The sequence below is a fragment of the Triturus cristatus genome, chromosome 5_2 (assembly GCF_964204655.1).
Source record: "Triturus cristatus chromosome 5_2, aTriCri1.1, whole genome shotgun sequence".
Classification (NCBI taxonomy): domain Eukaryota; kingdom Metazoa; phylum Chordata; class Amphibia; order Caudata; family Salamandridae; genus Triturus; species Triturus cristatus.
In genome coordinates, this window is record NC_140588.1 from 949,027,561 (window position 1) to 949,099,649 (window position 72,089).

A 72,089-nucleotide genomic window follows, 5' to 3' on the forward strand; every position below is an offset into this window, starting at 1 on the left:
ACCCAGGAGCTGGTTCCGGCCAGCTACTTTCGGGAGGTTGAGAGTCTGCAGCGTTCGCTGCTGTGGGACGGCCGCCCGCGTATAGCGATAGCAAAATTAACTCTCCCTTGGTACGACGGGGGTATCGCGCTTCCCGACATCCGAAGATACTATTGGGCCTCCCAACTGAGCGCGATCAATCATGGAGTCTACGGTCCGGCGCTTGGCCCTGGCTTTACTATGGACCGGTGGTTGCTGCGGGGTGGTGGCTATTATAGAGCACTTTATTCAAAGCCACCGGCTGGGTCCCTCACAGGGCCGACCGGGGTGGCGGTGCACGTGTGGAAGACAGTCACGAACTCCCTGGGATGGAAGGATAGGCTCACCCTCGCCACTCCGTTGTATGACTCGGACATGTTGGGGAAACTCTGGCACTCTAAGGGATTCGACAAATGGGATCTGATTGGCATCTCCAGGGTGGGGGACATGCTGACCAAGGGGCGGATTAAGTCGTTCGATGAGCTGCGGTCGGAATATGCGCTTGAGGGCACGGAATACTTCCGGTATGCGCAGGTGCGCCATGCGCTGCAGTCGGTCCTCGTTGAGGGGAAAAAGGTGCCTGAGTCCTCTCCATTGGAGGACCGGATACTGGACGGCCATATGCCGGAGAGCACAATCTCCCTAATTTACAAAAAGCTTGTGAACGTTCGGACCGATCTCCTCCTGGGGGTGCGGGACCAGTGGACTAGAGACGGCCTTGAGCTGGACGATGAGGATTGGCAGTACGCGGTCTCCTCTCCTAAGGAGGTCGCAATCCCCGCCAGGTTGCGGCTTCTCCAGCTTAAGATACTCCACAGAGTCTATGTCACTGGGCCCCGATTGGTCCATATGGGTTTTTCCGAGGATGGGCTGTGTAAGAGGGGCTGCGGGATGGTGGGCACCTTTCTGCACATTATATGGGAGTGTGGTGTGATTGCGGAACTATGGAAGCGGATTCACGTTGTGATGCAGGAGGTCACGGGCATTGTATTGCACCCAGAGGCGCGGCGCTGTCTTTTGAATGTGTGGGGTCCTGCAGACTACGACGCGGCGCAGACTCAATGGGTGACCCTAGGTAATATGGTGGCTAAGTGAGATATTGCAAGATTGTGGGGATCCCCTAGCCCTCCCACCCTGGATGCGTGGAAGGACAACATGGACTGGTGCATGTTCCGGGAGAAAACGGTGTATAGTGCGCGGGGGAGGCCCAAGAAATGGCATAAGGTACGGGGAGGTTGGAACCAGTATAGGGGGTACATATGTTTGCCTCCTGCCACTGAACCACTAGAGGAGCAACTCTCCCCCTAGCCTCGCGTCCGACTTGGGTCTTTCTGATGCACCTCTGCTAGAATGTTAGCGTCTCTGCTTCTCCCTCCTCCTCTCAATCGGTGGCTTGATCTGATGTTGGAAATGGGGCCGCCCCCTCGCTGGGAGCTGACGCGAACTCATGATGTATATTGCCTTGCTTGTTGTGTTCATTTTTTAAAATTGGAACCTTTGTTTTTATCCTGTATGAGAGCTGTAGATGACTGCACGTGTCGAGTGAGGAGCTGCCGAACCTCCGGGTTGTCGGCTGAATAGCAGTGTATCTGAATTATACGAATAAAGGTTTTAAAAAAAAAAATAAAAAAAATAAAAGAAGATAAATAAACATCAACAGGTATCCAAAAAATGTTTTAAAGAGTTAGCGTTATGGTTAATCCCATTCAGGGACAACTGAGCTCCTCTTCTTTAAAAATGACCCATGACCACCAAGCATGAACTGATAATGACAAAATATCCTTCCAACAAAAAGTAATGGATTTTAAAGCAGCAGAAATTAGTAAATTAAAATTGTTACCTTCTATGTCAGTTAAATTTTGCGAAAGAACAACAGATTTGCATATTAACAATTTGTAAGAAGCATCTTCATGGATATTTCATATCTTTTTTTTATAATATCCCAAACATCAGACCAAAATTTAAAAACTAAAGGACAATCAAAAAGCCCATGCTGTAACGATCCAGGAAGTATTACACATAGGAGATAGAAAAATTGAATCCAAATCATTAAAAATTAGTTTAGTGGATTGAAGAATAATAGATTGGTGAAAAAACGAAGATTTATTTGACATGGTTGACAAGGTGGGTAGTGGAAATGGGTTTACTATTGATTTCTCTAAATGAAGCCAAGTAGGAGGATTATTTAAAAAGGAATGATTAAACCATATGGAGCTTTGTTTTAATATAAAGGCTTTATGATAAAGAAAAAAGTCAGGCAAACCAAACCTTGAATTGCATTTGGGCAGTTTAAATTATTTATAACCAATACGAGGCAACTTATTGTTCCAACGAAATTTGGAGAGAATTCTATCAACATCTTTATAAACTTTTAATGAAAATTGAGTAGGAATCATGGCAAGGGTGTAGAAGATTTTAGGAGCAATAGTCATTTTAATAGAATCTATTCTACCCCACCATGAGAGATAAAGTGAAGATCATTTAGGCTTTTTATCTTTAATATAATTTAAGATAAAGTTACAGTTCAATGCTAATGTTGATTTTATGGCTGAAGAGAGTAAAATACTAAGATATTTCAATTTATCTTTTTGCCAAATAATATTAGGAGTACAAAAAATGTTTAAGGGAAAAAATTTGGTTTTGTTAGTATTTAGTTTATAACCAGAAACTATGGAATACTTTGCAATAATTTCTAATAATGAAGGAAATGAGGATATAGCATCAATCAATCAATCAATCAATCAATCAATCAATCAATCAAATCATTTGTAAAGCGCACTACTTACCCGTGAGGGTCTCAAGGCGCTGGATCACTAATAAATAAAAGCACATCATCAGCATAAGCTAAGGTTTTGATAGTAACATCCTTAATAGTGATTCCTTTAATATTATCGCATTTTCTTCTAGAGGTAAGGAAAGGTTCAATACCAATAATAAACAAAAGCGGGGAAAGGGGACAACCTTGTCTTGTACTTCTAAAAAGGAAAAATTGATTTGAAACTTGGCCATTGATAAATAAACGAGAAGTAGGAGCAAAATATAGTGCAGAAATCATTCACATAAATGTGGCAACAAAATTAAATGACAATAAGGTCTGAAATAAAAATTGCCAATGAATTTTATCGAAAGCTTTCTCAGCGTCCAAGGCTAAAATTCCTGAGGGTAAAGTTAAAGTAGAACCTTGTTCAATAACATGTAGCAAGGTTCTTGTATTATTTGTAGAGTATCTATTCTTCATAAAACCAGATTGATCTGGATGTATAATAGAGTATAATACAGGGGCTAATCTAGAAGCAAGTATTTTAGCATATAATTTACAGTCTTGATTAATTAAATATATAGAGTGATAATTTGACACAAGAGTGAGATCTTTATCCGGTTTGGGGAGTACAATAATTAAAGCTCCAGTAAAAGAACTTGAGGTAGTTACTGAAGAACCAAAAAATGTAAAAAGTTGAAATAAAAAAGGCAAGAGCTGTAACTGAAATTCTTTAAAAGACTCAGCTGGAATACCATCGGCTCCAGGAGACATCTTTTTTTAAGAGATTTCATGGCAGTTAAAATTTCATCTGTAGTAATGGGTAAGTCCAGCCCAATATTATCTGATTGTGAAATCTTGGGTAAACCACATGTAGTTAAGAAAGAGTCAAGTAAAGAGGCATCATGAAAATCGGGCTTGTTATATAGATTAGAGTAAAAATCCCAAAATTCCTTAACAATATCATTGTGAAATAAAACAATTTTGCCATTAGGGCCATGAATGGAAGTTATTTGAGTTTTATCTTTTTTTATACGTAAATAATTAGCTAAAAGTTTTTCAGATCTGTTGGCATTAAAACGAAATTTAGCTTCAGAATTTGAAATATGAATGCCAGCTCTTTTACTAAGGATTGAGTTAAACTCATATCGAAGCTTTTGTAGTTTAACTCTATACTGCAGATCATTGGACATAATAAAAAGTCTCTAAAATTTTGCAATTTGTTTTTCTAAATTTTTACTATTTGCATTAAATGTTTTATTTTCATAGGCCATAATAGAAATAGTTACACCTCTAATGTAAGCTTTAAAATCATCCCATTAATTGACCATAGAAGTGGAACATTCAAGGTTGAGTAAGAAATTATATTGAATGGCAGTTAAGAGTTTTGGTTTATTATGTTCATTAAGAATGATTCCAGTATTCATTCGCCATCTAGATTGTTTTGTAAAAGTTGAATTTAAATTCAAAACAAAAGAAATCAAAGCATGATCTGAAATGTCAATGTGACCAATCTTAGGAGTAATCACGGATTGAATTAATTGTGTAGAGACTAATAAATGATCAATCCTAGAATGGGAATTATGTGGGTTGGAAAAAAATGTAAAACATTTTTCTGTAGGGGAGTGCAGTCGCCAAATATCAACTAACTTGGTGGTTTGAATAAAAGATTTAAAAGCATGAAAAACCTTAGGAGGGTGAAATTTAGAATTAGATAATCTATCTAATAATGGATCAGCAAAAACATTAAAATCACCTCCAACAATTAGGAACTTTACCCAACTTTAGAAACTCAGTAGTTATATTAGACCAAAAAATAGGATTATCGCAGCAGGGCCATAAACATTGAGTAAAATATGACTGAATCCTGAACTTTAATTTTAACTATTATATATCTCACATCAGCATCCGAAGTTTTACTCAAAACTTGGCAATGTAGTTTTTTTTGCAAAGAAAATAGCCACACCATATTTTTCCATTAGCAGGCGAAGATACAATAGTATCAACCCACTTTTTCTTCATATAATTTAAGATTTTGATGTCTATATGAGTCTCCTGAACAAAACAAATATCTGCCTTGCAACTACCTAAATAATCTAACATTTTTGGACGCTTAACTGGATGACGTAATCCTTTAACTTTTAATGAGACTATTTTAATTTTGTGAACATTAGCCATAATGAAAAAGAGAGAAGAAGAGGTCAAGAAGAGGAAAGGAAGAAATAGAGAAAGAGTATGAGAAAATAGTAGCTCCATAATAAGTAAAAGGGAGGGAAGAAAAGAAAACATGGAAAAAACGATAAACAGAATACATAAATATCAAGAATGAAACACACACACGCTCTACAAGCATGACCAGAACCGTTGAAGCCCAATGCAAGAATAAACCATCGATTTGTCAGAAAATATGTAACTAGCAATATTCAAGTATTAGAGTCATGAGTATCCATGGAGTGTTGTCATTGTTGATCCAAAAACTGTCTTCATTCTTCAGTACGATGAAAAGATTTTGAAAGATTATCTTTCCAAATACGCATTGTTGAAGGATCAAAAAGACCATATTTGAAACCAAGACTTCTTAGTTGAGTACGAAGAGCAGTGAATTCTTTGCGAATTGAACCAGTCTCCGTGGCAAAATCTTGATGAATAAATATTTTATTCCCATTGACCATCAATGAAGGGATTTCTCATGCTGCTTTCCTAATCAAGACTAGATGGTGATGCCGGAGAACTTTAAAGATCATTTGTCTAGGTTTTGTATGTTGAGGGTTGCGATTAGAAGGAATCCTGTGCGCCTTATCAATTTCAAATTTTTCTGGAAATTTGATTTGTAGGAGGCCAGGAATCAGATTTTCCAAATATAATCTGCAGTTGGTACCCTCAACATCCTCTGGCAAATTAAAAATGCGTAGGTTGTATTGTTTGTAGCGATTTTCCATATCTAAAAGTCGTGTAGACATAGGTGATATTTTCGGTACAAGTGGGGTAAAAGCTTCTAGATTGACCTTATTATCTTGTATTTTAATTGAATTATCAGAGATTTTCATTGTTTCATTTTTATTTGTAACATTGTTGAAAAACTAGTATCTAAATAGATAAAAATTACAATTCACACTGCTTCGATCGAGTTGGATATTGGTGGAGGTGGAGATGGTTAAAGAATTGGTGGGGGGGATCATAGCAGATTCTTTTAACAGTGTTGAATGTGTAAATGTGAGAAATAAGGGTGGAATAGTTTCTCATGTTTTATCCTGTATAAAGAGTGACTCCTTTGTTTTATCTACTTTAATAGATTACACTTTTTGCACAAACGATAACGTGTATCCTTTCTAAAAAGTATACATTCTGAAGGCAGCACATGATCATGTATTGGGCCGATTTTCATGGTTTGCTTTTTCTTTTGAGATCCATGATTATGTGTGTCTAACCTAAAATTGGTATTGAAGAAAATGAAATGGCTGTTGTGCTTTGGAATGAGTTCTACTTTTTCTATTAAATTCAGGTTGATGAAGTATCTACCTGTTAACCAGTGTTTTTCATAATTAAATCTGTTCAATGCAAAATAAAAACTGAAATTAAGTTTTTTGGTGCCTATATGCAAAGCCATGGAGCACACATTCTCTTCACTCTCAATTACTGGAAGTGTGTATATAACAGAACATGATGGTGAAATTCAGCTACCTTCATAATCGTGGTTGTTAGGTTATTAGAACATGTTCGTTGACCATTCTGTCTTTCAGGGTATTTGAAGTTCTTCGCACATTTCAAAATAGAAAAAACATTGTATTCAAACTCCCTGCTGCCAAGAACTACCATTTTCTTGTGCTGTGCAGCACAATATTTTAGCATTAGAAAAGATTGACTGGGCCATCTAATCTAGTGCTAGACACTATTTCATGTACTCCTAAATGTAGTATGTTTTGTTTACCAATGTAAACTGGATTTACGTTTTGTCATATATCCCTTATGTAATATTTAATATAACTAAACGTCACAAACATTCCCTGCATCTTACTGTATTGTGGCCTTTTTAACTAATTTATTAACATTTACATTTTAATTTGTTGAAATAAAACTATTCTTGCGTGAAAGTTTGTCTTTATTCCCTGTTTTAATATGCTAATGTGTAAGTTCTTTATAGCATTAAAAGTTTTTTATATTAAAGAAAAAAAAAAAAGATTTTCATTGATAAACTAGCCATTTCTTTTCGCACAATTTTAACCTCTGAGGCAATTGAATCTGTATTAGCACGAAGTGCTTGAATTTCTTCCAGGATTAAGGATAATGAAGGTTCAGATGACTCAACCACTTTTTATGTCATTGGGGGAGGTGAAATCTGCTGTCTCCTTTTATTATGAAGAGAATTGTTATTATCCATTTTCTTGTAGTAATGATTAAAGTCGTAAAAGTAGAAAAATTGGAGAAAATATAATGGTATTTGTGGAGAAATCCTTAATATGGCTGGTGCAGCAGCTATAATGGTGTGTGGAAGTGGCTAGGCCCAAACCAGGCCCTTTCCTGAATGTTCACTTTGCCCCCCTGGCACACAAGCCTGGCAGTACCTGAAAGCAGAGCTGGAGGCACCACTTTCGTCGATCAAAAACTTGAAAAACCACTCCACATCACAAGTACTGTTTTTAGCAGAGCGGCGACCTCATTGTGGCAAAAATTCTGACAAGAATTCGTCGTTTAACCCCTTGTGTGCGCACGACGTCTCCCGGCCGTCGTGCATTACGGTGGGCGTGTGCGCACGACGGCCGGGAGACGTTGTGTTCCCGAATGCCGTTTATTTCTCCCACACAGCGGGATAAATAAACCCGCACACAAGGGGTTAAAGGCAAAAACAGGCGAAAATGCGCCGGAGCTCACCAGGAGGCGGCCATTTTGTATTGTGCGCTCGCGCGTCTCAATAATTACTATTCTAACTCCAGTGAGTGCAACAGTAGGGTAAGTGTTAGATAGTGGAGGGGTAAAAATTACTTTTCTAACTCCAGTGAGTGCAACAGTAGGGTAAGTGTTGGATAGTGTAGGGGTAAAAATTAGTATTCTAACTCCAGTGAGTGCAACAGTAGGGTAAGTGTTGGATAGTTTAAGGGTACTATACGTTGTAATGGTATGCATTGTAATGACTTGCGATGTAATGCCTGCGTTGTAGTGACATGCATTGTAATGACATGCGTTGTAGTGACAGGCGATGTGATGACTGCGTTGTAATGGCATGCGATGTAAAGGATGTTGCCATGTAATGACTGCGTTGTAAAGGTTGTTTCCCCCCTGTGAGTGGACCTCTCACTTTGGTTAAAGAAGGCTGGGACCAAGCTCCCAAAAGCCACCCCAAGATGTAGTTAGCTACATGCTAGCGGTCCACAACCGGACTGCCCTCTACAGGAAACTTGCACAGGAGAACAAAGAAGCTAGCCAGGAGCATATGAAACACTGGTATGACCAGAATACTACTCTTGTTGAATTGCAGCCTGGTCAAAAAGTTATGGAGCCAGTGGAACCCTGAGCCCTGCTAGATCATTGGTCTGGGCCTTATGAGGTGAAGGAGTGCAAGAGTGATGTCACCTACTTGGTGGACCTCAAGACTCATGGGAACCTTTTGGAGGCATTGCATGTGAAGTGCCTCAAGCCCCATTTTGAGATGTCTGAGATTACCATGTTCCTGGTCACTGATGATGGGGTGTAAGAGTAGAATAAACCTCTCCATGACCTCCTATCTTCAAGGAGCAGGATGGGTCTGTGGAGGATAACAGCCTCTCTCCTATACTGACCCTAGAAATAACAGAGATTGTCTCTAAGTGGTTGAGAAAGTTTGCCTCTTTTTTCTCCCTTACCCCAGGACTCACTACATGGTGTACCCATGATAGTGATACAGGGGACGGCTTACCTGTGAAGAACACTATTTACAGGTTGTGTGATAAGGTGAGAGCCAGCAATAAGGAGGAGGTCTCCAAGATGCTGGCATAGGAGTTATTGAGCCCTCAACAGCCGTTGGCCCAGCCAAGTGATGTTGGTTCCCAAGACTTCCTCTCAAGGTGTCACACTCAAATGTAGGTTCTGTGTGGGCTACCGAGGGCTCAATGCAGTCACCAGGACTGATGCACACCCCATCCCTAGACCTGATGACCTAATTGATCGGCTGGTATCAGGGTGTACACATCCTGTCCCCAAACGACAAGAATTGGGACGAAGAAACATTTTGCCAACTTTCTGCCTGGCAATTCTATGGAGACCGGGGTTCCATCTGAAGCTGTAGCAATTGATGTTAAATCACTGGTCGGCCCCAACTTGCTGGATTGCCGCACTGAAGGCGATCTGACTTCTAGGAATATTTCTAAGTCCTAAGGTGAAAGGCTTCACCAGGACCGATGCACAACACCATTCTTTTGCCGTTGAAGCCTTCCTGGGGACCGCCTTTGGACTTTACCCGCTCCAAACATTCACCTTCATTGACAAATGCACCAGGACCCCATTCTAACATCCCGCTGTCATCGAGCACCCACTTCGGGTCCCAATTGGAGCTTGCCCCAAACAACGACTCCTCGACAACCACTTTTTCTCATTAAAAGAATCTAAGTCAGAAAGTAAACTTTCCACCTGGATGAACCTGATCCTTGTATCTGACTGGTGACCCATCATGGTTGGCCTCAACTTTTGTTTCTGACCCGGTCTATCGAGACAAGATACAAGCATTTTTTCACTTTGTGCTTTTTGGCACTATTTATAAGTCCAGCCCAAACTGCCAAGCCAGGTACTCCCCAGACCGGAAATAAGCATCCTGGGACTGGTTTCAGGGTATCACCCTTCATCAGCCAGGCTAGCTTCAATCCAGTGGTGTAGTGAGCACAAGACCCACGTCTGGACATACCCTTCCCACTTAGGGTGACATATGCAAAAGATACAATTGATGGACAGAATGCTGGACAATGCAAACAGTCAACCCCAGTCACAAGGATCTGGGTTTAATCCATCATTATTTTGCTTACCACACCAACCCAGTTTGAACCCAGCCATTTGAAAATCAGTCTTGACTCTGTTCCTTATGGGAAACGTTCAGCCCGAACTACCGAACCAGGTCCTCATGGTCTGTGAACAAGCATCCTGGGACCGGGCTGGCCTTAAAAGGAGAAATGTTGTCAATTCTCCTTGCTTTCCAACTTTGGATGCATGCTGCACTGTGCAGCACACATACAAAGTAGGAAAAGCTTTGAAGTGTGAGTCTACAAACAGTATTTTATACTGGAAGAGTACTCTTTGGAAACTATCATAAATGGAAGCTACTGCACGTTCAAGACAAAGTGATTAAGATAATTTGGATAAAGTGCTAGCTGTTGTTGATATTTGTGTTAATACATTGTCTTCTCACATTTATGACTTAAATACCATTGTGTTGTCTGTTATCAATATTATGCAAAGTCACATGTCTTCATTATATCATGGACATAGTCAGCTTAGATCTATCATGCAGTTTAGTTGGACACTTCAGGTCCTCAAAAGTGGCCGTGTGCCATGGTGTTACCGAAATTCTATGAACCTATTTTTGTCATTCAACGTGCCACGTAATCAATGACTCAAGGTCATGAAAGAAACCACTTACAAAATGTTACATCACAAGATGTTTGAACAGTTCACATTCACAATAGCAGAGAAACGCTCTGCGATGTAGTTTACACATGGTGTAATATCTTTGCCAATTTCAACGTTTCAGTTCAAAGCTTGCATGAAACATTTCCAAGGGGGTAGATATGAAGCCCTAATAGGGAGCTTTATTCATGAGTTATGGTCTTTGGCATTCTCTTACCGATATGAGCAGGCTGAGAAAGAGGTACCTCTTACTGGAAAGGAATATGACTCTTCTGTTTGGCACTCACTTGTTTGTAAACACATTACCATTCACGGCACATGCAAAACTTCAGTAGAGGATTTGGCTTGTTATCTAAAAGGAATGTCAGCCCCTTCAATTCTCCCACTCCTTACGGTCCTTTTAAATTTAAGCTATTTAATATTAGGCGACCAGGACTGTTGCGGAATGAGGGCCGGGATTCCATATATTTTAACTTCCAGATAGTGACCTGCTGCACTAATATACTTTTTCCACCTATGCATACGTTTTCCAATAATTCGATATGGCTTTCAATTCAACTTTGAAGGCAGACTTTAACAACTTAAGCTGACTCAAAGTCCTATTGTTTCAAAAAGATGTGGCATTAACATCTGCCCGAGGAACCTTTGTACTGCAGGTTGCAAGGACATCCAGTGAAATACAGTACTTGTTCAACAGAAATCTACCATTACATTTCAGCGAGCTTGTGCAGCAAATGTTAAGTACAAAAACAACAGTTGATGGGCAGAATGTAGAACAATGTCATAAATTCACCCCAGTACAGAGATCTGGGCCTAAATCCATCGTTTTTTTGCTCATTCTAGTTTGAACCCAGCCATATGCAAATCAGTCCTGACCCTGTGCCTCATGGAAACAGTCCAGCCCGAACTGCCAAGCCAGGTCCTCCGTGGACTGGAAACAAGCATACCAGGACCGGTTTCGGAGTTTCACCCCTCTTCAGCCAGGATAGCTTGATTCCAGTGGCATGGAGAGCACGGGACCCACGTCTGGGCATACCCGTCCCACTCGGGGTGACAAATACAAAAACAACAGTTGATGGACAGAATGCAGAACAATGTCATACATTCACTCCAGTACAGAGATCTGGGCCTAAATCCAGGATGCTTGTTTCCGGTCCAGGGAAGACATGGCTTGGCAGTTTGGGATGGACTGTTCCCATGAGGCACAGGTTCAGACTGATTTGCATATGGCCATGTCTGTACTGGGGTGGCAGAGTGAGCTAAAGAATGATGATGGATTAAGCCCAGATCAGTTGACTGGGGGTGAGTGCTTGCAATGTTCAACACTCAGTCCATCATCCCCTTTGGTTTTGCAAATTTTAAGTATTCAGGACTGGCTTAGTCAGTACGGTCCAGAAAATCTTTGGAATAATACTGACCTTTATCCATTCCCTGTTTTCCAGTGTTTGGGGACATACCCATGGTATTATTCCTCATTTGTGGCATTTTGGTTCTATTTTTGTGACTCCACAATGGATGTTCCATTTTGAAGGCCATTGGTAAGTGAACTACCACTGTTCCAGATGTGCCATGAAAAGATAATAAAACTCTTTGAAGTCCCTTTGCTCTAGGAACTTAACACTGACTGCTCATTGCCATTCCAACTTCCCTGGTTCACCTGCATGCAACCCGTGTTTCATTGCATATGGTGTTCCTTCAAAAGGGCACGGGGTGTCTGCTTGGCTCTGCAAATGCCTGTTCCTGTGGACATGAACCTGTTGAGTCTGATAATGACCCCTTTTCTGAGTTGTACTATGAACTCGCATCTGTTTCATCCCACATGGTATGAGCTAATCTGTCCGGGGGAATTGGGAAGCACCAGAATTACCAACCACTGGCTCCAATAACATGGATGCACGATGCCAGGCTACTTCCTCAGCATTGATGGATAACAGGCATCATGTATATGCTTTGGCACTTTTAAGTGGGGCACTCGTGAATTTATCATCTGAGGAAACAGAATCTGTTCTGGATTCACTAAACATTGATATTGTGGAAGAAATCTTGGGTGCATCCAGCTCAATCTAATTTGGCCACATTTTCAAAATTGTCATGTTACATTTTTCATTATTATTGTAAATTTCTGTATTATGCTCATTTGCAGCGCATTGAATTTGCTTTGCTTGTGAGCATGATATTGTGTTATTTTGTTTGTTGCTAAGTTACTTTCCTGACCAAGAAGGGGGTCTAGTGATTTCTCTTTTGGACCCACTGTGGTTCTTCCTTAGTTTTGCGTATTGGGTTAATTAGGCTGCCACTGCTTTACACTGACACACATGATACATTTGTTTTTGTAACATGATGCTTTTTAGAAATACACTGTACATAATATTTGGTATTTAGTGACTGTTTTTAGGATTCAGTTTGAACATTTTGTACAATGTCAAACAAAGTCGTACAAGGTCTAACAGCATGGTGTTTTCTTGTGCCCGGTCAGCAACATCTACTAACGTTTTTAGACATAACACAGTAGCACATCTGCAGAATTCCAACACAATAGTTCTTATCATATAAAATATGCCTTACCCTTTTGAGGGGCAGAGAGGAGAAATCCATGCACTCACATAGGCTGTGTGGCTCAGCTGGGAGGGAGTAGTGATGTGGGACAGAGGCAAAAACAAAAGACTTCAGCAGAAAAAAGGGGGTGCTTGTGTTCCGGTTCAGTGAGGACCTGGCTTGGCAGTTCGGGCTGGACTGTTCCAATTGAAGCCAAAACTAATTTACATATAGCTGGGTGACTGGGTCCAAACTGAGGTGGCATGGTGTGCAAAATATTGATGGATTGGGATGCGTCTCAGAGTAATTACCAGTGGCTGAGGTTAATTCAAGTATTCCATCCATCACTTTTTTGATACTTTAGTACTTATAGCAACCAATGTGGGTAGAGTCAAAGCCTTCCTGCACAAAAATAATCCCTTGATGCATTTTCCTATAAGGATATTTCTCCTCGTTAGGACTCACCTGGGAAGACGTAGGGTTTTGGCACATTTCCAGGTCTACCACTTTTCGTAAATCTGTGAATGCATCACAATCTAAGGGATTAGCGTGGAAACAACCATGCAATGTCCATGGAATGCATTAGTAGGGTAGGGTAATGCAGCAATTTATGCGGTGATATATTACTCCTGATTTATGTAGCCACTCAGGGCCACGCAAGTTGGCCCTGCATGACTTAGTAAATTACATTTTGGGATTGCGTGATGCATGCACCACATTGCGTGGTGCAAGAGTGGCCAACTCTCCTTATAAATATACTCTTAAATCTAAGAATATTTAAAAAACATTTCTTAACTAAGGTGTTTAAAAAAAGCCCATCTCAGCACTATGCAAGTAACTTAACCCTTCTGACTAAGGACCTGATTTAGATTTCAGCAGATGGATTACTCTGTCACAAAGGTGATTATGGGTTTTATATTTTGGTGGATGGGATTTCTGTCATCATTGAGACGAAGTAACCCGTCAGCCGAAATCTAAATCAGACCCTAAGACATGGGTTATGTCATGTGCTACGGTGTACTGGTGACTATGCAGAAGTGGTGCAGCATAAAACTATTAGTTTTAATAATCTTTTGTTCATTTGTGTTTTTTAACCCCTTCAATGTTGAGGACATAACAGTTATGTCCTTGACTGCGTTGCTGGTGTGCAAGGACGTACTTCCTCTGCACACCACTGCCTAATCCCTCTGCTGTAAACAGCAAAGGGATTTCCTTTTTCTTTTAGCCTCCTGAGGATTTTTTTTTTCAATGTAATGATGATCACGCGCATTGCACGCTGATGTCATTAAATTGAAATTGAAACTGAAATGAGCCGATCGGTTTATTTTTAGTTTCACTGCTTCTGTGCTCATTGGGCTAACACAGCCCCCCAAGCACCAAAACACACAAGGAGCAATCATTAGAAAGGGGAGAGTCTCTCATTTCCAATGGTACCCTTTCCTAGTGGATCCCTGCTTGGGGACTGCCGCAGGAGAGCAATCCGCAAGCAGGGGTCAGCCACTAGACACCAGGGAGGGGGGAGCGGCCCCTTGGGCAAGGGCCTTTGCTCCCCATATTAAATTGGGCATAGTCAGTCTTTTTGCTACCCGTGGGGGGCAGATGGGAGCAGTAGCCCCAATCTGCCCCCCAGGGGTCAGAAAGCACACTAGACACCAGGGATTGTTTTCTTTTAGTAGCTAGGGGTGGATGTTGCCCTAAAGGGGCACTATAATTCCCCCACTCCTCCCAAAAATTGCCACAGTCTTTCTGCCACCCCCTAGGGTGCACATGGGCTTAATAGCCCCTAATCTACCCACCCAGGGGGCAGAAAGCCCACTAGGCACCAGGGATGATCGATATTATTTTATAAAAGAGGGGTTGGGCTGCACACAATGGCCATTCCAATGCCCCCACCCCAACACATATGGGACAGCTTTCCACCCCCCGGGGAGGCAGGTGGGTGTATTACCCCCTATTTGCCGCAGGGGAGAAGAAAGCCCACTAGACACAAAGGATTTTTATCTTTGGTACTTAGAGGGGTCTCCCTAAATGGGGACTTTAATGCCCCCACCCCTCCTAAAAATTGCCACAGTCTTTCTGCCCCCCAGGGTGCAGATGGGGGCTATTGCCCCTGGTCTACCCCCTAGGGGGGCAGAAAGTCCTCCTGGCATCAGGGATTATTGTTTTTTCTTTATATAAAAGAGGGTTGGGGGCTGCCCACAATGGGCATGCCAATGCCCCAACCCCCAACACAAAAGGGACAATCTTTCTGCCCCCCTGGGAGGCAGATGGGGATTATCACCCACGAACTGCCCTCCGGGGGTGGCAGACAACCCACCAGACACGAGGCATTTCTTATTTTGAATATGTAAGGGTGGGGGCTGTCCAAAATGGACATGCCAATTCCCCATCCTCTAAACAATAAGGGACAGTCTTTCTGCCAGCTCTGGAGGGCAGATGGGGGTAAATACCCCCAATCTGCCCCCACAGGGCAGAATTCCCCCTACACACTAGTATTTTTTTTATAAATGATCGGTGGAGGGCTGCTTATAATGGGCAATGCTAATGCCCCCTCCCCAAAACAATAGCTACCCACCTGGGGCAGATGGGGCAATAGCCCCTGATCTGCCCTTGGGGGGCAGAAAGCCAACTAGACACCAGATATATGTTTATGGGCATCTCAGCTCAGGGAGCGGCCCATTAGGCAAGAGTGGATCCCTGTTTTTTGTGAGCTCATTTTGGATGCTCCTGCCTCTCTTGGGAACATATCAACAATATTTTATGGCACATCTGCTCCAAAGAAGGGCAGAAAACTTCTAGACACGAGCAAAAGTTTCTGTGTGTGCGTCAACTAGAGTTTGGCTGCTGGTCCGTGTTTACTGGAGTTTGGCTGGCTGTGTGTGAACCTGCATTGTGCTGGTGGTGCGTGGATTTGTGCTTAGCTGGCAGTGTGTATGGATTAGCACCCGGCTGGCAATGTGCATGGACTATTGCTTGGCTAGCAATCTGTGTGGATGGTACATGCCTGGCTGTGTGTGTGAACAGTTACTCGGCTAGCAATGTGCATGGGCTGTTGCTTGGCTTTCAATGTGCTTGAACGGTGCTTCCCTGGTGGTGTGCATGGATGGCACTTGGCTGGTTGTCGACGTTGATGGTGATTGGCTGGCGATATGGCTTGCATGGATCCTCCAGCATTTTTTTACCCAGAATGCCTGCAAACTTCAAATTTAGCTAACAATTCACATTCCTGTGTGGAAAATTTGTCAGATCACGGCACTGGCACAAATTTCCCACCACCCAGCATTTGTGCTGGTGCAGTGATCTCACAAACTTCCCACACAGAAATGTGAGGAAAATGACTTTGTAGGCAGATTGACTATGCAGAAGTGGTACAGCATAAAACTATTAGTTTTAATAATCTTTTGTTCATTTGTGTTTTTTAACCCCTTCAATGTTGAGGACATAACGGTTATGTCTTTGACTGCGGTGCTGGTGTGCAAGGACGTACTTCCTCAGCACACCACTGCCTAATCCCTCTGCTGTAAACAGCAAAGGGATTTCCTTTTTCTTTTAGCCTCCTGAGGATTTTTTTTTTCAATGTAATGATGATCACGCGCATTGCACGCTGATGTCATTAAATTGAAATTGAAACTGAAATGAGCCGATCGGTTTATTTTTAGTTTCACTGCTTCTGTGCTCATTGGGCTAAAACAGCCCCCCAAGCACCAAAACACACGGGGAGCTATCTTTAGAAAGGGGAGAGACTCTCATTTCCAATGGTATCCTTCCCTAGTGGATCCCTGCTTGGGGACTGCCGCAGGAGAGCAATCCGCAAGCAGGGGTCAACCACTAGACACCAGGGAGGGGGGAGCGGCCCCTTGGGCAAGGGCCTTTGCTCCCCATATTAAATTGGACATATTCAGTCTTTTTGCTACCCGTGGGGGGCAGATGAGAGCAGTAGCCCCCAATCTGCCCCCCAGGGGGGCAGAAAGCACACTAGACACCAAGGATTATTTTCTTTTAGTAGCTAGGGGTGGATGTTGCCCTAAAGGGGCACCATGATTCCCCCACTCCTCCCAAAAATTGCCACAGTCTTTCTGCCACCCCCTAGGGTGCACATGGGCTTAATAGCCCCTAATCTACCCACCCAGGGGGCAGAAAGCCCACTAGGCACCAGGGATGATCGATATTATTTTATAAAAGAGGGGTTGGGCTGCACACAATGGCCATTCTAATGCCCACACCCCAACACATAAGGGACAGCTTTCCACCCCCGGGGGAGGCAGGTAGGTGTATTACCCCCTATTTTTCACAGGGGAGAAGAAAGCCCATTAGACACAAAGGATTTTTATCTTTGGTACTTAGAGGGGTCTCCCTAAATGGGGACTTTAATGCCCCCACCCCTCCTAAAACTTGCCACAGTCTTTCTGCCCCCCAGGGTGCAGATGGGGGCTATTGCCCCTGGTCTACCCCCTAGGGGGGCAGAAAGTCCTCTTGGGATCAGGGATGATTGTTTTTTCTTTATATAAAAGAGGGTTGGGGGCTGCCCACAATGGGCATGCCAATGCCCCAACCCCCAACACAAAAGGGTCAATCTTTCTGCCCCCCTGGGAGGCAGATGGGGATTATCACCCACGAACTGCCCTCCGGGGGTGGCAGACAACCCACCAGACACGAGGCATTTTTTATTTTGAATATGTAAGGGTGGGGGCTGTCCAAAATGGACATGCCAATTCCCCATCCTCTAAACAAAAAGGGACAGTCTTTCTGCCAGCTCTGGAGGGCAGATGGGGGTAAATACCCCCAATCTGCCCCCACAGGGCAGAATTCCCCCTACACACTAGTATTTTTTTTTTTTTAAATGATCGGTGGAGGGCCGCTTATAATGGGCAATGCTAATGCCCCCTCCCCAAAACAATAGCTACCCACCTGGGGCAGATGGGGCAATAGCCCCTGATCTGCGCTTGGGGGGCAGAAAGCCAACTAGACACCAGATATATGTTTATGGGCATCTCAGCTCAGGGAGCGGCCCATTAGGCAAGAGTGGATCCCTGTTTTTTGTGAGCTCATTTTGGATGCTCCTGCCTCTCTTGGGAACATATCAACAATATTTTATGGCACATCTGCTCCAAAGAAGGGCAGAAAACTTCTAGACACTAGCAAAAGTTTCTGTGTGTGTGTCAACTAGAGTTTGGCTGCTGGTCCGTGTTTACTGGAGTTTGGCTGGCTGTGTGTGAACCTGCATTGTGCTGGTGGTGCGTGGATTTGTGCTTAGCTGGCAGTGTGTATGGATTAGCTCCCGGCTGGCAATGTGCATGGACCATTGCTTGGCTAGCAATCTGTGTGGATGGTACATGCCTGGCTGTGTGTGTGAACAGTTACTCGGCTAGCAATGTGCATGGGCTGTTGCTTGGCTTTCAATGTGCTTGAACGGTGCTTCCCTGGTGGTGTTCATGGATGGCACTTGGCTGGTTGTCGACGTTGATGGTGCTTGGCTGGCGATATGGCTTGCATGGATCCTCCAGCATTTTTTTACCCAGAATGCCTGCAAACTTCAAATTTAGCTAACAATTCATATTCCTGTGTGGAAAATTTGTCAGATCACGGCACTGGCACAAATTTCCCACCACCCAGCATTTGTGCTGGTGCAGTGATCTCACAAACTTCCCGCACAGAAATGTGAGGAAAATGACTTTGTAGGCAGATTTTAGGTTTACAGGGGATTCTGAGTAAGAAAACGTTGGGAAATCCACACAAGCCACACATTCCAGGATTTCTCTATGTGCCTGGATTTCAGAAATGTCTGGGTTTAATAGGTTTCCCTAGATTGCCGCTGATCCCTGGACCAAAAACACAGGTGCCTCCTATCTGTGACAAAAACAACCTGTTTTTGTGTTTTTGGTCTCTGGCTCAGCTCAGCAAACCCAGACATTTATGAAAAGTAGACATCCAGGGCAGTCCACGTAGGTATGTCTTGCATAGATCCCCCAAAGTTTTATTTACCCAGAATCCCCCACAAATCTCAATTTTAGTCAACAGCAATCACATTTTCCTCACAGTTCTGTGTGGGAAAGTTGTGAAATCACCAGTCCCGCACAAATATCCTACCAATCAGTATTGCCACACATGGTCTCCTAATAAAAATGCTACCTCACTTGTGTGGGTGGGCCAAGTTCCCACGACTGGGAAGGGCCAAAAATGTATTGTGGAGGCATCAAAATTATCGATCAGAAAACAACCTGGTTTTGAAAGGGGGTCATCTGTGCTTTTGGTCCTGGGTCCAGCTGCCATTTAGGGAAACCTACCAAACCCAAACATTTCTGAAAACTAGATACCTGGAGGAGTCCAGGGAGGTATGTGTTGCGTGTATTCCCCAACGTTTTCTTACCCACAATTACCTGCAAACCTCAATTTAGCTGATCAAATCACATTTGCCTTACGTTTCTGTGTGGGAAAGTTGTGGGATCAATGGGATGACACCAATTTCCTACCAACTAGCGTTTCCCCAGGTCTTCTGATACAAATGGTACCTCACTTGTGTGGGTGGGCCAAGTACCAGCAACAGGGAAGGGCCTAAAACATATTGTGGAGTTATCAGAATTATCTATCACAAAACTACCTTTTTTTGCACGGAGTGGCACCTTCGTTTTTGGTACTGGGTGAGACAGTGATCTAGGGAAACCTACCAAACCCAAACATTTCTCAAAACTAGACACCCGGCGAGTTCAGGGAGGTATGGTTTGTGTGGATCCCCCCAGTGTTTTCTTACACAGAATCTCCTGAAAAACTCAAATGTACTAAGGAAATCACCTTTTACTCATGTTTCTGTGTGGGAAAGTTGTGGGAGAAACAGGGCGACACCAATTTCGTATCACCCAGCATTTCCCCAGGTGTCCTGATAAAAATGGTACCCCACCTGTATGGGTGGGGAAAGTACCCAGGACAGGGAAGGGCCCAAAACATATTGTGGAGACACCAGAATTATCTATCACAAAACAACCTGGTTTGGCAAGGGGGGGCATCTGTGTTTTTGGTCCCGGGCTAGCCGGCTATCTAGGGAAATCTACCAAACCCAGACATTTCTGAAAACTAGACACCCGGGGGAGGTGTAGTTTGCATATAACTGTCCCGTCACAGAAGGAATGAATAAATTGGCAAAAAGCGTGTTGTCTTGACAAACTAATCTGTAGAGGTTGCTTTTAAGTTGTCAGTGCAATCAATCTCCTTGTTGAAGATTTTGTAGTGTGTCATATCCACAAAAAACGTTTTCTCTAATTGTGTCCAATATGTTTAAATTGCACAATTTGTCAATTTTTTGCTATTTGCTATGAGGATAGCTCTGACCCCTTTGCTTGAAATGCTTGCACCGTCCCATTGCTGGTGGAGTTAGGTAAGATTTAGTTGCCCACCTGTAGCACAGCATCCACTTTGTAGTGCCAGAGAGAGTTCCATGAAGAGTCCACAGTATGAATGTCATTGAGATGCGGTGCAACCAAATAAGATATCTAGAAGCGGAAGTCAGTTGCCTGTTTGTCTGCGGCTTGCTGTCACAGTGCCATGGGAGAGAGGAGGAGTGGACTGCAAAGCCCAGACTCCCCAGCTCAGCTGCCATTTTACTGATGCACCTGAAGGCGCATAAATTGCCTGTGTGGCTCCTTCAGCGCTGGACTTGTGGACAGATTGTGGTTGCGCTAGTGGGTTCAAGGTTGGACTATTGCAACGCACTATATGCAGATATTAACAAGGGTCTCATTCAACGCCTTCAGGCTGTGCAGAACGCTGCAGCAAGATTTGTTCTGGCTGTACCTAATGCTTCCTCGGCTACATTAGCCAGGAAGAGTTTGCACTGGCTTCCAATCCAGCGTAGGATCTCGTTCAAACTTCTGTGCTTGGCGTATGGAGCCCTATTTGCCGGATCCTCTGATGCCTTAGGTTCCCTTCTAACCTGCTATATCCCAAGCAGGTGCCTTCGCTCCTCTGAGATGAATCTTCTTGTAGTTCCCCGTTCCAAGAAAGTCAGATGGGGCAGCAGGGCCTTTTCCAACATGGCCCCTCGATTATGGAATGCCCTCCCCTCGGAGATTAAGGCCCAACCTTCACTAGCCCTCTTTAAAAAAGCGCTCAAAACGTGGTGTTTCATCAAGGCCTACCAGTAAGCAAGTGCATTTGATCTAACTAGCATTCTTTGGTTAGGCGCCTTGACGCCCATTGGGCTTAGTAGCGCATTATAAATTGGATTTCATTCATTCATTCATTCACTTGTGCCGGTCGTGCCCGGGCAAAGCCTGGGCCATGGGTGGGCCCGTCCTGTGCCCATCACTGACAGGAAGGAGCAGGGTCCCCTGCCTTGGCTCGATATTTAGGAACGTTGGAATCCTAATTATATTTGTTTACAATCTGCCGGCAAGGTTTGTGACACTGTTACTTCCTTTTTACATAGAACTGAGCATAGACATTGATTTTTTGGGGACTTTGCCAGCTGATAATACTGACTACTGCAACGTTCTCTGGGAGTTGGGAGATCCATAACCCACTGTTTCAAATTTCCGTGATTGTGTGCGGTTTGCGCCTATGTTTGCAGAAGAGCTAAGCATAGAAAGGTTTTAATTAATCATGGTGAAAAGGAAACATTCTGGTGGGATGGTGGGTATATCGCCCAACTTAACTCGACCTTCAGCTTCTATCCTGAATTACGTCACCGGGGCCATAGGTGTGAGCGAAAAGCAGATTATGAATTTTGAGGAGTCCATAGCCATCTGCACTATTGAGAACTCAGGGCAGAGTGTAAACAAAGCAGACACAAATCTATTGCCAAAGATGAGAGTTCATTAAGCAGAATGCAGATGGGAGGTACGGAACTAGATGAGAGTGCTGATAATTCCATCCCCTTGACATCCCGCTACTCAACCTCCAAGAAAATGCCCTGAAACACCGTCCAATGCCTTGACTCAGACCCCCCCAGCTCCTTGGGGTGGGGGGCAACAGACAAAGACAACCCAAATTTGAACTGCCACTAAGAAGTCTACCAACAAACCTGCCAACATCCTACTTAAGCACCCAGCCTTACCATTTGAGGAACATTCTTTCTTGGCAGTATCAATACAGGCTCTCTCAGACTTGGTTACGCTTTCTTTTAGTACTGGCTGATTAAAAGTGTTTGAAAGCAGTGTTACAAACTGCCTGGACTTGTTGGTGAAGTGTCATGTGCCATCTGTTTGTGCTCTTCCAGCTAGGGATAATGCAAATCCCTCTCAGCCCCTACCAGGGCCTAACACCCACTATTCAGTCCAAACTGAGTCTTCTTTACCGCCCCCAGATTTAGGAAGTACTACTACTGAACCTCCTTCCACTGCATTCCCATCTAGCATAATTCTGAATGGCCGCAGCCTCAAACCCTTTCCCTTGTCCCATCAACCTTGCACTGTTCCCAGCAACATCTTACCTATGACATGCAACACTTTTTCTAATCCACTACTAGTTAAGAATGTCACTAATATTCCCACATGTTCTTTCCCCATTTCCAAATTGGAGCGCTTGGAACTCCCGCCGGCTGCCACACCTTATGTGGTAATTTTAGCCAATGTTCCCCGTGCTTCAACTTCTGTTCATGAATCCTGGGTTCCTTTGAGGAATAAATCCTTAAGTTGGTTAAACACATGGGTGGGGTGTTAGGTGACACACTTTTTTCAGACCTTAAGATGATAAGGAGGGTCAAATGGGTTGGTGTGGGGAACACAATAATATGGGGAGACTGTGTGGTGCTTTCTTTTTCATCTCCAAAGTTAGTTGAAATTATACTAGAGAGAGTTAGCTCTTTGCCTTGCACCGCAAATCAAGTAGCAGTCCTGCCTCTTGGCTTTTTTTACCAACCCCCTGCCGTTCATACCTTCCAACAGACACCCCAGTTCAATCAGACTCAGTTTATTGCTCCTTTACCTCCCTTCGTAACCCATAGCAGGTTTGAGTGTCTGTCAACTCTTAATGGAGTGGATTGACTGAATGATCCTTAAACTCTAACCAAGGGTTTTCAGTGAGGAATTTCTATCCTACCCGAGCCGAAACCTGAGGCCTGCCCATGCATAGGGGGCGATTGTGTTTCTCCTTTCCCACAGTCTGATATTAATAAGAACCCCATAGCCACACTGTCACCACTTGTTCCGATCTAGCCATTACTGTTTTATTTTGAAATATCGCTGGGCTTTGTCATAAAAGTACTATGACTAAGAGGCTTGAGTTCGTGTTCAGGTTTCATGGGTCGTGGATCCAATACATCTCAATGGTTTTAAAACATACCATAACCCAGCAACTCCCTCGACTTGCGGGAGACCTAAAGGGGGCTTATGTATTTATGTGTCGAATAAGATAATCTCCAAGAATATTTTTGTGATCGTGACCGGAGTCCACCATCATATTATCTCATTTGAAATCAGTCAAACCTCCACCCTGGTCATAGTAACTTTCTACAACAATGCCCTCCTAAGGGGAATTCTTACCGCCCTTCATCTAGTTGACATTGACCTTTAATCAGCTTTTCCTACTGGTTGTAGGGACATTATTGTGTTATGGGGTTGAGACTTTAATTCACGTACTTGTTCCCAGTAACAAGGTTTGTGGGTTAGCTGTGATTTATAACGGTGATATTACTCACTTTTTACATACTGAATATCGGGACTTGTTATATGACTTACTTCTTAAATTCAATCTGTCATTCTGTAATGAGTTAACCAACCCCCCAGTCAAAGTCAAGAGCACTTTTAATGGCAGAGGTTTGAACAGCACTATAGATTACTTGTTGTTTCCTTCATGCTACTCTGAGTTGGTCTTAGATTTCTTGGGGCACATGCATCAAGCAAAATACCGGTCGCAAACGGGCCAAGTTGCAAAATCGGCCCCTTTGCTACTGTTATTTTGTCATTTGGGATGCAGACATTCCCAAATCCAATCGCAAAATAGGTAATTGCAAAATTTGCGATTCCCTAAATGCAATGCAGGAAGCATGGAAAAATTGTGATCCTGCTTTAAGAAATCACAAATTACTACCAACTTCAAGTTGATGGTAATTTGCAAATCCTTGGAAAAATGCACTTTTTTGCATTTTTCTAAGTGCCATGTGGTGCACATACATGCCCTTAGGGTATGTATGTGCGCCACATGTGCACACCTACCTGTTTTTGGGGGCGCATCAGGGTGGCCTTTTGGCCCCGATCACCCTTAAAATTGCATTCGCAATTTATGAGTACCTATTTGGTACTTGCAAATTGCGAATGCCTTCAAATTCATTCCTATGGCCTCTAGGCCCATAGGAATGAATGGGAGGGCATTCCTTAATAGCGAATCAAACTTTGTGAGTCGCTATTAAAGAATATGTAGGAATCACAATTTTATTTTGCAAAACCTACATGCATAGGTAATTGCAACTCCTTAATAGCGATTCCTTAATAATCAGTATCAAGGAATCTCAATTCCCACCTTTGATGCATGTGCCCCCTTGATTCATGACATCGCAATTAGCAATCACTTTCCACAGAGTGTCGCTCTGAACATTCATTTACTCTCTCAACAGGGGGATACACAACAAGTGTCAACTATGGCGAAAATTGACATCTCCTGGCGCAATGGGTATGCCTTAAGATGGTCTTTGGTTAATCCTAACACCTTCTCAGAACAGTTCATTTGTAAACAGAAGGCGGCCATTGATACCTGTCTAGATGAGTATGCAGACACGGATAATATTATCGAGGCCTTTGAGCAAATAAAAAAATGCATCAGTGAAGGGCTTACCGTTAATCAGAATACAGCCAGGCCGCTTCTTGCCTAAGGCTTGCTTTAGACAAACAACCGAGGTCTATCCAGAAAGTTCCGGAGTTTATGCATGCCTACAGGCTTGCTATCAATCAACGTAAAAAGATCTTTAAGGAGGAGACCTGTAATCAATTACTTGAGGCTTGCCTGACAAAAGATAACATTACTTTATGGTGCATTATTAACTCTCCCTTCCATACCACAGTTGAACGCCCTTGCATGGAGATAGCCATCACAGAAGCCAAATGGCTTCATCACTTTACTACACTTTACTCAACACAAGAAGCTACTATTATGGCCCTTGCAATCCCCATCCCTACGAGTATTCTCACCTCTACCGCCTCAATATCTGACCAGCTTTACCCTGACCTTTCGTTAGACAAGGTAGTCATGGATTTAAACACAATATGAACAAAAACCTCTTCTCAACCACTAGTTAAGCTATAGGGAATATCTCCACAATCAATATACAGCAGCAACCAAGTACCACAGAAATGGATTTATAATTCACAGTTTTATTAATCAAATAGTTTAAACATTATTTATATGTCATTATTTTTATATTTATATTTTTCTCTTTAGTAACATACATTTGCAAACACAAAATTGGTCATGTGTTGATTTGTTAAAAAGGGGAATCAAAATTCAAATGTGAGACACAAACCGAACATTTAAAGTGAACACAAATTGCATATTACATAACAAAAAACCACAAACAACACAAAAACATGCTATGCAACAAAGGGTCACTTATAAAAACATATAGTGATACATTCCAAATATATACACATTAAAATAGAAATGTCGCCACAAAGGATGACAAATAGAGCAGAGAGGAGCGCCGACGCGCGTTTCGGAGAAGGATCAACAGACCCACAGTTCCTTCGTCAGGGCGCAATAATCCTTTGGGAGTTCGTGTCAATATAATACCCAACTTATTCCAAAGTCTTGATCAGACGGGAAACTTATTAACCAATTTCTTAGAGGGTATGAATTAGTACTTGTTTAAACATTCTGTGGAAACAAGGAAAACATGTTGTAAAATGGCCTTATAAATACAATACACAAAGCTAAATGTAATCTGTGATCTGTGGGATATATTGGTTTCCCTTTGGTGCTGCAGGCTCCTTCACAGATTACATTTAGCTTTGTGTATTGTATTTATTAGGCCATTTTACAACATGTTTTCCTTGTTTCCACAGAATGTTTAAACAAGTACTAATTCATACCCTCTAAGAAATTGGTTAATAAGTTTCCCGTCTGATCAAGACTTTGGAATAAGTTGGGTATTATATTGACACGAACTCCCAAAGGATTATTGCGCCCTGACGAAGGAACTGTGGGTCTGTTGATCCTTCTCCGAAACGCGCGTCGGCGCTCCTCTCTGCTCTATTTGTCATCCTTTGTGGCGACATTTCTATTTTAATGTGTATATATTTGGAATGTATCACTATATGTTTTTATAAGTGACCCTTTGTTGCATAGCATGTTTTTGTATTGTTTGTGGTTTTTTGTTATGTAATATGCAATTTGTGTTCACTTTAAATGTTCGGTTTGTGTCTCACATTTGAATTTTGATTCCCCTTTTTAACAAATCAACACATGACCAATTTTGTGTTTGCAAATGTATGTTACTAAAGAGAAAAATATAAATATAAAAATAATGACATATAAATAATGTTTAAACTATTTGATTAATAAAACTGTGAATTATAAATCCATTTCTGTGGTACTTGGTTGCTGCTGTATATTGATTGTGGAGATATTCCCTATAGCTTAACTAGTGGTTGAGAAGAGGTTTTTGTTCATATTGTGTTTCCCTTCCCTGCCATCCTCTTCTCATATTCGTATATCAGGGACCCTCTTGTTGTTTACTGTAGTATCCCAGCACTTTGCTGTGAGGGTATTAGTTTAGGGCACTTTGTTCTCTGCTTTGGAGCTTACTGAGCACCTTTTTCTTAATCATTTTGCTATTTTTTGCACGCTTGCTATCCTTATTTTTGTTTTACCACCTACTATATATCTATCCCCTATATTCTATTATAGTTCCAGGTAGCCATACCTCTATCCCCGCCATACCATTGACAGTGTTCTATCTTTATTAAGATCTTTGTCCCCTTGTGTATCTTCCCCCTCCACATGGATAGCATCAAAACTTTTGGATTTAGTGATGAAGATTTCTCTAAACTACTAGGGCAAGACACCACCTCTGATCGTCCATTCACCTTTAATAAAACCAATAATGATGAATGGCTTAAATTATTGAATCTCAAAAAGAAAGCAAAAAGAACGGAATCGCATGCAGATTTCATGCTTCAATATCTCAGAGCTGGAGTGATACCGAATGGCCTAAGAATAAGAAACATTCCAGGCTTATTTGTAGAAATTAGGAAATTTCTTGAAAAATGGTCACTAATTGCTAATAGATGCTCGAGGGATCTTATGATCCTTATTATAGAAACAGCTCGAGAAGTAGTAGATTCCCTATTTAAAGAAATAGCAGAAATAGAGGAACTACTTAAGAAAAACAACCCAGTGGAAGATGCCAAGAAAAAACTAGATGAAGTTAACTTTGAACTGAACTCTTTCAGTGAATATTTGGTTAAAAAGAAAACAGAAAAACTTAAAAAGGATATACGCTACTTTTCAGAGGAAAGGGTATATCCTTATTTGGGAGCCCAATATTATAACACAGGAAGGGAACAACATCAACAAGTAGACAATCAATTTTGGTCTAATAAAAAGATACTTACGTTCTCCGATACTTCGGAATCGGATGGTGAAAGTGTCCCGGGCCCATCAGGAGAAACAGGTAACAGGAGGACACCCTTTCAAAACACCAATAGAGGTAGTCGTTTTTTGGGGAACCGCAGGGGGACCCCAAGATCCAGATACAGAGGCCAAGGAAGGGGCCAGTACCAATATCCAGAACATCACTACCAATATTCGGAGAACCAACCACAATATCTCCAAACAAGAAAGAACCAATACTGGAGACAATAACAAACTCTAGGAATATGGAAACCATACCCATTTTCAATTTATCTCAATCCAACCTTGACCATCATGCACTTAATCTGTTAACTCGAGGTCTATCCTTTGTCCCGACTGCCACATTGAATAAATTTGAACTTAATCAAGACCTACAGGCTTTTTTCAGAAAAGTTAAGCTTAAAAAGTTCTTTTCTCAAATTACCCCTGCACAGACCAACAACAGAACGGGATTACGACCGGATTCTAGTTTCACTCCATCTTTAGATCAAGTTGGCCCAGAAGTCAGTATTTTTGAAAAGAGTGTTTACACCAAAATACAAAACTCCATTAAATTTGTCCCTAAACCTATATTCAATTTGAACTATGAGGAATATAGGACCCTGAAAGATTTATCGTCAAATCAACGAATCACAATTAAACCGTGTGATAAAGGAGGCGGAATTGTTCTCTTGGATAGTACAGACTATAAAACACAAATGCTTAAAATGTTACAAGTCCCTGAACATTACCACGAAGTCAATTCATACCCAAGTAAGAGAATCCAAGAGGAAATACTGGTTATTACGCAGAGAGCTCTGGACAGAAGCTCCATCTGTCAACAAGAATTCGATTATCTTAATAAACAGTACTTTAATATTCCAGTCCTTTATGGAGTACCAAAAATGCATAAAAATGCAGTGAATCCCCCATACAGACCGATTGTATCTACTATTGGTTCCATCACAGAACCCCTATCTAAATACGTAGATAAATTTTTAAATCCTTTGGTCAGCACCCTACCAGGGTATATCAAGGACACGGGCCACCTTATTAGCAAGATTGAGGGTTTGTCGTTTAACTCCAACACAGATTTTTTGGTTTCTATGGACATAGAAGCCTTATACACAAACATTCCGCAGAAAGGAGCCCTAGAGGCAGTAAAAAGTTCATTGGAAAAGAACAGCAATACTGAAGACATACTTTTCATTCTAGAATGCCTTGCAATCGTCCTCAACGAAAACTACTTCGAATTTGACAATATCATTTATAAACAGATCCATGGTGTAAGCATGGGAGCAGCCTGTGCACCCAATGTTGCCAACACCTATATGGGGTCCTTTGAAGAGCGCTGTATCTTCAATGAAATTGCTCCCTTTTTTGAAAATATTCAACACTGGAACAGATTTATTGACGATATCTTTTTTATTTGGAGGGGCCCTGAGGAACAACTTCAAGAATTTATTCTTTGGCTCAACCTCTGTGATAGCCATCTCAAATTCTGCGCCAACATTAGTAAAAAACAGATTGAGTTTCTGGATTTATGGATCCAAAACATAGAAGGCAAAATTGAGGTGTCACTGTATACCAAACCCACGGCAAGGAACACCATCCTACAATACCAGAGCTATCACCCGCGTAATCAAAAAGACAATATACCGTTTAGTCAATTCCTAAGATTACGTAGGAATTGTACTACCATAGCCAATTTTGAAATTCATGCCAATGACCTCAGAGGTAAATTACTCAAAAGAGGATACCCACATAGAGTCATAAGAGATGCGTACAAAAGAGCCAAATATTACAACAGGGAGGCTCTTTTACTACAAAGGACTAATACTGAAGAAGAAAAACTTGTATGTGTTACTCGTCACTCCAATTTTGATAATAAATTGCGTCAAATTATAGGCTCGCAATGGCATATTCTTAACACAGGGGACCCTAATTGTAATATGCCCAAACCTATCTTTGCGTTTCGCCGGAATAAGAATTTACGCAATTCTCTAGTGAAATCCCACTTTAATAACACCAAGAAGTGGATACAAAAATCTATCACTGGTAATAATCCGGTATTAGGCAACCACAGGTGCGGCAATTGCCACGCCTGCGAGTCTGCCATTATATCCAGTGTACTTGAATGGGGTAAGTCCATATTTCATCTCACAGAAATGACCAATTGTAGATCATCTAACATTATCTACCTTATTCTCTGCCCCTGCAATAAAGGCTATGTAGGAGAAACAGGAAGGGAATTCAGAATAAGATTGAGTGAACATAAATCCTCAATCAGGAATCAACCTAGAGGGGCTCCTCTAGTTGAACATTGGCTTGATAAAAATCACAAAATTGAGGATATAAAATGGATCATTGTGGAAAAGGTACTGATTCCAAGAGATAAGAACACTGAGCCATTGAGGAAAAAAAGAGAGGTATTTTGGATTTTTACTCTCCAAACAGCTGTCTCTGGCCTTAATGAACATATCCCTTGGGAAAATGCTCCTCTGTAAACTTACTACAAAATTCATCCTGTTAGTTTTGTACTTATTGACCATTATTGTATTTGGTCACTTACTACTTCCAACCACTGTCTTCGATGTGTCCTATCTATACACCGTGTAGTTGTTTTCTTTCTATGGTGTTTAGCTTTGTTATTCATTGTTTATACATACATCGTACTTATCTTGTCTTTATCCCATTTTCCATGCTTTCTTCAACATAGCGTTTTTTACTTATATTAGGCTCTTTGTTTATTTTTACATTTCTTCAGTTATTTTCCCATTTTTTACTTTGATGTATGTTTCATTAATTCATTTCCTAGTAGCACTTCGCTACATATTCTGAGTTCTATATATATTTTCGTACCCGACCGCTAGCTCGTCAACGGTACGGGTCTATACCTCTCTTTATTTCTATTTGTCATTTTCTTGAACCTATCCAATATGGCGGCCACACTCTCACGCTGAGGACTTTATACATTGTGTAACCTCGCGTTTTTCTTTTGCTTTTCACTATATTTGCGTTTAGTCATCAGCTGCATGGTGTTTGCGTTCCTTATTTCCGGCCTATTTTTCCCGGGTGTTTTCCCGTATATATACTACTTGTGTCGTCTATCCTTGTGGGTCTGTCCGCTTATACGGACAACGCTTTCTTGGACACCGCCTTTCCAGAACCAGTTTGAAATCTTATCTGCCACCGTATAGGTAAGACCGAAATCAGCGACTCTTAAATGTTCGGCTCCTTGCATATCATATTAGTCCTGGCTTCTCTATTGCTTAGAGCTTCTTTTCTTTTTAGGGTTTATTCATACATACCGTTTCACCTACCGTCCAGCCGGGGATGTGACCGTCCTGAAATAATTGCAATTTACCTGGCATGCGTATTTATAACGCTCTTCAGTAAGTAGGGGTCCCGTAGTGGGCGTTAACTTGCTAGTTATTGTCACTCTTATCCTTATTACTCTTATTTCTTTTCAGTTTCATCTGGCGTTCGATCTAGACGTTCCGATTTGTACTGTATTCGTAGTACCACTCGTAGTTCCATCTCCCTATTCATAGGTTGGTAGTCTAACACTTTTATTGTATATCTTTCCTTCGACCCATAGCCCATTGTGCACAGTTGTGCTACCACTTTTATTCATTCTATTTCATAATTGGACTTGTTTTTGTATGAACACCCTTCCTATCAAGATTGTATAGTATATTTTGTGTTTCTCCTTATTTCAGCCCGTAGCGGTGCGGCTATACTCCATAAAGTAATTTGTTGGCCTTATTCTCTATAGGAAGCGGTGCGCCTTCCATACTTGTTACTAAGTAGGTTTCGTTTTATGACTTCTCCTTCTTTCACCAACATACTTTTCTTTTCATTCTTAAAATCTTTTTTCTTTAGGTAAATCTTTTTAAGGTTCATGCACTCGTTCTCTCCTTTCACTTGGTGGTACCTATATTATTTTATTATTTTTTTATTTCCTGTCTTTGGGATATATTGGTTTCCCTTTGGTGCTGCAGGCTCCTTCACAGATTACATTTAGCTTTGTGTATTGTATTTATTAGGCCATTTTACAACATGTTTTCCTTGTTTCCACAGAATGTTTAAACAAGTACTAATTCATACCCTCTAAGAAATTGGTTAATAAGTTTCCCGTCTGATCAAGACTTTGGAATAAGTTGGGTATTATATTGACACGAACTCCCAAAGGATTATTGCGCCCTGACGAAGGAACTGTGGGTCTGTTGATCCTTCTCCGAAACGCGCGTCGGTGCTCCTCTCTGCTCTATTTGTCATCCTTTGTGGCGACATTTCTATTTTAATGTGTATATATTTGGAATGTATCACTATATGTTTTTATAAGTGACCCTTTGTTGCATAGCATGTTTTTGTATTGTTTGTGGTTTTTTGTTATGTAATATGCAATTTGTGTTCACTTTAAATGTTCGGTTTGTGTCTCACATTTGAATTTTGATTCCCCTTTTTAACAAATCAACACATGACCAATTTTGTGTTTGCAAATGTATGTTACTAAAGAGAAAAATATAAATATAAAAATAATGACATATAAATAATGTTTAAACTATTTGATTAATAAAACTGTGAATTATAAATCCATTTCTGTGGTACTTGGTTGCTGCTGTATATTGATTGTGGAGATATTCCCTATAGCTTAACTAGTGGTTGAGAAGAGGTTTTTGTTCATATTGTGTTTCCCTTCCCTGCCATCCTCTTCTCATATTCGTATATCAGGGACCCTCTTGTTGTTTACTACAGTCATGGATTTAAAGGCATGCAAAGGCGATCAAGCACCCGGCCTGGATGGGATCCCCATCGACTTTTCAAATCCAATATTAACCTCCGGGGTCCCCTTTTAACTCTACTCTTTAAAGCCTGTTGGAGTAAAGGTTTCTTACACACATGGCCCGAGTCACTTATAGTTCCCATATTCAAGAAAGGCAATCGCAATAGCCCAGCACAATACAGACCCATTTCTCTGCTGGACTCCTTAATTAAAGTGGTGGGACGCATACTCCTAGGCAGACAGCAGGACTGGGCAGTGTCCAACGGTGTTATTTCTGCTGTATGGGTTCCGCCCAGGTGTGGGGCCACTGAACAGGCCATTAATCTGCATCTACTTATAGGGAAATATGTGTTTATAAATGGAGGCAGTTTGTTTTCAACATTTGTTGATTTAACTTCAGCATTTGATTTTGTGGTGACAACAAATTATGGTCAATCGTGGTCCGTATGGGAGTAGACTACACTAATTTAATCTTCCGTGGAGACTTGTATGCACTGGGCCGGGGCAGAGTTTGTTACGACTTAAAAGGTGAATGCACCCGGCCCTTCGCTATAGAAAGAGGAGTGATCCAAGGATGGGTACTCGCCCCATTTTAGTTTACCATTTATCTTAATAGTTTACGCAGTACCCTTGTAAATAAGTGCTCTGATTTAGCACACGTAGAAAAGTGTCCGATTCTGGCACTTTTATATGCCGGTTATGCTGTATTAATGGCTTGTACCCTATTAGGAATACAGTAAACACTTGATGAATTTGCCCAGTTCATGCAGGGTCTGGGTTTCAAAATTTACATCAGTAAAACTTTCATCTTGAAACTTGGAAAAAGGTCCACAAACTGCCAAGACATTTTCATAGAGGGCTCTAAGATTCTGTTCACACCCACATTTTCTTACTTAGGTATTTTATTTAACAAAGATTGGAGGTGGTCCACTGCAATTAAGCAAAGGATGCTCCATTTTGTCAAATATACTACAGCCTTGCTGGATTTTGCCAGAGAACTGAGCATAAAACATCCGTGGGAAATTATGTCCATTTATACGACCAAATGTAGACCGACTGCCACGTACAGGTCCGAGCTTTGGAGATATGCAAAGGTCGAATTACTACCGCTCATAGAAAATGCATTTTTAAGAAATCTCCTTGCTCTCCCAAAAAGTTGTTCCACTCATGTCTGTCACTCTGAACTGGGAGTTCCATACTTAACAGATGTGATTAAGGTTCAGCCAGTTTTGCTCTGGCACAAGATCTGGTCCTTGGAACCCAGCGCACTCAACCGCTCTATTATAGAGCATTGTCTCAGATCTACATCTACATTAAAAATCCCCTTGGTCAGATTCATGCGCGACTCACTGGTTGACATTGGCCACCCTGAGTTCTTCGACCACCCGGAGCTTTCGGCCAGCATCCAAAGTAAAGCTCTCAACTTAAAATGTCTATCCCTATTAGAGAATTCACGACTATTCACTGAGAATATGAAACCCTCGGTTCAGAAGAACCAGTTGATTCTGACCAGCCATCATATGCAACCCTACCTAGCCAATGTATATAAACACCGCTATAGATTCGTGCTGACTAGGTTTCGACCCCCCAATATCGACTTATGTCCATGTGACAATGTTTCTAAGTAAAGCACCATTCACATTCTTTCTTTCTTTTTGTTTTACTCAGAGTTGAGAAAATGCTTTATTAAGCCGTTGCTAAAACAAATTGGATTTGTGCAATGTCACCAATTTTTTATTTATTTGCAATCACTTCCGAGCCTGTATAGATGTGTTGTATTGTTACGTTACTTATTGGCTGTCATAAGACGCAGGAAGCAGTTTTCCTGCTTTTTGTTATTTATGTGTTTTACTTCTCACTTTTAGCGACTTCTTTTTTATTGATGTATTTTTAATTTAGAAACAGTTTTCTTATGTAGCTTTTAGGATACACCATGTGTTTTCGAATAAAGCTTTCTTGACTTGTCTTAACTTGACTATCTGGAAGAAGAAAGTTAATTTTATCTCCTACATTCATGGTCTCAGAAAAGATTGTAATGCACTTTATAAAGGGTTCATCCCCTCCTTATCGAGAAGTTGCCCTAGTGTTGCAAGGAAAGAAGGCGAAGGCCTACACAAATACAAAGAAAGTAACGTGTATGATACTCTTTGAAGTCCATGAGAATGGATGGCTTCTTCACGCCTTATGGTTCAGAGTTCAGGTGTAGTGTGCCATGATTCATATTCTTTTGCTTTCTTGAGTTTTTACTCCGTGCCACTGACTTCAACTTCAGTTAAGTTTATTGGAAATACCTCTTCTTGTGAAGTAGTTTAGATTACTTGGTATAAGATTTCAATGAAACTTACTTTAGTTCTTCTGAATGGCTGAAGTATAATTTGCTTAAAGAAGGAAAACGCGTTTTCTCACTAATGGATGTAGAAAACTAACTAAGCGCTACACTTTGAATTTATTTTAAACTGCACCTAGCTGCATATACTTGAAGCACCTTTTATTAAAAGAGTCACTGTTGTGTTGTATAGAACCTCAAAGCTTTTAATTAAAGGGAAGTGGGCAGAGAGAGCATTAAAATATACATGATCACTTTATCTAAAGTCAGAAGGTTAATTATCTCTGCAGCTGTGCACCCTGTGGTTAAATTAGTTAAGGCTCTCTTTATGTTTGGAGATGAATAACTCACGCCATACATAGCACTTTATCAAAGTCAGCAAATAAATGAATAGTTTTCATAGATCTTCTCAGGTGGCAGTCTTGCATAACAGCAAGCAAAAGGGAGAAAAATGATAAATGCGCTTGACTATTTTTTCCCCGACAGACGTCTGCTGTATTCAAATGAATAGACAAAAAATAAAGATTACACAATATTGCAATGGCTGTGTTATCTTGAGCTGTTTACACAAATTTATGAATGAGATGAAAGACCATGACCTTCAGAGGGAAAGGTTGGATTTAAGAAAATACATGCATGTTTCACTCACTCAGATAAAAATCATGTGCACTTGTATACCACATTTACTATTACTATACAGTGAAGATCCAATGTTGTGGGGTTTAATTTATTCTCAAGGTTATATTGAGTTATAGCCAGCCCCTGCAAAGTACCTAGGAAAAATGCATGTGGGGGAAATGGATATTGTCCAAAACCAAGTCAATAGTTCAGCATTCACGTCCATGAACTGAAGGTCAATAGTACCTTGTAAGTCCAAATGTTGGGCTTCTTCGGGCAATGAGGGCGCATAATGCTGCAGATGCAGCAGTATCACACGACTTGTGCTGACGCTGCCTTCCTGTTCCCGGGAACGTGAATGCTTAACTATTGACTTGGTTTTGGACAATATCCATTTCCCCCACACGCATTTTTCCTAGGTCCCGATGAAAGCTCCCCGGCCCTTAGGGTCACATGAAGGGGCTGAAACATGTCGACCAATCACCTGGACTAATAAGTGCAGTGGACTATATATCCAACTATGCACTAGCACTGTTTTTATTCTTTTCCCATGCCCTAAACAGAATAAAAAGAAAGTTTAGACGATATGAGGAACCTTTTTTAAAATATTTTTTCACTCTACACGAGCACCCTCACAATCTTTTGATTTCTGATCACTGCTGTACTAACCAGTGGTTCACTCCAGGCGGAGGAAGCATGAAAGAAACCCAATGATGATGTTATCACTTTTTTAAACTCAGGCGGAGAACCAAGATATACCGCCCATCGATCTGTCTACGTGAATGAGGGTTTTTTTAAAGCAATGACGGACAGAACCATATGAACCCTGGTAGCAGGTACAAGTGATCCATTCCCCTTTGATCTCAGATAACTATTAGGAAGCTGAATGGATCATCACTTCTTCTATCTCCCCCCACCATTGATTTAAACATATGAAATTCCATGACCAAGTCTGTTTAGAGTTTGAATGATTTCAACATTGCCTGTCAGCTTTTATGGCGTAGTGGGACAACACTTGCTTGGGGGGTTTCTACTGGCCAGTTGTGACTGCATATACAATGTTCTGACTGAATGATTGCATAAGTAAGGTGACCCTTTTGGACATCTTTGTATTTTCTGGATCTCCTGTCAGAAGTCCTAATAGGAACTGTTTAAGGTAATCAGGCACTGTAAATGAATCGTCATCAATGTCTGTTGGATGATATGGCCATAGTGTTGATGTCAAGTTTGTTTGAATCATTGTTCTTACGTGCAATGATATTTGATCAACGATCTTGTTTATGTCTGTTGCCTTAACCTTTCAAACTGATGATTCTCTTTTCAAACTCTGGGTTTCTCTCACAATGTCCTGTAGAATGATACTATCTAATATGCTTCTTGGTTGATTTGTCTATTCCCTGTATTCCTCTGTGTGTCATGAGGGTCTCAAGCCTTTCAGTGAGAGTCAACACATGTATTACCTCTTTGTTAGGAATAATCACAGTTCTAATGTATTGAAATAGTTCATATACTTAATCTCTTATATTTTTGCAGCAATCATCGGTTTTAATGCTAGATGCATGATCTTCCTCCTTTGCTTTAACCCTTTATAGTTTGTATAACAAGATGCATGATAATGAGCTTCTGCAGCCACCATGTCCCTACAACAAACTACTAAGAACTTTGAATCACAATTAATGGTTGCATATTCTTGAAGCCTTTTGTCAACTCTAAACTTTGTGGCCTTGATTAATTTCTCATGCATTGATGTTCCCTTGTAGCATTTTCTCTTTCCATAAAATATACATTCTTCAGCATACACGTTTGACTTAAATGATGTTCTTCTGTTTAAGTATTTACTCATGTCCTCACTCATTCCAGCATCGTCACTGACACTTGCCTCAGCTTTTCACCTAATAGCCTGTATATCTTTCTACACAATAAACAGTATCCCGCACAGTTTTTGGTAAAACACTTGGGGAACCATGTTTAACAGCGGAATGTGATTCTTTACTTGAGCTGCCTCTAACATAGTTTTCCATGATGAGTAGTCCTGCGGGCATGTCGGCGTAACTCCATGTTAGACATTTGACCAATATGAATTACAATCTGGGGATCAGAGGGACAGGATATGCTTGTTTCAATCTTTTTCATGATGCTGCATGGTCATTGACCACCAGCCCTGGATAAAGAAATTGATTAAAACATTTATAAATGTTACTTGGTGTACCTAATTAATCATTATTATTACTATTATAATTATTATCAATTTATATAATTGCATTCACTGTAATTGTAATTTTTAATAATAAAATTCACAATAATAAACATTATGAAAACATTTCCCTTTACACAAAGGTGTCTTTTGAGTGAAGTGGTAACACACAAAAGGCAAAGAGTTATGACTTGCTATCACATATTTTCCATCTCTAAATGTCCATGCCTTGCCAATAAATCCTGTTAGAGACCTTCCCCCTAAGTGTACCGATAACATGGTTGGCACAAGGCCTATAACAGTTATAAGTAGTATGTGGAAAAATCATGCATTGTTGTGCTTCAATCAATCAATCAATCAATCAATCAATCAAACAATCAAGGTTGGTAAAGCAGAAGGGCATAGTGCTCTTCCACTGGACCACCAGGAATGAGGCACATACAGGAGCCTGTGGGTGGAGGAGAGCCTCGAAAACTCTGCAACAGAGCTCCCGGGGCCCAGGGGGCAGCACTTAGTGGTGGAGCCGCACAGGGGAGAGCAGTCAAATTGACCAGGTCAGTGGTCTTGCTTTACTTGCCGCGCAGTGGCCGCCATTAAGTAAGGATCGGGGCAGGGGGAATCAGCTGGGAGGCAGGACCAGAAAGGACACACTGGATGGGGGAGGGGCCGCGGGGCAGCAGTAGAGGGGGCAAACAAAGGAAAGAGTGAGAAGTAAAAAAGTGAAAATGAAGGAACACGAAGGAAAGAGTGAGAAGTGAAAAGTGAAAACAAAGGAAAATGAAGGAAAGAGTGAGAAGTGAAAAGGAGAAAAGTGACAGAAGGGCAAAATGAAGGAAAGAGGAAAAGGTGCACAAAAGGGAAGAGGCAAGAGAGGCAGAGACAGAGCAGCAGAAGAGCAGAGTGCTTTCCCATTGGACCACCAGGGATGAGCAGCAGACAGTATCCTGCCAGTGGAAGAGGGCCTCGAAAACCCTGCAACAGAGCTCTGGGGGCAGCACTTAGTGGTGGAGCTGCATTGGGAGAGAGCAGTCACGCTGACCAGGTCAGTGGTCTTGAATATTGCTCATTGCCTATTGCGTATTGCTTGCCCCTTGTTTCATTTGGCACTAGGATTTCACACAAAACCAGGCCATGCTAATTTAGAAGATCTTGCTTTTCATTTAATCCTTGAAGTGTTGGTATTGTTATCGACCATCTAGACACCTTTTGCATTAATTATTAGGGGTTGACGCTATATGGTGCAAAGCGTTTTGGTTCTGCACACATGCAACTTTTTATCACAAAGTATATTTTGTTTTACAAAGTTGATAGATGCTCCTACTTGTGCTGCTTTGTGGAAAAAAAGTGCAAGCAGGAGTGTCTAGCATGATTCATAGTGAACATTGAGAGAGATGGGAGTTCCAACATTTCCAATATTATGGTGCACAAATCAGTCATTTGCTCCAGACAGCCCATCCTATAAATCACCTCAAGTTTCACATAATCAAAAAAAAAACACACACATCTGATTTCCTACATTTGCTTTGCATAGTGCCTACGTTTAAGTTATCCTTTGTGCCCTGATCACTCTCCTTTTGTGACTGATACTGGTGGTAACTGACTCTCATTGCACCCTGGGCTCTACTAACTGGACCGTGCTTTGATTAAAAGGTATATGGTAATGAGTTGTAATTGCAATTGGTGTGACAACCTACCTGTAGACTCATAGTATATGGTAGGGTAAGTAGGTTTAGAGGCCCAACATATTAATGCACATAAGGGTGCACTTCTGTGTTGCCTGCTGACAGTTTAAAGGCATCTCTGCTTTGCCGGCTGATTTTAAAAGGAAAGTATATGCAAATTCATCTTTGGAATTAAAGGTACCTCCCAAGTATTAAACTACCTTATTTTACTTGTGTCACCCCTAAGGTCTCCTCTGGGTGTCCCATGGGCAGGCTGCCTTATATCTATAAGCAGGGACATTATAATGTATGTTTTATATGTCCTGGTGAGAGAAAAACTGCTGATTAAATTGTTCCCAATTGTAGTACATTGGCTCCATAGACTATAATGGGAATACTTTAATCAATTATAAATATTGACAGGAGCCAGCTGAAAATATACTTCAAAGTATTAAAATTATAGTTAAAATAAATCCAACAACTTGCCAAGGTTCTATTTATTATAACTACCATAGAAAAAAAGTTATAGAACTTTCTTTTCTGATTAACTAAAATCCAGCCTTTCAGCAGCCTCTCGTAATTGGCGATAGGCCTGGGCAAAATTTCCGTTCCGTTCGCGGAATTTGCAATAATTTGGCATTTCCGCGTTCCGCGGAGAGCGCGGAAATGTCAAAATGTCCGCATTCCGCAGCTTTGCGATAATTTGGTTCTTGCTCGCCCTGTAAAATAATACATTCTCGCGCGCAATCGCCTTACCTGAATCCCTGCGTTCGCCGACAAGTTTTCCCGATCCGGTCGCGTTCTCCATGAGATGTTGTATTGTTTTAGCCATTTGCGCTGTCTCGCGACAGTTCGCGTCCGCAGTGACGTCATGCGTTGCACGATCACGTCTTTTTTCTCGCGATCATGCACCGCGAGACAACTGAAAACAAGATGGCCGCGCCCGCGAGCAACCACAGGGGTAAGTTAGCGACCTGCAACCATGCAAAAAATATCGCGAACGGGCGGGAAAAAAACTTCCGCATCTTCGCGATATTTCCGCTTGTTTGGGAGATTTTTAACATTTTCGCGATAATTTGCGAAAGTCGCTTTCGCAAATTCCGCCCACCCCTAATTGGCGACCCTTTGGCAGGCTGAGCCAAACTGCTCTGATGAGATGTGAAGTGGTCTGCATGCAGACTAAGGACTTCTGGTGGGATGAGATCTGCAAACTGCAGAGTTAAAAGGCAGGAAGTGGACTCAGTAGCCAAACTGGTCTTCAAAGAGAGAATGGCAATTAGGACAGGACACAGGCTTACCCCTAGCCAGATAGGAGTCCCAGTAATTGCATTAGCACAAGGGCTGGAAGGGGGGTGTTAGGGACTCTTAGCCACACCAGTAGGCTGGCTTTGCCAGATCTTAACCGCCAGGAGAGAGTTATTCCAATTTGGATTTAAAGGAATAGTACTTTGGAGTAAGTGCTCATGCCTAAGGGTGCCACCCTGCACTCTGTTGGTCAGGGGTGCCCCCTTGCTTGTCACCCAAGAACACTGGATAAATGTGGGAGATCTGCCCAGAAACTCATATCTGTGTCTGAAATACAAGAAGAAGGACTGCCCTGCTAGAATGCTGGCCAGCACCAAAAGGACTGCACTCCGAATGACTTCACCTGTTCCATTCTTTGGGAACTACAGCCCTAAGGACTTTGCCTTGCTTTGACAAGTGAAGGAGTGGGCTCCCTGAAAGCAACAGGTTAAAAAAGCTCCACCTCATCAGCTCCAGCAACAAGAAAGCAGCGGTTCACCTTCAGCTAGACTTTAAAGGATTTGGCCAGGTGCATTGCGAGAGTCATAGTTCCAACATCCCAAGGAGCAACTCAGAGCTTCCTCGAATCTTGGATTGGTGTTGTGGACAACTTGTAACCACAAAAATACATTCTGGAGGAAGACCCAGATGTTTGGAGAAGCTGGGAGAATTTTTGGTAAAAAGCTCTATAAGGTGACCAACCCCTTGACAAAGGACAAGCTAATTACACTGAACTGTGACCCAGTCTGAGATTCAGGTTGGTCCCACTGAAGCTCTGGAGCTCTTAGCCAGCAGTGAGACTTTCAGGAGTTGTGCAAGATATCATGTCGAGCTAAGCCAATGCCATTGACTCGAAACCCGGCCTGACATGGAGCCTCGCTCGATGTTGAGAGAAAAAGCTACAAAGAAATGACTACATCAGAGGATAAAAACTTGACAGGGCTCTACCACTAAGTGTTTCTGACCCGTACTCCATCACGTACAGTCTGAAACTTTGATTTTCTCCCATTCAAGCGCGACCATATGTTCCAAAGTGGCACTTTTGGCTTTTTCGGCACTAGAAAGTGTTTATTCTTTCAAGATTCTTATATCCGGTTCCCTACATTGGATTCTTAACATTTCGGTGTCATTTTAATCGTAACATTATTTCCGATTTCTATAAATTGGTGTTGGATGTTTTTGTGCCTGCTATGCCTTACTTATTTAATGTATTGGCATTTTTAAATGCTTCACACACCTGTCTCCTAAGTTAAGCTTCCCTGCTAGCAGCCAGCTACCAAGGGATGGGCAATGGAACCATTTATTGAGACCTTGACTGGGCCTTATATTGTGATTGTGGCCTTATTACCAGTGTTAGTTACCTACTTAACCCTACTAATCAACCACATTCCATCAGTGCAATTTAAATGATTAGGTCATCATACATCTTTTTCTCTTTCAGTGGAGAGCTGTATTGTCCTCCTTGTCTTAGTGTTTTCTGTTCCTCTTAATAACTATAGGGTACATGGGAAGAATTTTGTTTAGTATCTCATAACTCTTAACAATTTTAGGCTACTACATGTACACACTAAATGTGCAAAGGATGCATCATATCATCATACATTTCTGCCTTTTCAGATTCATTTCATCATGAATTTCTGACTTTTGAGGTCCATTTCAGATACATAACCTTTGGATAAATGAATCTAGTCATCTTTGTATTTAATGAGTCCCTCTTATTTTAGTTTACATGCATCTGTTGATGTAGTAGTAAGGAGGCAGTGATTAGTTTTGGGCAGCCATTCTCATAAATATGTTACTGTTTATTTCAACACAGCATTGAGTCTGACATCATGTCCTTAAAAGTCTAAGGGTCTGAATACAAGTTGATCCATTATTTTTGGCCCCTGAAAAATAACGATACCATGGAGTATGTCATTTTTCAAGTGCAATAAATAACACATATTGCAAAATATGGGGATTAACATGCAGATGTTGGTGTGTAACACACCAAAACCCACTTGCAATGGCCCCTGTTACATTTTGGCAGGCTTGATCTGCCAAAATGTAACAAAGGTTAAGTTATTTAACGCAGCTGATACTTATCTGATGTGTTAAACAAAACCAAACTCATAATTTTGTCCAGTGCCTGAACAGGGGATTACACAGCATATAATTAACCACTTGACTTGTAATCATGCTCTAAGACTTTTTTTTTGCATTTCCAAGGATACTCTTAATGGCTATTATGTCTTAGGTAACCGCCGGTAGATGTAGCTAAGTCAGACTTTTCATAACAAGAGTTTTTTTTGTTTTGGTTTCACTAATAACTTTGGGGCTGTTTTATTAATCTTCACTAGGCCTGAGCGAAATGACAAAAAAAACTCTGCCAAGCTACGCAGAGTTCCATGAGCGATGCAGTCAGTTACCTTGCCCTGTTCGCACTGATTTGTAGTGCCAGGTGTTTGTCCTGCACTGTAAAACCAGCACAAAGGGCATCCCGTGCAGCGCAAGAGGTCTCTGCTTCTTTCTGCCACTCAAGTAGAAGTTCTACTAGAGTGTGAGCTTCCTCAACGCAACTGAAAGGTTTCTCAACGTGAGTGGTAGCATCCATCCGCGACGTTCTGCTTTGAGAAATCTCACTGGGAAGCGATCAAGCATTGGATTTTCCTCGCTCGCGCATGCCAACTTACCGGCGGAGAGCAGAGTGCAAAAAACAGCAGCAAACTTCACAAATGGAGTGGAGTTCACCCCCCAGGCCAAATCTTCATGAAACGTTTCCCAAAAAATGTATCCACCCTAAATCCTTCTTGAAAGGTTTTGGGTCGATTTCTCAAGTGGGAACCAAAAATAAGAGTGGGTCCCAAAATGTGTTTTCCCCAAGAATTTTGGACAGTTATTCAAAAAAATTAGCTGAACAGAATTACACTAAATTTGGAAGAAAGCTAGGCCTTTATTCAAATAGTGTGTTTTTTTGTAATTTGAAGTAAATCTATTCTTTCTGCATGGTAAATCCAGCTGGACTCCAGTGGGAGTCCCGCAGTACCACAAATTAAAAATAATCTGATTGGCTAGGGGCCTTATTGCCCATCGGCCTGTCTGATACCGCCAAACCAGACTGGTCAGATCCCCTAGTACCGAAAAATCGGATCAGCTGACTGAAATAAAAACATAAATGTTGTACCTGCCATTAGAGTACGCCGGGACTCTGTCCCAGTATCCTAAAGTTAAAACATAAGATATATGTGGGCAGGTTGTAAGTGCCCAGAGCCCACTTTACTTTGTGAGGGGTCCCAATAAAAATATAAAAATTTGCTGGCAGTCCCACGGTACTCCTGTGGAGCCAGCGAGGTCTCCTGTGTGATTCCCATGGGATCCAGTGTGAACCACTCTGTGGTCCTGAGGGAGTATATTGAAACCCTGAAAAAAAGAGCAAAAACAAAGGAAAATGAGTGTTTACTTTCCATGGGCGAGGGGGGCGGTTGTACGCCTGACGGGAGTTGGGCAGTCCAAGTCTTGAAGTCAACCCACTGTCCTGCAAGGTGTTAAGCTGTGCATTATAACTGGGGAATTTCAGTGATTTTTGTTTTTGTTTTAATATTATTACAAGGCCAACCTATAACATCACTTTGAACTTTGTTTTTGTTTTTTTACAAATACATATCTGTTGTTTTACATGGTCCCCACAGTTTTCTAGTTCTCTTGGCAACAATGCACTTCTGAGTATGAGGAACCTTAAAATTTCCCTTTCATCATTACCAAAGGAAAAGTGCACTCCCAAGTTGATGCTCAAAGAAATGTAGTGTCAACATTCCATGAATACGCATCAATCAGACCTGATGCCTTTCATATACAAGCCTTTGTGATGGGTTATTGGTAAATCATGCAATATTTTAAAGTCATTAAAGTGTAGTAAAAACAAACAAAGCCACAACTCCTGATCCGATCATCACAGTGTTGCCATCTCGTGACATGGAAATTTACCATGGTATTCGATTTGTGTAGTAATAATACTCTTTTCCAAAGCATATTATACAATAAAATACAAACTAATACAAATATTCAGCAGATAAATAAATATAGTGATTATACAGTATATTAATGTTAAATGTATAATCCAGCCAAATATTTTATTAAATGAAGTAAAACCACAAAGACCAGTACCAGTCTATTCACATGGTTCACTGACAGAATATCGATGTAAAAAATAAAGATGAAAAAATATTGAATGCAAAAATATTGACTCCCTATACTTAAACAGGTAAGCATAAAAAGATCTGAAATAAATGTCCATGTAAAAAATATAGTTGTACAATATATCGATTTATATATATCGCGCTCCAATTTCTGTCTCTCTCCCTTCACTCGCGTCTCGATGCTTTGTAACGCGAAGACGGACACCGCGTGTGAATTTCAGGGTCACGGCAAAACAATACCAGCACTCTCGGGAACAACTGTTCCCGAGAGTGCTGGTATTGCTTTACCATGAGCCTGAAATATATATATGTGATCAAGGCCCAAGGTGGGCTGAAATGCGTCATGGCTGTAGAGGTCGTGGAGCAATAAACAACAATTTTTCTGCACAACGCTGTGGTCCGTGCCCCTTTTTCCAAGAAGGAGTGTGTAAAACGGAGTAAAACGAATATGTATATATATATATATATATATATATATATATATATATTACCTACTGGCGGTCGCCAGTAGGTAGTTATAGTTAGGACCACGTTTCCATAGGAAAACCTCAACATTCTATTTTGAATAACTTTGGCGCCGGTCGACGAATTCTCGCGAATTTCTCAAAATAGGTGGGGCGCTACGCTCCGCTCCTACCCTGAAAGTCTCGGGGGGATCCGTCAAGCGGGGGCTGAGATAAAAGGGGGGTCCCAAAACGCGTTTTTCCCATGCATTTTTCCATAGGACCTTTAGAACAAGCTACAGCCCGAACGGCTGAACAGAATTACTCAAAATTTGGCAGAGAGGTAGTCCCTAGGTCAAGGAAGTGCCTTTTGTAGGTTTGGTGTAAATCTGTTCAGTAGATTCTGAGAAAATAGCCTTTAAATCAATATATATATCTGAGCCCGCTTACGGTACGCTTACCGTACGCTTACGGTAAGCGTACGGTGGCGTGCGCGAGCGCGATTCTGATTGGCTCTTAGATCTTAGTAAACATTTGAATCGGCCGAAACCAGGAAGCGGCGGCCGCCATTTTGTCTCTCGCACTGAGTGTTGTTTATCAAACATGATGGCCAAAAACATGTTACGGGGCTGTTTTGACAACTCCCTCCCACATAGTCATGTTGAGGGAGTCCACAAACATCCCCCAAGAGCAAAAACGGTTTTATTTTTTTTTCGGCAATTTCGCGGGGTACGCTTACCGTACGCTTACCGTAAGCGTACGGTAAAAAAATAAAAATAAAAAAAACACTATCCACACTTACCCCACCCCCTGTGCTTTTGGTGGCCGAAGGCCACCAAATGTACAGGGCTTATTAATAGGTAAAAAAAACTAAATTTTGGCAACATGAAATTATAAAATTGAAATAAAAAAAACACTATCCACATTGACCCCACCCCCTGTGCTTTTGGTGGCCGAAGGCCACCAAATGTACAGGGCTTATTAAAGTTGATAAAAACCGTGCACGGAACGAACTGCGTAAAGTGGGCGCGCACGCCTCGAATGGCGTAAAGTAACTTAGCATTTAAAAAACCGTACAAATTCACTGAAAAAACCATAGGTTTCACACACGTTATAGTTAGAAATTAGCATTTAAAAAACCTTGCAAATTCACTGAAAAAACCATAGGTTTCACACATGTTATAGTTAGCGGAAATTTTACTGATAAAAAACCAGTGAAATTCCCCCGTTATAGTTAGTGCAGGCAACTATAACTCACGCGACCGCAATCTTCTGCTGATGACATATGTGTCTTTATGAAAAAAAAATATTTGTAATATATGTATAGCTAAAAATGTATGGAAGAAGACATGGGCATATAAGTGTCTAAATACAGTATTAGCATCAGCAGAGGATTGCGGTCGCGTGAGTTATAGTTGCCTGCACTAACTATAACGGGGGAATTTCACTGGTTTTTTATCAGTAAAATTTCCGCTAACTATAACATGTGTGAAACCTATGGTTTTTTCAGTGAATATATACATATATATATATATATATATATATACTGCTCCTGCTTGACCGTTGATTGGGAAGCACTCGAACACCACCCAGGCTCCAAGCAAAGCCCTAATTCAAGGTATGGAAACGCTGCACTGCGATCCTTTAACAGTCATTGCGCCACTGCCGACGCGTTTCGATTGCTCTTCTTCAAAGGCGTGTGGTCGAATGAAATGCACAGCCCGGTCACTGTCTTTCCCCTTTCTTTCCTTTCTTATATAGCACGCCCCTTGATGGGCTACTCTGTATGAGAAGTGCTGAGGATTCTGGGAGTGGTAGTGCCGTTGCATAATTCTCGTGCAAATGTTCTGTCGGATACAAAAGACCCTGGATGGGCCTCCGCAGCTGGCGTGTCCTAAATCCTGTGGGATGGTGCTCCAACGTGTGGCTGGCAGATGTCAGCCCCTGTGGCCCCCAGGTTCCCGGGGTGGTGCTGTCCCGGCGGCACGGAAACCGCCAATACATACTGCTCCTGCTTGACCGTTGATTGGGAAGCACTCGAACACCACCCAGGCTCCAAGCAAAGCCCTAATTCAAGGTATGGAAACGCTGCACTGCGATCCTTTAACAGTCATTGCGCCACTGCCGACGCGTTTCGATTGCTCTTCTTCAAAGGCGTGTGGTCGAATGAAATGCACAGCCCGGTCACTGTCTTTCCCCTTTCTTTCCTTTCTTATATAGCACGCCCCTTGATGGGCTACTCTGTATGAGAAGTGCTGAGGATTCTGGGAGTGGTAGTGCCGTTGCATAATTCTCGTGCAAATGTTCTGTCGGATACAAAAGACCCTGGATGGGCCTCCGCAGCTGGCGTGTCCTAAATCCTGTGGGATGGTGCTCCAACGTGTGGCTGGCAGATGTCAGCCCCTGTGGCCCCCAGGTTCCCGGGGTGGTGCTGTCCCGGCGGCACGGAAACCGCCAATACATACTGCTCCTGCTTGACCGTTGATTGGGAAGCACTCGAACACCACCCAGGCTCCAAGCAAAGCCCTAATTCAAGGTATGGAAACGCTGCACTGCGATCCTTTAACAGTCATTGCGCCACTGCCGACGCGTTTCGATTGCTCTTCTTCAAAGGCGTGTGGTCGAATGAAATGCACAGCCCGGTCACTGTCTTTCCCCTTTCTTTCCTTTCTTATATAGCACGCCCCTTGATGGGCTACTCTGTATGAGAAGTGCTGAGGATTCTGGGAGTGGTAGTGCCGTTGCATAATTCTCGTGCAAATGTTCTGTCGGATACAAAAGACCCTGGATGGGCCTCCGCAGCTGGCGTGTCCTAAATCCTGTGGGATGGTGCTCCAACGTGTGGCTGGCAGATGTCAGCCCCTGTGGCCCCCAGGTTCCCGGGGGGGTGCTGTCCCGGCGGCACGGAAACCGCCAATACATACTGCTCCTGCTTGACCGTTGATTGGGAAGCACTCGAACACCACCCAGGCTCCAAGCAAAGCCCTAATTCAAGGTATGGAAACGCTGCACTGCGATCCTTTAACAGTCATTGCGCCACTGCCGACGCGTTTCGATTGCTCTTCTTCAAAGGCGTGTGGTCGAATGAAATGCACAGCCTGGTCACTGTCTTTCCCCTTTCTTTCCTTTCTTATATAGCACGCCCCTTGATGGGCTACTCTGTATGAGAAGTGCTGAGGATTCTGGGAGTGGTAGTGCCGTTGCATAATTCTCGTCCAAATGTTCTGTCGGATACAAAAGACCCTGGATGGGCCTCCGCAGCTGGCTTTGCTTGGAGCCTGGGTGGTGTTCGAGTGCTTCCCAATCAACGGTCAAGCAGGAGCAGTATATATATATATATATATATATATATATATATATATATTATCTACTGGCGGACGCCAGTAGATAGTTATAGTTAGGACCGTGTTTCCATAAGAAATCTGAATATTCTATTTTTAATAACTTTGGCGCCGGTTGACGAATCCTCGCAAAATTTTCAAAACAAATGGGGCGCTCTGCTCAGCTCCTACCCTGAAAGTCTTGGGGTGATTCATCAAGCGGGGGCTGAGAAAAAAGGGGGGTCCCAAAACGCGTTTTTCCCATGCATTTTCCCATAGGACCTTTAGTCGAAGGTACAGCCCGAACGGCTGAACAGAATTACTTGAAATTTGGCAAAGAGGTAGTCCTCAGGTCAGGCATGTGCCTTTTGCATATATGGAGTCAATCTGTTCAGTATTTCCTGAGAAAATTGCAGTTAAAAGTACATATAACGTGCACGAGCGTAATTCTGATTGGCGGTTACATGTCAGTCAACGTTCGAATCGGTCGAAATCAGGAAGTGTCGTCCGCCATTTTGTTTGTTTTGGGTGCGACAGTGAAAAAGAGAGGTGGCGAACGTGAAAAGAGGGCAGGGTATAGAGTTCCTGACCCCCTAGCCTTTGCAGGGGGTCCCTAAAGGACCCTGAAGGGTGAAAAAAACATTTTTTTTTTTTTTTAAGTCACGGGGTGCGCGCACCGTGCGCACGGTTAAAAACCTTAAAAATAAAAAAATAGAATAATACATACATAACTTAGCATTTAAAAAAACGTACAAATTCACTTAAAAAACCATAGGTTTCACACATGTTATAGTTAGGAATTAGCATTTAAAAAACCTTGCAAATTCACTTAAAAAACCATAGGTTTCACACATGTTATAGTTAGGTGGACATTTCACTCGTAAAAAAACAATGAAATTCCCCTGTTATAGTTAATTGAGATAACTATAACTCGCGCGACCGCCACTCTATCACAAGTATGATGTCATCAGTGACGTCATGAGTGATGCCACTGACCATGTCATGAGTGATGTAATATGTGACGTCATGAGCAGAGGATTGCGGACGCGCAAGTTATAGTTATCTCAACTAACTATAACGGGGGAATTTCATTGTTTTTTTTACGAATGAAATGTCCACCTAACTATAACATGTGTGAAACCTATGGTTTTTTAAGTGAATATTTATATATATATATATATATATTACCTACTGGCGGTTGCCAGTAGGTAGTTATAGTTAGGACCTATTTTCCATAGGTAATCCGCAACATTCTATTCCCAATAAGTCTGGTGCCGGTTGACAAATCTTCGCGAAATTTTCCAAACTTTTGGCCTGAAAGTTTTGGGGTGATTCGTCAAGCGGGGGCCGAGAAAAATGGGGGTCCCAAAATGCGTTTTCCCCATGCAATTTCCCATAGGGACTTTTGACGCAGCTACAGCCCGAACTGCTGAACGGAATTACACCAAATTTGGCAAAAAGGTAGTCCTCAGTTCAGACTCGTGCCTTTTGCTTAAATGGTGTAAATACGTTCAGTAGTTTCTGAGAAAATTACAGTTAAAAGTACATATATATCTATGGCCTCGGAGGATCCGTGCACCCTATGCGCACCCTAAGCGCACCCTCTGCGAACCGTGAGCGCACCCTCCAGATCACGCGCTGAATGCTAATTGGCTGTCAAGTGTCTGTCAACATTCGAAACCAGGAACTGTTGGCAGCCATTTTGTGCCTCGGTAGAAGCAAGGCTGGGGAAAATACGTGTGTGAAAGATGTAAAGGGGCAGGGTAGAAATACTCTGACCATCTAGTGTTGCTTTTTTAAGCGGCAAAATGCACACAGGGTGCGCGGATCTGGCCGTAAAAAAACACAAAAACGAAGCGCGGGCTTTCGCGCTTCCTTAATAATTAGCCCCCGGGGTGCCACATCCCGGGGGCAAAATGCGTAAAAAGTTAAAAGGGGAGCCCAGGAGGGCCCCCCAGCACTGGGGACTAGAAAATAAATAGGGTGGGGGGCTGAATGGCCCCCCCAAGCCCTGGGGACCACCACCCACGGGGCTTTATTTATTGAGGGAGGGGGGCTGCGTGGCCCCCGTCCTGGAGCCTTTGAGGGCCCTTGGGACCACCACCCCCCAGAGCCGGCTCCTACAGTGCCGGCTCCCAAAGGACGCGGGGAGCCGGCTGGGACCGTGGGGCTTTGGGGCTCCCCCCACGGTCCCCAACGTGTTTTTCTAAGCCCCGGGGGATGGGGTCCCCGGGGATAATAAAAATTAGTGATAGGGGCTATTTTTTTTTACGGTAAAATTAGGAGTCGCGCATCCTACGCGCGATTTCTCACGCATAGGGTGTGCAGTTCCTAACGCGTTGGGTGCGCGACTCCAAAGGAAAAAAAATGAATTTTTGGGGATATAAACATCAAGCTTAAGTGTTTTGTTCTTGAGTGGTTCTAAAAAGAGCTGTTGTGTTCATTGAGAGTTTTTGGTACTTATAAGTAAGTACCTATACAGAGTCTAGAGTTGTTGAGGAAGACTCTGTTTCCTTCATCAGTAAAGTGTACTCCATCTCTCCTGTACATCTCTTGCATAGGAAAGCACAGATTGTTATTGTAAATGGACCCCATTCTATAGTCTCGGAGAAAAGCAGAAACAGATTTATTCACATGTTTCCTAGCTTTCTCAATTTGTGGACAAAAATGATTGGACCAGTTCCATTTCTGCCTTTGGCATATGTTAGAATACACAAAGGCAGTTTTGGGAAAAAGTGAAATCAATTCTGCAAAGGTGTCCTTCATAAGCATTTCCAGACCTACCCCAGTCAAAGTGCCTAGGACATTGCCACCACAGTGCACTACTATGAGGTCAGGGTTTGGAGATGCGTAAAGGATTTTACCAATGGCATCAATTGGTGCCACTTTAACCCTCTCTGTCCAATCCATTTAATGTCTACATTTGGCAAACCTAGGTCTTTGTGAATGCCTTTGTTTTCTGCATACCTTTGGCTCCAGAAAATATAGCTGTGTCCCACAATCCACACTCTAAGCATCTTGAAGGGAGGTCTGGATGCACTCAGATGGTTTCTGTAAATGAAATGGCAGGTTGAAAAGTAAGATTTTTCTAAAATGGTGGCTAAGATGCAGTTTTGAAAAAAGACAAGAAATCATTGGTTGTTTGACAACCTTCTACACTGAAAACTAGGGTGCATGTTTCTGTTTTTTAAACGCATGATTCTTATTGGTTAACAAAAACTGCTTGAAAGGAACATTATATATGATAAGCTGATATGTTGAAAAGTCAAGCACACTTGCTGTTTTGATTAGCAACATTGTGTGCTGAACTTGTGACTTGTGTGCTCAGTTAAGTGTTCCATGACCTGTGTCTATGGTAACAGGCAGAAGGCAGTATGGGGGTAGCGTTCAAATTGATGTCATTTGGAGAGGGTTGAAATGTTTAACCAATAGAAATGTGTGTTAGCTTTTGAATTAATGTGGGAAGGAATGTGATTTGATGTTTACATGTATATGTGTGCAAAATGAGAGGGAAACTTTGCCATTCTTTGGTTTTGCTGACAGGTGCACAGTGCAGAGATTCTGTACAAGAAAATCTGGTGTGTGACTGACATACTTCTTAATCTACAAAACAACTTGAAAGGTGAGTTATTTAATTGTGAGGGGATGTATGTGGTCTATTTTGATTTTAATCAGACTAATGTATTTCTCCTGCTAAAGTGCAGGGAGTACTTTTTGGCCACAATCTTATTGTCAGTTTGTGTGCATGTAGAAACCATTCTGTGATAAGCATTTGTATTTTTCATGTGTTTGCAGACAGATAACTGTGCTGTTTTTATGTTTTGGTAGAATTAGAAACCAGTCATTGTTTATGTATTTGCAAAATGAGTCATGTTTCTACACTAAAATGTAGTACTCCTTCTAGATTAAGAAATGTGTTTTGGTACAGTGCAAGGGATAGTGTTGTTTGTCTAGAATCACACAGTGAATCTGTGAGCATTTAGGAATCATTTTGAGAGAAACATTTTGGTACTAATGTGTAGTAGAAGATTTTCTGCAATGTGTGCAGTCACCTTACATCTTGTAGACTAGTAAATGTATTTTGTACAAGGGATAGTTGGCTGTCTACAATCACACTGTGAGTCTGTGTGCATTTGGGCAATTATTGTGAGAAAAGCATTTGGTAACATCTTGTATTTGCTTGCAGATTACTGCTTTAAAATTTGGTTTGTTGTCAAGTCTGAGTAGTATTAGAGGCCAGTCATTGCTTATGCAATTGCAAAATGAGCCAGGCTTTCACAGAAGTGTGCAGTATTGAAATATGTAGAATGTGTACAGTCACCTTACCCCTTCCAGAGTAGTGAATGACTTTTGGTAAACTCCTAGGGATAGTGTTGCTTGTCTAGAATCACACTGTCAGTCTGTGTGCATTTGGGTAAGCATTGTGAGAGAAGCATTTGGTAACATTGTGTATGTGCTGACAGATAAATGTTTTAAAACCTGTCATGTTGTCAAGTTTTCGTAGCATTAGAAGCCGGTCTTTGCTTATGCATTGATAAAATGAGTCAGGCTTTAACACTAAAGAACAGTACTGAAATATGTAGATTGTGTGCAGTCCCCTTACTCCTTCCAGAGTAGTGAGTGTGTTTTGGTAATGTCCAAGGGATAGTATTGCTTGTCTAGAATCACACTGTGAGTCTGTGTGCATTTGGCCAACCATTGTGAGAGAAGCATTTGGTTATATTGTGTATTTGCTGACAGATAACTGATTTATAACCTGTCATGTTGTCAAGTTTTAGTAGTATTAGAAGCCAGTTATTGCGTATGCATTCATAAAATGAATCAGGCTTTGACACTAAAGTGCAGTACTGAAATATGTAGATTGTGTGCAGTCCCCTTACCCCTTCCACAGTAGTGAATGAGTTTTGGTAAACTCCTAGGGATAGTGTTGCTTGTCTAGAATCACACTGTGAGTCTGTGTGCATTTGAGTAACCATTTTGAGAGAAGCATTTGGTAACATTGTGTATTTGCTGACAGATAACTGTTTTAAAACCTGTCATGTTGTCAAGTTTTAGTAGTTTTAGAAGCCAGTCTTTGCTTATGCATTGATAAAATGAGTCAGGGTTTGACACTAAAGTGCAGTACTGAAATATGTAGATTGTGCGCAGTCCCACTACTCCTTCCAGAGTAGTGAATGTGTTTTGGTAATGTCCAAGGGATAGTGTTGATTGTCTAGAATCACACTGTCAGTCTGTGTGCATTTGGGTAAGCATTGTGAGAGAAGCATTTGGTAACATTGTGTATGTGCTGACAGATAAATGTTTTAAAACCTGTCATGTTGTCAAGTTTTCGTAGCATTAGAAGCCGGTCTTTGCTTATGCATTGATAAAATGAGTCAGGCTTTAACACTAAAGAACAGTACTGAAATATGTAGATTGTGTGCAGTCCCCTTACTCCTTCCAGAGTAGTGAGTGTGTTTTGGTAATGTCCAAGGGATAGTATTGCTTGTCTAGAATCACACTGTGAGTCTGTGTGCATTTGGCCAACCATTGTGAGAGAAGCATTTGGTTATATTGTGTATTTGCTGACAGATAACTGATTTATAACCTGTCATGTTGTCAAGTTTTAGTAGTATTAGAAGCCAGTTATTGCGTATGCATTCATAAAATGAATCAGGCTTTGACACTAAAGTGCAGTACTGAAATATGTAGATTGTGTGCAGTCCCCTTACCCCTTCCACAGTAGTGAATGAGTTTTGGTAAACTCCTAGGGATAGTGTTGCTTGTCTAGAATCACACTGTGAGTCTGTGTGCATTTGAGTAACCATTGTGAGAGAAGCATTTGGTAACATTGTGTATTTGCTGACAGATAACTGTTTTAAAACCTGTCATGTTGTCAAGTTTTAGTAGTTTTAGAAGCCAGTCTTTGCTTATGCATTGATAAAATGAGTCAGGGTTTGACACTAAAGTGCAGTACTGAAATATGTAGATTGTGCGCAGTCCCACTACTCCTTCCAGAGTAGTGAATGTGTTTTGGTAATGTCCAAGGGATAGTGTTGATTGTCTAGAATCACACTGTGAGTCTGTGTGCATTTGGGAACCACTGTGATAGAAGCATTTGGGTACTTCATATCTTTGCATACACATAACTGCTTCAAAACCTTTTCTGTTCTCAAGTTTTGGTAGAATTAGAAGCCAATCATTGTGTATGTATTCACCCAGGAACTCTCCTTGCAATAGTGTAAACATTCAGTTAATATCCAAGTAGTAATGGAGTGAGGCAGGCATTAGCATATGGATTGATTCAAACGCCTATCCACTATGCATGCAGTCCTCTAACCTTCTACACACTTGTCTTTCACACCTTCAAATCCCCAGTCAATATCCATACACTTCCAGCAAACACCCTGTCACTGCTCTTGCACTCCTCTACTGATCCATTCTGCACCATGTACTAATCCATTCACTGTGCGAAAACCCAACCACTTATAAATGTATCCAGGCACTCTCCTTGCAGTACTCTAATTATTCAGTCAGTACCCAAGTACTCATGCAGTGACCAGGCCTTAGCACATGGACTGCTTCAAACCCCTATCGACTATGCAGGCAGTCCACTAACCATCTACACACTTGTCTTCCATACCTGCAATTCCCCAGTCAGTATCCATACACTTCCAGCAAACACCCTGTCACTCCCCTTGCACTCCTCTAGTGACCCATTTAGCACCATGTACTAATCCATCCACTGTGCGAAAACCTAGCCACTTATAAATTCATCCAGGCACTCTCCTTGCAGTACTCTAATTATTCAGTCAGTACCCAAGTACTCATGCACTGAGCCAGGCCTTAGAACATGGACTGCTTCAAACCCCTATCCACTATGCAGGCAGTCCTCTAACCACCTATACACTTGTCTTTCACACCTTCAATTCCACAGTCAGTATTCATACAGTTCCAGCAAACACCCTGTAATTCCCCTTATAGTTCTCCAGTGACTCATTCAGTATCATGTAGTAATCCATTTACTGCGCCAAAACCTAAACACTTATAAATTCACCCAGGAACTCTCCATGCAATATTGTATACATTTAGTTAATATGCAAGTAGTAATGGAGTTAGGCAGGCCTTAGCACATAGATTGATTCAAATGCGTATCCACTATGCATGGAGTCTTCTATCCACCTACACAGTTGTCTTTCAGACCTTCATTTCCCAGCAGTATCTATAAACTCCAGTAAACACTCTTTCAGTCCACTTGCACACCTCTAGTGACTCATCTGGCACTATGTAGTAATCTATTCACTGCACCAAAACACAAAAACGTAAAAAGATTAACCCAGGCACTCTCCTTGCAGTACTGTAATGATTCAGTCAGTACCCTGGTAATCATGCAGTGTCTGAGGTCTTAGCTCATGGACTGTTTAAACGTCTATCCACTATGCATGCAGGCCTCTAGTCACCTACACACTTGTCTTTCACTTCTTCAATTAACTAGTCAGTATCTATATACTTCAATAAACACCCTGTCACTCATCTTGCACTCCTCCAGTGACTGATCCAGTACCATTTACTAATCTATTCACTGCGCCAAAATCGAAAAACTTAAAAGTTTCACCCAGGCAGTCTCCTAGCAGTAGTTTAATGATTCATTCAGTACCCAGGTACTCATGCAGTGAACCATGCATTACCACATGGACTGCTTCAAAGGTCTATCCAGTATGCATGCAGGCTTCTAACCTACTATAGACTTGTCTTTAACAGCTTGAATTCCCAAGTCAGTATCCATGTACTTCCAGCAAACACATTGTCACTCCCCTTGCACTCTTCCAGTGACTTATACAGCACCATGTAGTAATGCATTCACTGCGCCAAAACTGAAACACTTATAAATTCACCCAGGCACTCTTCTTGCAATAGTCTAATCATTCAGTCAGTACCCAAGTACTAATGGAGTGAGGCAGGCCTTAGCACATGGATTGATTCAAACGCGTTTCCACTATGCATGGAGGCCTCTAACCACCAACACAATTGTCTTTCAGACCTTCAATTTCCCAGTCAGTATCTATAAACGCCAAAAAACACCCTGTCACTCCAATTGCACACCTCCACTGACTCATTTGGCACTATGTACTAATCTATTCACTGCGCCAAAACCCAAAAACTTAAAAAGATTCACCTAGGCACTCTCCTTGCAGTACTCTAATGATTCAGTCAGTACCTAGGGGGTTATGCAGTGATCCAGGTGTTAGTCCATGGACTGTTTCAAACGTCTATCCACTATGCATGCAGGTCTCTAGTCACCTTCACACTTGTATTTCACACCTTCAATTCCCCAGTCAGTATTCATACAGTTCCAGCAAACACCCTGTCACTCCCCTTATAGTTCTCCAGTGACTCATTCAGCACCATGTAGTAATGTATTTACTGCGCCAAAAAACAAATACTTATAAATTCATCCAGGCACTCTCCTTGCAATACACAAAACATTCACTCAGTACCCAAGTACTATTGGAGTCAGGCAGGCCTTACTGCATAAAAACCCAAACCCTTAAAAGATTCATTCAGGTACTATCCTTGCATTACTCTAATGTTTCAGTCAGTATTCAGGTACTCATGCAGTGAAGCATGCTTTTTGACAAGCACTGTTTGAAGTAACTATCCACTATATATATAGTGGTCTAACCAGTTTTACACTTGTACATCAGGCCTACTTTTCCACAGTTACTATGCATACACTCCAGCAAACACACTGTGACTGCTGTTGCAAACCCATAGTGAGTCTTTTAGTAGCATGTAGTGATCTTTTCAATGAAGTAAAATTCAAACAACTGTGATTTCACTCAGTGTCTCTCCTTATCCCCTTGAATGCTTTTGACGGAACCACTCCGTCATGAGCCACGGGCGCCGTGTGCTCATGACGGAGTGGTTCCGTCATGCTGCGGCCGTTGGCGGCCGCTCCGCCCACGCGGCGCTAATTCCCCGCCTGTGTGGGCGATTAGTGCAAGTGGGTGGAGTCATGACGGAACCACGCCGTCATGAGCACAGCTCGCCCGTGACTCATGACGGCGTGGTTCCGTCATGAGCATGGCGGCGCCGCAAACACCCCAAACCCCCCCAGCGCTGCGGCGGAATTCGCACCGCAGCGAAGGGGTTAAAGTAGTCTAATCATTCAGTTAGTTAGCATGTAGTCTTTCAGTGAGGCAGGCTTTAGGGCATGAACTGCTTCAAAGTAGTATGCACTATGCATGTAGTGTTTTAACCATCGTCACACTTGTGCTTCAGGGCTATAATTTCTTAGTAAGTATTTATATAAAATGTGTTTGTATAGTAATAGGAAAGTATACATTATAAAGATATTAATATACATTTATTTGTGAGGATTTTTTACAGATACTGTTTTTCACCATTAAAATAGAGAAATCATGCCAGAAAAAAAAAGAAAAACAAAAGAACAGAGAAAGGAGAGTTACTTGAAGAAAAATCAACCACAAGTATGGAATGAACAACATAATATTAAAAATGTTTGTAGGACCAGACAGAATGTACAGAATGCTGAAACCTCTGAGAATGCTTCAACTAGACAAAATATTCAAAATATTAGGAAAAGCTAAAAAGCAAATGGGCAGTCACAGGAGATGAAGTATGATAAAAGAAGGCAAAATCAGTATCAGGAAATACGCAAAAAAATATTTTACAAGAGAGTAGTAGATAATTTGCTGAAAGATGTGAAGAAATATAAAAAGAGAGCTCTATTTTATAAAAAGAAGAAGCATATTGAGACCATTGTTGAAAAGGCTTTTGAAGTAAAAAGGAAACTCTTCATTTTAGTATTAAACAGAATTCGATCACTAGATAAACCAATCCATTTAATGAAGGCCAAAAGTAGGAGGAAAAGAGTAATTAATAGAACACATTTTTGTGATGTTTTTTTGGGAGAATGGAAACACAGTTCAAGTTCAGAGCTTTTCTTTAATGAAGAGAGTTATTTACAGAGCAATAATTTATTGCATGTAGTTGATACCAGTGGTCGAGGTTATGAGGTTAGAGATGGTTGTCCAATTGACAAAGAGAAAATGGTTGAAAGAAAAGAAGTGATAGCTGATGAAGTTCTAGGGAGACGTCCTAAACACCCTGTGTACACTTGGGATTGCAGTAGTATTTGTAGTGTACGACAAGAATCTATTGATAAATTATGTAGTTTCTTACGAGCATATAGTAAAAAAAGTGTTAAACAAAAGATTAAGGTGTTGCAAGGACTACACCCTTGCAGAGTGAGAAAAAATTACTGGTTTGCAAGGTCATTCTCTGGCTTGTCTTTCTAGGAAAGTTTGTCAAAGTGTTTTTCACCATTTCAGGATGTTGGCAGTACATCATACTCAAATGCAGAAGTTAGTGAGAAGATTGTATTATGCAAAAAGTCCAGCACTAAAGTTAAATGAGTTGAACAGTGCTCTTTTGCGTGGGTCAGTATCAGATGTGAAGAAGGTTTGTGATGATATTGAGTTTTGTTACTTTGGTCTTCAGCAAGAAAGTGCAGAAACTGACACATTAGTAGAACAAAATGTTGAAGACAATGTAAAACCCGTGATTACAAAAAATTTTGAAGATCAAATCACAAAGTTTAAGGTAATTTCAGGTGAAAGACCAAATGTTTCCTGTCTTTGTTGTCGGCAAAGTCACTAAAAATCAGACTAGGAGTGTCAATCTGTATTTAAAAAGTGAAACAGAAAATAACGATAAGTGGAAGGAATTTGCAACTTATTTGTTGGTGGAGGATTGTTTTGATTTGGGATCTGAGCAGCGTATTTGCAAATATTGTTATAACAAATTAGATGAGAATAAAATGACTGCTAGAGCTGTTCATAATAATCTAGAGTTGGTTGCTATTCCTCCAGAGCTGATAGATTTAAATACGTATGAGTCTATTCTCATTCAATGTGTGCACCCGTTTCAGGCTATTGTTCATGTGGAGCCTAAAACAGGTAAATTACCTCCATCAGAGTTACAAGGAGAATTGAAAGGAAGAGTTGTGTATTTACCGTTAGATTTAAAGAAAAACATTGAAACTATTGGTGTAGACCATGCAGAAAATGAACCACTAGTCATTCTAGTTAATGGTGTTCCTACTAAGAATAAGAAAATCTGGCAAGAGTTAGTGGATGTTAGAAAAGTGCAAAAGGCATCATTGTATCTGATAAAAAATAATGAGTACTATAGAAATGTGTTTGTAGGAGAAGAAGAAATAGATGTAGCTGAAGATACTGAAACATTAAGTGGACAAATTGAAAAAGTGGACATGTCCAGATGTGAAGAAATCTATGAACATTACAGTGTACATCCACTTCATTCCAAAGAGGCGATGGGGAATACGATTGAGTTGTTCCAAATGAAAAAAGCAAGAGGAAGTCCCATGAGTGTATGGGAAGAGAGCTTGGAAGCTCATTGTTTCCCGCAGTTGTTTCCAGCAGGAAAAGGTGGATGATATGATGAACGTCCTGTGCAGATTCCTGCATCTGAATATTGGACAACAAGATTATATGCAGAAGATCCAAGATTTCGACAATATATCCCTTATATGTTTCATCTTCTGTTTGAAAGTGACTTGTCTGGACTTTCATATGCAGTAAATCACATTTTAAAAACTGAATGCATCTGTAGAATATAACTGCAAAGGATTTCATGGATAAAGTGTATCACAGAGATGATCATTTAGAATCTCAGTTGATTAATCTGATGGCATGTCAGCGTGGGACTAATAAATATTGGTACCGTCGTCATGGAGAACTGAAATGTATGCTACGGAACTTAGAAACTCCTACATGGTTCGTTACACTAAGCTGTGCTGAGTATGCTTGGGATCATTTACTTGAATTTCTTCGAAAGGCAAATTCCAATATAAAAAATATTGAATACAAGACACCTGGAGAATTTTGCTCTTTGGATCCTGTTATTGTATGCAGATATTTCAATCATAGATTTGAAGCTATGATGCCTTTCATCTGCAATAAAAAAAATCCTCATCTTGGAGAAGTTGTGGATTTCTTTTGGAGAAAGGAGTATCAAGCAAGAGGTGCTCCGAAAAATACCTACAACTTAAGAAGAAGCGAAGAGTCAAAATACATGAATGACTACAATCCAGTTATTTTATCCATGTGGCGGGCTAACATGGATATTCAGTATGTTGCGGACAATTCCATTGCTGTTGCTCGATATGTAATGTCCTACATTACTAAATCAGAAAAGACGGAATTGAAAGAAATGTGGGAAGAGATTTCTCACGAGAAGACTCTAAGTAAGAAATTATACAGTTTCAGTTTGAAGATGTTATTGCATCGTGAAATTGGAGCATATGAATGCTCAGATCGGTTATCATCTGCAAGTCTATATGCAAGTCTATATTCCAAAAGTAGAAGAATCATTTGGATGAGTCTAGGTCTTGCAGCAATGCGAAATCGGGTACTGAAATCTGTTCAAGAAATTGAATATTTAGCAGAAAACGAACCAGAAAGTACAGATATTTTGAAAACGAATAGGTTTTGACACATATTACCCAAACAGAAGTCATCATCTTGAGAACATGTGTCTCTGCTGCAAAACTACACTTTTAAACAGAATACTACAGAGAACATCAATGATGGAAAATATGCAGTGATTGGTTCCGAAGGATGTTTGGCGAAACAAAGGAAAGGAAATGTAATTAATCACAGGAAACTGAGTTGTGACACTGCTGATAAAAGGGAATTTTACTATTTAGCCCTTTTGCAAATGTTCAAACCATAGCGTTCAGAACTGGAATTACTTGGAGATTTTCAGAGCTATGAAGATTCATTTAATGCTTGTAAAGATCACATACAATGCAGTATTTTTGCAAATTATGTGAAGTTTGTATGACTCGTATCCCGGGAAAAGTTGTTCCCGGGGTGCGAGTCGTACAGGCCCCCCATGCATATGTACGCACCTTACAACAACATCGCGTATGTACGGTGCATACCCCCAGCGCGTATGTATGGTGCGTACCACCAGCGCATATGTACACACCGTACCCCCAGCGCGTATGTACGCACAGTACCCACAGTGCGTATGTACGCACCGTATATACGCACTGGGGGTACGGTGCGTACATACACAACGCACGGGGTTGTATGCCAGTACGACTCGTACGCCTGGGGACTTAGCTTTTTACGGCTATTATTGGCTCCCGTAAAAAAAGAGCCGTACGGAGTGATGTAGGGACGAATCGTACTTGCTGGGCCGTAAAACGCTGCTTAAATACGTACGGACGTCGCGTACAGGCTGTTCCGGATCAGAATCGTAGGTTTTTTTGACCCGTACGTTCTTTTGTAAGATTCGTACGGAAATAGGCTTTCTGTAAGAATCGTACTTCCTAGGTTGTACGGACAGTTTACCGGGTACGAGTCGTATGGAGAAAACGCTCCGTACGACGATTCGTACAGCCTTTTTCCAGGATTGGAATCGGCCCCCTTGTAATGATGCCCAGTTGGTTTTCAAACAACGTTTGCCTAGTGAATTACCAAATTCCTACCTAATATTTTTAAAGCCAAAGTTTTAGGAAGATAATTCACTCTCTGAGGAATTTAATATTATAATTTAATAGGATTACCATTGGACAATTTACATAAAAAGGAGTGCAAAAATACCATTTGGCCTCAAGGAAAGGTATATGTTTGAATGATGGACTTTTTCGTGCTCATTGATTCGGTGAATATTTTAATGCAACAACACTTACAGTTTATATAAGTTAAAGTTATGAAATGTTGTTAGCCATAAGCATTTCATATATGTGTGATTTGTATTTTCTGGTATTTTAATGAGAATAGCATGTTGTTTTTTTTTTTTTTGCCTGCTGTTATGTGATGAGTACGATTGAAATCACTATTTCTAGTGAAATTCAATATATTCTGAGAACAGCAAAAAAGGCAAACAAATTACTTTGTTTAAATTATGCTGTGTTGGTAAAAATGTATTATTACATGTTATAACTATTTTTTCTTTTCCTTCACAGATCCTAATTCTAAAATAAACAATTTACCCCAATTTACATTACAAAAAACATTTGAAAAAAATGTGTACCATTTTTTATTTCTATTACTGTGAAGGTAAGTTGAACTAAGTATTAATATCTACAATGGGCAGATCTGCAAGAAGCTACAAAGTTTGAATACATTTTTCAAAACACCCTGTTTATACCTATGTAGTTTTGGAATCTGCCTGTCATAGGATATCATGTGACCTGCAAAAAAACAGATTTGAGTGGTTCATAATATTTCCCATTGTATCTATTGAAGGACCGCAATCATTTCGATCATTCTTCTTTGAGCATCTTTGCAGACAAAACTCTGTGCTTACCTCCTATCATTCGCAAGCAATTTTCCAAACAGAAATGTCACTTTTTGTAACATAGTTATAGCTCAAGACACTCTTTCATATTTACAAATAGAGGAAAAGGTACTCTGTGTACCTTTTCTTCTCCATGTAAATACAACCTCATCATACACACCATTTTGCGTTGACAGGGCGTTCTATAAGTGTTGTTGTGCGTGATTCAACAGAATACTCATAGAACAAGACACATCTCCAGATTTATCAGAAATTATAAATCTCGACATGTGTGTGAATGCTGCACCATTCTCCAATTGGTGTAGCAAAGCACAACAAGGAGAATTGTTTTCATTTCTTCTCATTTTTTAACCTTCAATGCATGCTAAAATGTTCAGCATACATTGAAGGAGAAAAATGAGTTTACTGATTGTTTTTGTGCAGGAAGGTCTGTCTTCCTGCACAAAAACAAACACCACATGACACAGATATCCTTGCACCATGGTGCAAGGGTGCCTGTGTCAAAATATGGCTGCAGTTTAAGCAGCCGTGCAGAGAGAAGCATAGATTTGCAACATATTTATGTACATATGTTGCATCCCTATGCTTCGGAAGTACTACAGCACACTGCAGTGAAAGAGGTTACTGTGTGATGCTGCAGGACTTCCTCATAGTTCTGCACTTATCCATTCACCATACGCTACTAATGCATTCGTTCAGTCAATTACGTACTACACATACATTCTTCTAAACTTTCACATACTAACAAACAAATATAGCTCTTTTTTAATCCAGGAAATGTAGTTCTTAGAAGAACTTTTTTTTTTCTTTTTTTTTTTTCTTGGTTTTTTTAACAATTTTTAATTATTTTTGGTTTTTCTTGAAAAAAAAGGAAAAAACAGACCTGGAGGAACAAAACAATGAACTTCAGGAAAAAAAAAAAAAGCTAGCAATGATGGTTCTCTTGCTTTCGACAGATAAGGTCAATCGACTGCTCTCCGTAGCAAAGTACAGCGTTGCATTTTATACAGAGCACTTTTAAGGTTGCAAACTGTGGACAGATGTCCAAGTTTTACACAGATGGATCCACCCTTGAAGTACTTGGCTGCGATGCATTTGATGGAGCTGCAAGAACTAGCATTCTTCGGCATTCCTCTCGAGCAAGGTTCACCGGATGGAGGGTCTTCAGATGCTTCATCATGCTGGCTGTACCACAGGAATATTTTTTGTTGGGATCCCCAAAGGAGAGCACTCGCTGGCAGATCTTACATGTCACTAAGGTGGCATTGGTTTTGGTTTGCCCCTCAGGAAAAGTGAAAAATTTCCAAACTACAGATGTGTATCTTGGTTGGCGTGGTGGTTCTTCCAAAAATTCATCCTCAGATGAATGAGCAGATGCTGGTGATGCCTGCTGCCCTTAAGCCATTGTTTTTCAAAAAAGTTCTTTCTGCAGAGAGATGCTCCTCCAAACAAGGTGAAAGAAGAATGATTGAAATGGGTGGGGTCTTTCAATAGTTAGAATTGTAAGTGTAATGAACCAATCAAATCTCTTTTTTTCAGGTCACGTGGGATCCGGGCACCGTGCGCATAGGCAGCACGCACCGAGCGCGAATTCGCAAAATTGCATTTAAAAGGAATATAGGATTAGAAGTAGTTTAGATTATGTCTTCAATTAATATTTACATGAAATGCATATATATATGTTTTTTGACATTTAAAATATTTCGCGGGATTCGCACACCCACCGTATCAAACACACACGACGCTTCGCGGAAGCGCGCGAGCGTCGCGTAACATACTTCGTATGTGTCGCGTATGGGCTTGGAGTCGCGTACCGGTCGCATAGCAATCGCGCACGAAAATACGTACCCAATGCATACCGTACGAGGATGCTACACTACAATCGTAAAATGGCGACTATGTTCCGCGCAGGGACCGAGAAAGGTGCGCATAGGGTGTGCGAATCCCCCAAAAATAGTTTAAAATAAAAAAACAAAGTATTAAAAATATAGTTTACGAAATATTTAAAAAATATGTAAAATATAGTTTAAAAAAATTTACAATAAAAAAAATCATTAAAAACAACTAATATTTTTTAATTTTTAAAAGAATTAATTAAAAAAAAACTTTTAAAAATGGTGAAAAACAATATAAAAAAACACAATTAAAGGAATTGACACACTGAAATGTAAAGATTTAGAAATCCTATGAAAATCATCAAACATCATAGCTTTAGAGATAAGTTATAGATAGGAATTAGCATTTAAAAAACCTTTGAAATTCACTTAAAAAAACATAGGTAAGTGATGTCACTGACCATGTCATGAGTATCCCTGGGCGTAGTTCGCGAAGCTACGCAAAGTGCACTTCGCACTACGCGAGCTACACGTAGCACATTGCGAACTGCGTAGTACCTTGTTTGCACTGTGCCAGATGTCGTTTTCAATGATTGCACAGTGCGGACAAGCAACCGGCACTGTGCAATCATTGAAAATGGCATCTTGCACAGTGCGAGCTGAAGTTTTCTGATGGTCGAGTAGATTTTTACTCGAGCGGCAGCTTTCTCAACACAAACTGGTAGTTTCTCATCGCGAGCGGTCGCGCACATACGCGACCACTTGCAATTAGGCCTGGGCGGCAAATTCCGTTCCGTTCGCGGAATTTGCGAAATTTGGGTAATTTCGCGTTATGCGGAGAACGCGAAATTGCACAAAATTCTGCTTTCCGCGACTTCGCGAAAGTTTTGCTTGTTCGCGTTCCCAAAATGCGTGTTCGCGAGATATTTCTCCCCGAGCATGCAAACAGCGATTGTGAACAGGTAAAAAGCATCGCGAACAAGCAATTCCGCGTGTTCGCGGAATTTCTGCGTGTTCGCGGAGATTTTTTACCGTTTCGCGGAGATTTGCATAACGCGATTACGCAAATTCCACCCACCCCTACTCGCAATGAGAAACCTGACCTCCTCGCGTTGGGAATCTCACCGGAAGGTTTATTTTCCATGCTCGCGATCGCCAACTTGATGTTGCTGATCGCGAACAAGGAAAGAGTCTCACCGGAATGTCATTTTGCTTGCTCGCAGTCGCCAACTTGACGTTGAGAACCGCGAGAAAGCAGAAAATGACCGCAGCACTACGCAACACTATGCTACGCGTGTTCGCACTGTGCTACGAGCAATTCGCATAGTGCGAAGTAGCGCGAACTACGCATGCGTAGCGTAGTGCTTTGCCCAGGCTTAGTCATGAGTGATGCAATATGTGACGTCATCAGAAGTGCATTTATGGGGGCGCGAGTTATAGTTAGCTGAACTAACTATAAAGGGTGAATTTCTAGGGTTTTGTACGAGGGAAATGTCCAGCTAACTATGACGCCCCTGAAACCTATGGTTTTTTCAGTGAATTTCTAAGGTTTTTTAAATGCTAATTTCTAACTATAACGTGCCTGAAACCTATGGTTTTTTCAGTGAATTCCAAAGGTTTTTTAAGAGCTAATTTCTAACTATAACATAACTGAAACCTATGGTTTTTTAAGTGAATATATATACATATATATATTTATGATCTACTGGCGGTCGCCAGTAGATAGTTATAGTTAGGACCGAGTTCCCATAGGAAATCTGAAAATTCTATTTTGAATAACTTTGGCGCCGGTTGACTTATGTTCGTGAAATTTCCAAAACTAATGGGGCGCTCCGCTCATCTCCTACCCTGCAAGTCTCGGGGTGATTCGTCAAGCGGGGCTGAGAAAAAAGGGGGGTCCCAAAACGCGTTTTCCCCATGCATTTTCCCATAGGACCTTTAGTCGAAGGTACAGCCCGAACGGCTGAACAGAATTACTTGAAATTTGGCAAAGAGGTAGTCCTCAGGTCAGGCATGTGCCTTTTGCATATATGGTGTAAATCCGTTCAGTAGTTCCTGAGAAAATCAAAAGTAAATTCATATACATATCTGGGCGAAGCCTAACCACACATCTCATTGTGAGATCTGATTGGCTGTCAGCACTTCATCCAAGAAGTGTTGGCAGCCATCTTGGGACCAATATACATGATAGCACCTCATTAAAAAGCATTGCAGTTAATAGAAGGTTTTAGGACTTTAGTTACATTATAAATCATTTGTTGATGGTACCATACTCATTTTAGGAATTGTGGTATGTTCTAAGGTGATTTTACCATGTGAAAAAGTCTTCTGCTGGGATATCATGAATCATCTTTGAGAGAAAACTATTTTCACATGCTTTTCCCACAGAGGTTTGGAAGGTGATCTATAAGCTAAACTGAGAGCATATTTTCTGTAAATTCACATTATCTTTCTCAGTCATGTGAGAATAAAGTCTGACACTCTCAGTAAAACATGTACATCCAACAAGGGCAGAGACTGTCAGTTGATTCCTTTGTGTTCTACTGCAGCTTCCCAGAGTGTTCAAAAGAAGAGCTAGAGCACTAACAGTCTTACTTATGACAAAGGTATGGCACACCTAAAGCCATCTTGATTGGAATAAAGTGGTAACATTTAAAACATTTAATTTAAAAAGGAACAAAATGAGAGGGTTCATTTTGCCATAGAATGTATGATTAGTGCTGCAGAAAGAAAAATTAGGGCACATTTTGAGTGACTTCTCAAATCCTCTTCTATTTCATTAAAGAATTCTGACATGCAGACTGAAACATGCACTTTCAATACCAGCAGCAGACTTCCCTGTTGGGCAGTAGCTTTACTACAGTGATCTAATGAGCAACTAGAGTGCTAACATTCTGAATTTATGGCAAATGTGTGACACATCTGAATGCCTTCTTCATTGAATCAAAGTAAAAAACTGACAGTATGCGCACTTTGAGTGCGCGACTGCGAAAAAAAATGGATTTTTTTTTAAAGAAAATGATATAAATATATTAAAATAAAAAATGAAAACAAGAATATTAATCAATATTTCAGTTTTAATTAAAAAATGTTTTTTTGCAATTTTCAGAAAAATATATAATGTTATTTAATGAATAAAATATTTATAAATAAACAGTTAAAAAACTGTAGAAAATCAGTACCAAAAATAGATATAACTACTATCACACTTAAAAGTTAGCATTTAAAAAACCTTTGAAATTCACTGAAAAAGAACATAGGTTTCAGAGACGTTATAGTTAGAAATTAGCATTTAAAAAACCTTAGAAATTCATAGAAAAAACCATAGGTTTGAGGGGTGTTATAGTTAGCTGCCCATTTCACTCGTACAAAACCATAGAAATTCCTCCGTTATAGTTAGTTCTGCTAACTATAACTCACGCGCCCGCAATGCACTGCTGATGATGTCACATATTGCATCATTCATGACATGGTTAGTGACATCACTGATGACATCACTGATGACATCTCAAATGACGTCACTGATGACATCATCCACTTGACAATTCGATATACCACATCATACACTAGTATAACCTTTCATCACTCACTGTAAAATACAGAGTACCATATTTGAAACCATTGACACACCAATACCAGTTACTACATACCCACTCACTGATTCCTCAGTCTACACACACAACTACCCATTCAACAACAGAATCATCTATACATGCAGTCATTAATTAATAGAACACTATCAAATGCACTTATACACATATATAGACATTGACACATCAGTAGTCATCTTAGTCGGTTATGCAGTCATCCTACTCACTCATGAAAAAAATGTATCGCACTTAAATTTACTCACTTACACAATTATCCAACAACACCTCATTTATTCAAACACATAGTAATTCATCGTTAATATGTTAAAAAACCACCATTACAATTATACTCATTCATATATTTACTCTCACAATCACTGACTCTTACACAAACTTATTTATATACACCAACTCTCACATACAATGCCTTTTATTTTTTTACTTTGTTGAAGATGCACAACTAAAACATATATTCGCTCACCAACACACAAATAAATACACTCAGTCACCCAAACAACTGTTTCCACATGCACTCTTAAACCCATACACCTAGTCAAGCAACCATTCACACATCTATGCATAGAGTTACACACACCCCATCCAACCACACACAAACTCAGTGTCCCATACAAATACTCACCCAACTAATCAATAACTAATATACACACTCATGTAGTTAGTGACCAACTGAGGCAGCATGTTATACAACAACAGAGACAGTGCTGCACACATTCACATAGTTTAGTTACTAATCCATGTATTAAGTGAGACACTTTTAATTACTCACTTAAAAAGACAGTCAGATAGCTACTAAATCCTCCATCCAGACAGTTATATATCCACTCAATCTTCAATACAGATTGGTATATATATAATACATATTTAAATTTCAAACTAAACCACATTCAGTGGATGATGTCATTAGTGATGTCATTTGAGATGTCATCAGTGATGTCATCAGTGATGTCACTGACCATGTCATGAATGATGCAATATGTGACATCATCAGCAGTGCATTGCGGGCGCGTGAGTTATAGTTAGCAGAACTAACTATAACGGAGGAATTTCTATGGTTTTGTATGAGTGAAATTGGCAGCTAACTATAACACCCCTGAAACCTATGTTTTTTTCTGTGAATATATATATATTCACTGAAAAAACCATAGGTTTCACACACGTTATAGTTAGGAATTAGCATTTAAAAAACCTTGCAAATTCACTGAAAAAACCATAGGTTTCACACATGTTATAGTTAGCGGAAATTTTACTGATAAAAAACCAATGAAATTCCCCCGTTATAGTTAGTGCAGGCAACTATAACTCACGCGACCGCAATCCTCTGCTGATGCTAATACTGTATTTAGACACTTATTTGCCCATGTCTTCTTCCATACATTTTTAGCTATACATATATTACAAATATTTTTTTTTCATAAAGACACATATGTCATCAGCAGAAGATTGCGGTCGCGTGAGTTATAGTTGCCTGCACTAACTATAACGGGGGAATTTCATAGGTTTTTTATCAGTAAAATTTCCGCTAACTATAACATGTGTGAAACCCATGGTTTTTTCAGTGAATTTGCAAGGTTTTTTAAATGCTAATTCCTAACTATAACGTGTGTGAAACCTATGGTTTTTTCAGTGAATTTGTACGGTTTTTTAAATGCTAAGTTACTTTACGCCATTCGTGGCGTGCGCGCCCACTTAACGCAGTTCGTTCCGTGCGCGCACGGTGCGCTTCGCGCACCGTGCGCGCACAGTGAGCACGAGGTGCGCTTCGCGCACCGCGCGCCCACTTTACGCAGTTAGTGCCGTGCACGCACGGTGGGCACGCGGTGCGATGACAAAGCAAGAAAGCACGTCAACAAATCTGTTTCTGCTTTCCTCCGTGACTATGGTATGGGTGCCATTTACCACAACAACTTGCGTTATGACATGCAAGACATTTATAGAGGAGATGGTGTGCACTTCAATGATGAAGGGAACAGAGTCTTCCTCTTGAACCTTAGACTCTGCATCGGTACTTACTTGTAGGTACCACTAAAAAATCATTTCATAAACACAACGGCTCTTTTTAGAGCCCCCTAATATCTAAACACTTAAATCTGATTTTCATTTTTTTTTTTTTTTTTTTTCTACCGTACGCTTACCGTAAGCTTACCGTACGCGTACCCCGTGATTTTTTTTAAAATCAATAAATGTTTTCTTTGTACTTTACAGTCCTTCTTTGACCCCCTCACAAATGTAAGGGGGTCTGTAACTCTCCTCATTGCCCCCTTTTCTTGTTTTCACTCTTTTTTTTCTGAGTGAAATACACAAAATGGCGGCCGCCGCTTCCTGGTTTCGGCCGATTCGAATGTTTACTAAGATCTAAGAGCCAATCAGAATCGCGCTCGCGCACGCCACCGTACGCTTACGGTAAGCGTACGGTAAGCGTACCGTAAGCGGGCTCAGATATATATATTGATTTAAAGGCTATTTTCTCAGAATCTACTGAACAGATTTACACCAAACCTACAAAAGGCACTTCCTTGACCTAGGGACTACCTCTCTGCCAAATTTCGAGTAATTCTGTTCAGCCGTTCGGGCTGTAGCTCGTTCTAAAGGTCCTATGGAAAAATGCATGGGGAAAACGCGTTTTGGGACCCCCCTTTTATCTCAGCCCCCGCTTGACGGATCCCCCCGAGACTTTCAGGGTAGGAGCGGAGCGTAGCGCCCCACCTATTTTGAGAAATTCGCGAGGATTCATCGACCGGCGCCAAAGTTATTCAAAATAGAATGTTGAGGTTTTCCTATGGAAAAGGGGTCCTAACTATAACTACCTACTGGCGACCGCCAGTAGGTAATATATATATATATATATATATATATATATATATATATCAACCCAAATCGGCTCCGTTCGTAGGACCCCTGGCGCGTCTCGATCCGGTGCTGTGCTAAGGCAGAGCCATGCCGTTTAGTATTGTCCCCAGAGATTCACTTCGCAGTGAAACAAGTAGCACGCACTCACAGTCAGTTGAGTTTCCCAATTACTTTATTTTCATTTAGTAGTTCTCCAGTCTCCAAATTAACCAACGCGTTTCGCCATCCACCGATGGCTTGGTCACGGTTAGCACAGTACGTTACATTTGCCCAATAAAAACATTTGTTGTTAGTCATGTGGGTATTGATGTCACACCTTCTTTTGAAACATGGAATTCTGGTATATGTAGTTTTTAAGTTTTTTTGTGTTTTTTTGTTTTTTTGTTTTTTAACCACCCATAATTTACACAGTGTTGATAATTTCCACCTATTATCAATGATTGGCTCCCTTATCATTTGAGAATTTGGTTTGTGACAGAGAACCGGTTCTCAATAGGGTTCGGCAGGAACCCATTTTGGGTGATTGGCATTTCACTAGTTTATGTAAACGTTCACCATTTGATGTTGATTGATTCACCCATTGTCCCTGTGAGGTATATTTGTTTCTCTAACCTCTAGTGGGGATTGACTCTCATTGACTCTCATTGGTCTCATGTATGATCATTCTTACCAACTGTGAAAATGTATCTGTATATTATAACTAAAGATACATTTATTTGTCTCCCCTCTAAACAAATAAATGTATCTTTAGTTTGACATCGGGAGAATAAACCCACTGAAAGACATCAGATTAACTCAACTGGTGACTATGCACATAACTAATGAAACGTCATAACTATACAGATACATTTTCACAGTTGGTAAGAATGATCATACATGAGACCAATGAGAGTCAATCCCCACTAGAGGGGAGAGAAACAAATATACCTCACAGGGACAATGGGTGAATCAATCAACATCAAATGGTGAACGTTTACATAAACTAGTGAAATGCCAATCACCCAAAATGGGTTCCTGCCGAACCCTATTGAGAACCGGTTCTCTGTCACAAACCAAATTCTCAAATGATAAGGGAGCCAATCATTGATAATAGGTGGAAATTATCAACACTGTGTAAATTATGGGTGGTTAAAAAACAAAAAAACAAAAAAACACAAAAAAACTTAAAAACTACATATACCAGAATTCCATGTTTCAAAAGAAGGTGTGACATCAATAC